This window comes from Pomacea canaliculata, linkage group LG7 (assembly GCF_003073045.1).
Source record: "Pomacea canaliculata isolate SZHN2017 linkage group LG7, ASM307304v1, whole genome shotgun sequence".
Lineage (NCBI taxonomy): Eukaryota > Metazoa > Mollusca > Gastropoda > Architaenioglossa > Ampullariidae > Pomacea > Pomacea canaliculata.
The window spans coordinates 22,754,165-22,819,303 of NC_037596.1; the positions used below are offsets into that span (position 1 = coordinate 22,754,165).

General features: G+C 42.3%; 3 protein-coding genes and 1 non-coding gene across 7 annotated transcripts; 3 read left to right on the forward strand and 1 right to left on the reverse strand.

Moving 5' to 3' along the window:
* Positions 1-4,304: 4,304 nt before the first annotated feature.
* On the forward strand, positions 4,305-11,182 carry LOC112568183. Of its 3 annotated transcripts, none has more exons than XM_025245345.1 (11): positions 4,305-4,440; positions 4,927-5,017; positions 5,792-6,124; positions 6,349-6,488; positions 6,696-6,888; positions 7,379-7,684; positions 8,271-8,543; positions 9,571-9,900; positions 10,008-10,172; positions 10,486-10,596; positions 10,739-11,182. In XM_025245345.1, the coding sequence occupies exons 2-11, from the start codon at positions 4,966-4,968 to the stop codon at positions 10,867-10,869; spliced, it is 2,034 nt and encodes a 677-aa protein (XP_025101130.1). In that variant the 5' UTR covers positions 4,305-4,440; positions 4,927-4,965; the 3' UTR covers positions 10,870-11,182. The 3 variants fall into 3 exon arrangements, with proteins under 3 accessions (XP_025101130.1, XP_025101131.1, XP_025101132.1); XM_025245346.1 differs by having other exon boundaries at positions 10,017-10,172; XM_025245347.1 differs by lacking the exon at positions 8,271-8,543.
* A 2,422-nt stretch (positions 11,183-13,604) lies between these two features.
* Positions 13,605-20,176, forward strand: LOC112568186. Of its 2 annotated transcripts, none has more exons than XM_025245351.1 (4): positions 13,605-13,813; positions 16,888-16,987; positions 17,481-17,591; positions 18,327-20,176. In XM_025245351.1, the coding sequence occupies exons 2-4, from the start codon at positions 16,915-16,917 to the stop codon at positions 18,962-18,964; spliced, it is 822 nt and encodes a 273-aa protein (XP_025101136.1). In that variant the 5' UTR covers positions 13,605-13,813; positions 16,888-16,914; the 3' UTR covers positions 18,965-20,176. The 2 variants fall into 2 exon arrangements, with proteins under 2 accessions (XP_025101136.1, XP_025101135.1); XM_025245350.1 differs by having other exon boundaries at positions 13,606-13,813; positions 16,746-16,987.
* A 227-nt stretch (positions 20,177-20,403) lies between these two features.
* Positions 20,404-20,522, reverse strand: LOC112569719. The gene has a single exon (XR_003100526.1). It is a non-coding gene; the product is annotated as a 5S ribosomal RNA (ribosomal RNA).
* A 13,003-nt stretch (positions 20,523-33,525) lies between these two features.
* LOC112568185 lies at positions 33,526-38,458 on the forward strand. Its single transcript, XM_025245349.1, has 3 exons — positions 33,526-33,736; positions 36,373-36,731; positions 36,927-38,458. The coding sequence occupies exons 1-3, from the start codon at positions 33,552-33,554 to the stop codon at positions 37,361-37,363; spliced, it is 981 nt and encodes a 326-aa protein (XP_025101134.1). The 5' UTR covers positions 33,526-33,551; the 3' UTR covers positions 37,364-38,458.
* Positions 38,459-65,139: the final 26,681 nt, after the last annotated feature.

Genomic DNA, 65,139 nt, shown 5'->3' on the forward strand with positions numbered 1-65,139 from the left:
CTGCTTCCTTCATCCATTTATTTTCTGCCTGCTTCAATCTTTCATTCTTACAATGCTTGAAATTTATGGCGAGGCGAAAACAACCAAAGCCATTTTTCGAAGTGTTGCTTCAAGTTTTTCGGAAATCTGATCATTTGACAGCCGAATCGAAAACGCGGATGGAATAACAATTTCACCAAATTGCAGTTCCGTGCACTGATGCCACTTTTTTGATTAATTTCACAAATGTCACCAAGGCCTAAATCATAAAAGTCCAGCTTTTTTTCGAGAGAATTTCTCCCACTTATCCCACAACTTCTGCAGACGATAATGACAGCGTTTTAAATGTCTATCTAGATACGTGTCTGGATAGGTGGCTCCCTCTTCCTTAAGACTAATAACTTACAGCGGTTTTAGGGTGTAACCCAAGCGCAAGATTATTTTCCAATGAGTGGACTGAGTTCAGTATGGAATACTAATTCTCCAACTTTAACCAACATTCTACATTCCGTTCTCAAAACATATGACAGTAAACAGAGTTATTTTCACTGGGATCTGGAAAAGAGTTTCGACCAACTTACTGCAAAGTTATAACAGTAGCAATGATTGGAAGACGTCTCCTAAGCAAATGCTTCGAGCTCTCCCACTGGCTGCGGTCTTCAGTGACGTCAGTACTTAGAATTGAGGTCAAGCCATGAGTAAACATCTAAGAAAAACGAATTAAAGTTCACAGCGAATTTTCATAACAATCCAAGAATATCGATAAATTCTTTTATGCTTCCCAGGAATATGAGCTTAATTTCATGTTTGATTCTGCTCCTGCTTGAAGTTTTTAAGGTCTTGCACTCGTTTAATACCTTTTGGCCCCGAGATCTTTCACAGGAAATTACTAGAACATGTATAGTAGTCAGGAAATACAGTACTTTTGGTGTTCTTTTGCTTCATTTTCCAGGGCGAAGTAGGCCAGTCTCATTATCAGGTTATATGTAATAAGGCCCCAATGATGAAAATTAGCGATCGCTTAATGTTCAAGGACTGAGAAAGTTTCTAATGTCACTTAAAGAAACATAGAGAAAATGAGGGGGTGAAGTGAATTGATTCTCCACCCCTTACTCCCATTTGCCAAAAAGAAAAAAAAAAACAAAAGCAAAATTGTAAACTAGACAAGAGCTGGGATATGTTCAGATTTCTATAAATGAACGAGAAACAAGAAACATATTGTTCTTTGTGCTTTGTTTATGTTTCTCACGTACAGAAAACCCAACAAAATGTTGGTTTGTCCTCTGCACACCAGCGTGGGAGGAAGCTGAGTTGTTTATGTAACTAATTTGCCTCCTACATGAACCTTGAACATCTCAGCAACGCTTAGGTCTTGCAGTTTTTTCAAGCCAAACCCAATTTGGGGGCTGGGGGAGTGGTGTTTGGTTTTGAGCTTCAACTTGAAGTTTCTTTAAGACTAGTTAAGGCTGTAGACCCAATCATCTGGAGAGTGCCAAGTTTCCGTTTTATACTCCTTGTGAAGATGGAAGGTTAAGGGGAGTGGTTGCTAGCTCTTTGCAAATTCTATGTCTTAGGATCATGACCTAATTCTGCAGGGTCATGCTAGGGTCTTAAATACCTCAGTCAATTGCATAAGTTACAAAAGCACCATAAACTAGTTCGATTCTTAATTACCTACTACATCGGTCTGTGATAAATAAAGTACAAGTTTTGTCATTATCGTCCCCATCTGCTACTGACTGTCCGCTTAGTCATCAATAAATCAGTCATCAGTCATCAGTTCCTCGGCCATGATTAGCCACAGGAGGACCTGACGATTTGACAACCAACTGTCGCCATCTTTCCCACTTTCTTGACCTCACGAGTGCGTCGAGAGTCAGACTAGTCCAGCCATTGAAGCTATCTCCTATTTCTTCTTCTGTCTTCTCTTCTTCAGCTTCCTGATACTGTACTTTTCTCTGAAGGACCGTCTTTACAATTTACATCCAGCACACCACTCTAAGAAGGAAGGGACACTGATGGGATTTGTTTCTAAAAAAAAAGAAAATAATTTCTGAATCTTAATGAAGTCTCTTCTACTTTTCAACTTCTCTGTTTCAGCTGTCGACCTCTCCGCTTATCAATCCAGTATGCCCCACGGTACAGGTGGGACATTGTGGGACAATGGAGGTCAGATGGCGAGGATTTGAGGGGACAGCAGCTGAGGAGGGCCATACACTCTGGTACAGGGAAGTATACCAGACACAAGCATGGCTTCCTCATACACAGGGAAGTGGTCAGAGCCATCACACCTGCACATCCACATCCAGTAGGACTCAATGCCACCATTATCCAAGTATATGCTCCGACTGTATCACGAACATTCTAGATGTCTGTGACTAAAGAAGGACCAGCATTGACCAGTGTAAAATCATGGTCATTGGCAACGGAAAGGCAGAATGTTACAGTGTGTTATTAACATTGACAAAAATAAATGTTAAAGTGTCTTTCATCTCTCACACTAACATTCGAAAGCACAATGTTTATTCTCTGCTTGCACAAAACACACAAACTGAAATGAAAACAAAAATATAAGAGCCATACATTACACCATAATTTCTTGCTTGCTATTAGACCATGACTTCTTATATGTACATACGTTTCATTAAATACATATGCTTTGTAATTATTAGCAAAGCATGGAAATTAGTCGGTCTGGTGTAAGGCCTCAAATGGACAATATAAACAACCGAGCTGAGGTCAGCAGGCAGGAATTTTGAATTCATCTCGTTCTTTGCTGAGATCAAAGCAAACATCTAAGGTTTCTTTTCCTCACGAGATTGGCTACACGTAAGATGAAATGGATTTAGGATTTATCCTAAAAGAATTGTTTCCTAAGGATGTTTCTCTGAAGTACACCTTCTCCTTTTTTGAAAGAAGTCGCAGACTTGCAAACACAAATGCACACATGCGCGCACAAACACTCACACATACGCGCGCGCACGCACAGACATAACGAGAAAGAGAAGGAAGGAAGAGAGAGTGAAAGTCTGAGAATAAAAATCTTTTAAAGATTTCCTGTTGACGAAAGTTGATCGCACTAAACAATGGCTAGAAATACTGACTTGGACGGAGAAAGAATGGAGAATGAATGCTTATCGTCTGGAATATTTCCTGGTGTTGAAGGACGCATGAACATTTAAAGGTTCAGTGGGGGAAATGTTTTCTTTTCTTATGATTGGGTAAAGCTTATAGTGCAAAATACTACTTAAATCACATTTATCATATGTACCTTCTTCCGCTCTCGAAATCCACGCTTAAAAAATTATCATGGAGAGAAAGAAGTCAACAACACAGATGTCCTGATTGTAGCTCGGAATACAAGTCATCCATCCTTGAGGATCTGAGAGCATATGCCAACTATTTGTGTATTAACATTATGTCACATGTTTATGTATTGTATTGATTGTGAGCGTGTACCTCGAGAGCTGACAGGGTAATATTCACCCAGGTTTGAGATAATGGGATCTTACACTGAACTTAACAATAATAAATATTTGCACCTCATTAGACATTCAAGGCTGAGAACCATTTCACAATATGTGGTCTTGAGTTGTACAGACACAATTACTCCAATTAGTTTCAGACAAAGGACTACTTGTTAAAGCTTGTTGATTTGAAGGTCAGGTAACTAGTGGTAAGGGAGGGTAATTGGTAGATATAAAAACAGGAATTGGTCTTGATGTACATCAGCTTGTACAGACACAATTACTCCAATTAGTTTCAGACAAGACTTCCTTGTTAAAGCTTGTTAATGTGAAGGTCAGGTAACTAGTGGCAAGGGAGGGTCATGAGTAGATATAAGAACAGGAATTCAGAGATGGTAAATTTTTATATAGTTTGTTACACTTGGTAAAATAGCTCCTTATATATTTCATACAATTTGAGCGATAAAATTTTGTTTGAATGCGTTTTTTGTAGTTCATCACACACATTTACTTGATTCTGTAGTAGTTAGCAGATGTATAAAATAAATAATTAAATAAATTAAAGTAAGCAGATGCATGAAATAAATAAACATGGTAATGGATAAGTGTTTAGTTATTTTCAAAACTCTCAATGAGATAATTCTTTTTGAGGATGATTGTGGTGTCTAGAGTATTGCCCCATCAGAAGCCTTAAAGCTTGGTGTCAAGTAAACTCCTTAAAACAAATTCATACAGGATTTGATGGTAAAATAAAAAGGAATAATAATTATGACATACGAGGCGAGGCCCTGTTCGCCGGAAACTGAAAGTACTTTGAACTTTGACCCTCACTTGCTGCAGCTGCAGCCCATACTTCACTGAGCATCCGTCACGATGTGCAGTTAAAACTTTCTTTCATTTCCTTATCGCATCACATTTCGATTCAACGTCTGTTTCGTCGTCTGTTTTATAATTAGTTTGTATTAATTTCATCGACTGAAGATATTTCAGTGAGGTAAGTTCATCCTTGTTGTTCATACTTGTTGTTGAAATGTGATAATTAATTTCTTGCGATCATTGCTTTTAACACCGATTGTTAAAACTTAGCAATGTTAAAATAATGTTATGCAACATGTGCATTGTATATGAGCATATATTTGAGAAAGGACAACAACAGGTCTACAGAAAAATGTATCTGCTCTTGTGTAGTTTGAATGGCTTGTGCTAAGCTGAGCTTTATTTCTATTTAACTCCACTCCTTTGCAAACTAAAAGAAATGGATTTAGAAGTTAGAAATATAAAAAAAGAAAGAAACACAAACAAAAATAACAAAAGGAGAGAAAGCGAGGATGGGAGTGAGAGCCGCAATTATTGGCGCTGAGAGAGAGAGAAACCGAAAATAGAAAGAAAGGTTTTAAATAAGAAGGAAAACAAAGTATGTTTTATTTGCACTAGCAAACCACAGTTACTAGTGTCGGTAAACAAAATATTCCCTCTGTAGTAACACACTTTGGAGGAGAGAGGGAGAGAGCTGCTTGTGATGGACTGCAGGATATGTTTTGTCCTGTCTGCATTCTGGATGCTGACACACGGTAAGTAAGACAATTTTTCAGAACTCAAGGAACGGAATATGAAACAGATACTCTCAGTAGTTTTATAATTTTTTTCTTCTTGATTTTTATCCATTTTTTTTTTTTGTTTCCTGTTCTCCTCATTTAGCCTTCTTTCCGTCTTCCATTTTGTCTGATTCCTTTCTTGCTTCATTCGAACTCTTAAAGTTAATAACAAAAATCAAGACAGACAAGGACCTGTTAAATTAATTCTTCTGCTGTCTTTGGAAAACTGAGGATTTGACAGCTGGAAAACGCTGGTAGAATGAAGATTGAACTAATGACACATTTTATGTCAAGTGCCTATGATAAATCTAACAAGTATTACCAGAATATTAAAGCAGCGGGCAAGCATAACATTCCGGTTAGAAAAGTTTGACACTAATATATCCTATAGTACACATAGACAATAGATAAAGTGCTAAAATGTTTATTTTGATATGGCTGAATCAACGAATAACATTTCTCCTACTTAAAGGCTTACCCCAGTGCAAAATCTTTCACCTTCGATTTGGGAGAAGTTAAAAACATCATTTATCACGAAAGTAGGTTTGCAGGAACATTTTAAAATCGTTAAATTCATTAAAATGATTAATGTTCGTATGAACATTCTAGAATTTTGAAATTTACTGTCATAATTAATTAGCAAAAAAAAAAAAACCACTCCCCTAAAGTTTAAAACCTGAAATTCAATGACCTCTCAAATGAAGAAAGACAGACATCAAGCCACTTTGTAAGTTTCATTTTTTTTCCCAGGTTTGACTTTACAGCCGTGCCACAACGGTTTTGATCTGACCCTCGGGAGTGTGAACACCATCACGTGTTCGGAGGTTAAGGACAATGCTGTCGTCACTTGGAGATACAGCATGGGTAAAGACACCACTGGACATTTGGCTGGCGAGTGCCGAGGGTTTTCATCGTCGGGAGACAATTCTTGCGGGTCGGCACTGTTAAAGCCACAGATCGTTCCCCACAGGGTGTCTCAAGCCAGCAGCACTTTGAAGATCAACGCCACTGGAAGCTTGGAGCCTGGCTTTGTTTCCTGCGCAACGCCTGGAGAACTGGTCAAGTGTGACTTCGATGTTGTTTGTGAGTGGTCTATGTTACACTGCTCCTAAATTCTAAAATGCCTTTTGCTCTGTAGTACACCTTTAATTGATTGACTACTGCCTTTAGTAAGGTTGGTGATGTTATTTGTTGCTGTATGGTACTCGTTCACAAAGTTCCATCAACCGCTGAGTCTAAGTTATAAGTGTTCCACTCTGTTCCACGATTGGCTGGTTACTGAGCACTGCTCCTGATTGTCTGTTGAGACCCTGCCGAGGGCGTGAGCTGTGAAGCGCAGTTCGTGGTCGACGTCACAAACTTGTTCCTGAGGGGAGCGTGTAACGTCACGATGATGATGTCTTCAAGACACAAGTATGACTGCCAGTGGTACAGCCTGAATAAAGAGGTATGAGCAGCAGGCTGACTACTTCGGATCTTTGATTAATTTACAATCTTTGGCTTTATGGGATGAAAGAATCCATTACATACTCTAAGAAAAGGAAAATAAAAGTCGGCGCTGACTAGGGGAACAGCGACGACGACGACGACGACGATGATGATGATGATGATGATGATGATGATGATGATGATGATGATGATGACTTTTTTCCAGTCCTCTTTGAGAAAGCAGTTGATAAACGTTTCCATGGTGACGAAGCCACTGGCTGACGGTAGCCGCAAGGTGTCTGGGTCCTGTGCCGTATCCATGGCATTTCCAGCGGAGGCTGGCGTGTACACGTTTGGCGTCGTCATCACGCCAGGACAAGTCGACACACAGGCTGTCTTCAGGGGCTCGCCCATAGTTCGTAAGTCAGGTTGTTGTCGACTTGTTCATAACTAAAGCTGCAGTGCTTCTACCTCTCTTCGTGGTTTGCTGTCCATTGGGTTACCAGAGTTGGTAAGCTGCTGTCGTCTGGTCCGCCACAGTTTGTTTTATAGGTTGAGTGTTTTGTTGTTTGCTTTCCTCATTTGTTCACGGAACCCATTTTTCTGTGCGTTTATTAAAAGATGTTGATCACTTCAGTCGGTCTGTAAAAGACATTATTGCCTGATTGGCAGGCAGAACAGATCAGTAAGTGTGCGTAGACACACACAGAGGACATGCGTACTGGATACAGAACAGGCTGATATAAAAGAATATAAATGTAAAACCTAAGACAAAGATCTACAAAGAAACCCTCCCTGTAGCAAGCTTTTGACCGATGCAAGAATCACACAGACAGGGAAACTATCAAAATGATCATCATCAACAATAAGAAAAAAATTATTAGAAAATCAGTTTTACTTCACTTACAGAGCCCCCCGCCGCACCTCGCATCACCTGTTCTCCAAAGGGTTACCTGCGGGAGGGACAACCTCTGACCTGCTCCTGTTCCTCGACCTCCCTCGGTCTTCCCAGAGGCGTTTTGAAACTATCCAAAGTCAGCGGTAACCATGAAGGTTCGAAGTCTGATGTTCTTCACACAAGTCGAGATGATGGGGCTACTCTGCTGATGGCGCCTTACAACGTCACCAGCGAGGACCACATGTTAACCTCCTTCCACTGTGACGTCATGTGGGCGAACGTCGTACCAGGCGACACCTACACGGTGCAAGTGGGATGTAAGGGGTGCAATATGTTTCTGTACTCTGTACTCTAGTCATTTCTAAAAGAATAACAGGAAACATTGTTTCCAACCGAATAATTTCATATTGTGAAATATTAATTTATACTAAATATTGCTAATTTGTGCCGAATAATTTAATATGATGATGATTTGTTCCCAAATAAATTAATATGATAATTTGTGCTGAATAATCTAATATTATAAAATTTTATTTGTGATAAATAATATAATATTATAAAACTTTGATAATTGGTGCTGCGCGTGATGTGTGATAGCACAGAAAACAGTAATCTGGGACGGAGGCTCAGAGAGGGGGAGATCATAATGATTGAATACTTTTCCTAGAAACAATCTTTTTCCTGGTCATGTTAACGAAAAATTATCAGATGGGGCTTATGAAAATATTTTTTATTGCATTTATCGTTCATTCATTTTTTTCATGTTTTAGCATAACTAAATTTCAATAATTATAGTGGCGAAAACCTTTTGTTGATAAAATAAGGAGTATTACACTTTCATTTGCACGCATTTCTACCATCAACTAATGAAATACAACCTGATGCAATGTGATTTCGTTTCAGTTCCTCCGTCTAAACCGACTTTTAATGTACAAAGTTCTGGAACATACTCGGTTAAAGAGTTTGATACCCTGACTATCCGTTGCGAGTCTGAGGGCAGACCTTTACCTCAAGTACGTCTGAGAAACGACACAACGGTTCTGACAAACGGCTCACGGTCGGCAGTCCTGACTATCCCTAGAGTGTCTTGCCAAGACACCGGAACATATTACTGCGCAGCTGCAAATGAAGTGGAGGCTGGTTCCGTCACCTCTGAAGCCTTCTTAGGGGTTTACTGTGAGTCTGTCACATGGTCATATCACCAACTTATATTAGTGGACTGCCGGCAGACGATTTTTTCCAGTTAACTACTAAAACGAGGCATGCTACTACAAAGCTTTCGGTCTAGTCACATTCTTTGTTTAGGCTCGCCGAGACTAACAGCGGAGAACTTCGCATGAGTTGATCTTGGCAGACAGACAGCAGTCCATCTATACACGTCCGTTGTCATATAGACAAGCTAGCCGGAGGGACTGTCACCTCACGGTCAAGCAGGTCAGAGAAGGGAGCAGTCCGAGAGAGGCCGCTGACTATTAGAAGAAAAGGAGGGCCGGTGGTTTCAATTGTTACAAAGATCTCCCACTATCTCTTTCTCCCATCCCTAATTTAGTCAGTTTTTATTTTGTTTCTCTTTATTGGATGCCCTCGCAAACTATCACATTTTCAAAATTTTCTGAGGTGCAGTATTTTTTTATTTTAAGCCTCCTCTACATCTTAAAATAGACAGAATAAACATGAAAAATGAAAAATAAAAACAACAAACACAATAAAGCCTGCGATGATTCTGTAGTCGAAAAGAATATCTATACCTAATTGGGGAGGATCGGACAAAAGATTGGATTTTCAAAGGCTTCCCAAAAAGACCCACAAAAACCTATTGGGACAATCTTCTTTTATTTTTTAAATCCGTCATCCTGGATTTTCTGGAGTGAATGTTTTTCTCCTGTATTCTATAAAATAGCTTCGGTGCGCACTATAAATAGAAGTTTCTGATATATGATTTTCTTTATCTGATTCAAACTTTTCTTTTTTGTTTATGGGTAAATTTTATCATTACAAAATAAATGTGTTCGCGAAAAGAAAACCTTAATCTCTCCATTTTTTGTGTGTGACATGCAGCTTGAAGAGCTAAGCTTTCATCTTTGGCTGTGTATCGTGCCTTCAAAGAATGGAATAAGGACGCTACAAGCTTGTGAAAAGCAGTCGGAGCGACTGAAGACGTGAATTTATTTGATGATCTGATGTTCTGTCTGTCTTTCAACAGGTGCTCCTCGGCTACCTGGCAACACCGACCATCCCTCTTTAATCAAGTTTTCAGGGCAGAGGGTGCAGCACACATTTGACGTCATCGCTTACCCTCCACCACGCCTCCATGATATAACCGTTCTTGACCTCAAAACCGTGAGGTTCATCGCAGACAAGACTGGATCAGACCTGAACGTCACCTGCAGTCATACGAACATTCGCCCATATCTGTCCTCCTGCACGATGGACATCAGCAACATCAGTCTCCCGCTGAAGGCCTCAGCTATCTACAAGGTTACCCTAGTGAATGAGCTTGGCCATGTCGAGCATTCAGTGAATATTGTAAACGGTGAGTTTTTACCCGAGTTAGATGATCTAACAGTTTGGTTGTTGATGTTTGACAAAGATGTTTCAATGTCTTAGTTGACATTTTGCATCCCACTAGTCCTTTAACAGTCATTGCAGACGATGAAAGCAGAGACACAACAGAACATTATTTGAAAGGACTGGGCGTCGGCATCGGTGTTACCATCGCCGTGTGTTTAGCTGTCGTTGCCATGGTAGCAGCGGTACTCGTCGTCCGTCGTGTGCTGGACCCCTTTACTCAATGCTGCAGGATACGTAAGTCTTGTACATCTGACCCCACTTCCGGTCGTTGAGTAAGCCTTATTCAGTCCAAGAAGATTTTTTTATTGTATCAATGGAACCTCTCTGCTACCTTCATTGACATCGACTTCAAGCACGTTATGCTAGGTATGGGCCATACTTACAGTTTGTGTAGTTAGTACAAACCTTGTCCAATTTTTTTTGGCATATCACATGTTTACAGTTTTAGTCTATCAATGTCAGCAAGCTTTTAGCAAATATTTAGCTTCGTCTAGTCTCGTTTTTTATAATCTTGGCATTATACTCACACTATTTACCTCCTTAACAGAGAGAGACAGGGACATCTTCAGCGGTCCTCGTAGAAACAGAAACACGAGAGCTGAGGCTGACGAGGGTTTCGTCACAAATTTGAGATCAAACACTCAGTGTGCAAAGCAAGGTGAGAAATAGAAAAAAGTAAGTTCTGTTTCTCTCCTAGAACTTATCTCAGTTGAAGATAATATAGAAAACAGAAAAACAAAACGAGTAGCAGAGTGAAGAAACAAGCAATCTTTTACTTTGACGATCTTTTACTTTTGCAGGGTCTTGCAGTGTGGAGGATGTGTATGAAGTGACTGATGGCTACAACAACTACACCAATAACTCACTAAACGGTAGGCCGGCCAGGCGAGTTCTGGATGATGATGACGGAGAGTACATTTCATGTGCTTAGAACCCAGACTGAGGCTGCCATCGTTTGTAATGGGGACATAGTCGAGGTCATGAATCACAAAAATTCCTGACCTGTTAAAGTATCAACAAGCAGCTGGCTAGAGACACATCAACACACTGAAAAATCTACTCATGTAGCATTCCAGGGGTTCGGCATAAGAAAGAAATAACGAGATAACGAGAGGATAACGAGAATGATAAATAGTTTGTCTCTAGCGGTTATATATAACAGTGTATATACATATATAGTGTGTGTGATATAAATGTTCATAAAGAAGCAAAATATAATGTAAAAAAATAAAATGTGATTGGTTTACAGTCTTTTTGGTATCTGTTGCTGAGGGAGGCTGAAACAAAAGGCGCTACTGCCAGCAAACTGAACTATTTTATTCTACATTTCTCTGTTTGTGAAAAAAAGGAAGGAAGGAAGGTAGGAAGGAAGGAAGGAAGGAGGGAAGTGCTGAAAGGCATGAGTATGTGCAAAGAACAAGGGTTCCCAACTCTATCACCTATTTTGTAAACAAATTTTCAAGTGTAAGGAGTTGAGAACAGGATAAAAATAGAAAACTTGTTCACGTGACGTGAGTAGCAGCTCTCATTACGACTTCAGTACTGCTTTAAGCACTGAGACTGATTGATCAATTGATTAATTGAATGACTTTAGAATTGGAGAAGATGGAGGAAAGGAGTTGTTGGGGTAGATGAGAGATTAAAGAAGGAAGGCTGGAAGCAGGAGATGCAGACGAAGGAGAAAAGAGAAGGGAGATAATAATCTGAGCAGGCTGGAGAAGAAGGGGAAGTAATTTTAAAGTATGCATGTGAGTGTATGTGGTGAGTGATTACAGCTTGATGAGACAAACTTGACAACGAATATAATAAGTAACAACTAGAGTCACACCTATGCATATGTATACACGTGTACAAACAGCGGTATGCGTCAGACCGTTAGTTTACCTACGATCGTGTCCTCAACATTGTCACGCGCGCCCATACAGTATATATAATAGAGTCACACATCTGAACAAAAGACAGACCTACCAATTATCTTTTCATTTCTTTCATACAAAACCCAGCGTTTAGTTGCTTTATTATCTTTCTTTTCTTTTCTTTCACATCGATAAGTAATTCAGCAGATGTTTAACAACAGTCACAATGGTGATACAAAGACTCTTTTGAAAAAACAATTGCTGTCGTTATTAAATTAAAATTTAGCTTAATTTGACCCACTTCGTAAACATAAAATATTTATTCCGAACAGTGGAATAGTAGGTGTTAGTACTAAGCCATTAGTTACCTTCATTCCTCTCGCAGGTGATATTCGAACCCCCACCCCACTGGTCAGATAAATGCTCCCTGTCCCTTTGAGAATAAATGTAGGTCTATATTTAGCTCTTATCCAGAATAAGTCGACACAAACAGTGAAGTTGGTAACAGCGAAAAGAAGCCATACGAAGAACACGAAAAAGGAGGAAACAAGGGGGAAAAAGAAACAGGGGAGGGACTGAAAAAGGGAGGTAATACTGAATCTCCCAGTCACTGGAAAAGGGAGATAATGCTGAATTTTCCCAGTCACTGGGAATACCAAATCTCCCAGTAACCGGAACAGGGACGTAAACTAAATCCTGAAGGTTTCCCACTGATGCAGAGAGCTGTACTGCCACGAGGCCACAGAATTTCATGCGGTGATTAAAACCTGACTAAACTATATCCCTATCCCTCGGTTCATCAAAGGCAGATCACTAACGGCACATAACTCCACACCGCCCTCTAACGTAAACCGATGCAAAACATAAACAAATATAAATCATTATCACCCAGTTCATTAATGCTACACTCGTCCCACACCATAATCCCCTGTGAACAATGGATCGCACCCGAGCCTCGATCCCCTCTGGTCAGTAGGATCGACCAATCTGTTAAGTACTTCCGTTACTTAGCAAGAAAGTTCTGCCTTTCGTCTAGCTTTCTTCATGCTTGAGTTCTTGCCCCACCTTGATTCCAAAACTGAAGAGGTCGGTGCCAATATGTCCGTATTCTGACTTATGTGATGCCGAAAACTCAAGGTTTATGGGTCTAAGATATAATTCTTTTAATCAAGGGGTCTAGCCTTGAGAATTGCGCGGAAGGAGAACCAAGAAGAAGGGCTAGAGAGGCAGAGGGTAAATTTTGTGGGTAAAACGGATGGAGATCAGGAAGATAAAGGAACGGAAAGGGGAATCATAAAAGGAAATATGTTTTCCTTCTTGTTTCATGCTAGGGAACAACACTTACACCATCATCGAGAGACCAGTAATTAGGGTATTAATTAGCACACCCAATGAGAATCCAGGAAACCGTTTGTCACATCCACAGACGTAGGTGCGCACTCAAGTGTGTATGAGGAAACCTTCAAACCTGTCACCACACTACAGGTGAACTAGTCACCAGACCCTCATTTCCATCCTTACATAGGTACCATCGGTTGTCTGTCTCTGTCTTCTTTTGTCTTTTTATATATGTCTTTCTTTTTTGTCTGACTTTCTTGATGAGTGCAACGAACAAATAAATGGATGGATATACGCAACTGTTTGTCTGCATGTGTGTGTGTGTTGTCCTCTGTTCCTGTGGTAAATACAGCACAATGCTGTGAAAACCATCTCTCTTCCTCATGAAACACGCGTTATTATTATTAACCATGTGCTCAGTATGTCATTGTTTTTAAGGACCAGGAAGAAACAATTTTTCTTGCCGTTTGTTAACTCTTTGGCGTGTCCACTCTTTAAGAATAATCAAAATTGTATTGAACGAGGATGCTTATTGGAGTGCAAGCGACATGTTCAACACACACAGCACGATGCACTTCTGGTGGGCTTCACAGGCTCACCGCCATGCAAAGCTTCTTGCGATGGACAGCGATGGTCAAGTAGTCCGAATGACGAAGGAAGTTTGAATGGACTTAAGAAAAGGTTTGAAATCTTTTTTTTTTCTTTTAAAAAAAATCTACATTACATTCAAAATAAATTTGCATGAGTGATTCGTTGTAGCATCTCATGAGGAAGGATAAAAGAATGATGGCTGTGGCATGAAGACTGTACGACGGCAGTGACATGAAGACAGTGACATGAAGACAGTTTTATGGCAGTGACATGAAGACAGTTTTATGGCAGTGACATGAAGACAGTTTTATGGCAGTGACATGAAGACAGTGACATGAAGACAGTTTTATGGCAGTGACTTGAATGACTGTGTAGAATCCTTTCTTGAAATCCTATTATTTTTCTCTAATCGTGTTTCATCGGATCACAGGACTGTCCTTTAGTCACCGACTCGATGTCAAATACAATTTTCTTTCCATGTGTAGTCTTCTTGATTCGTTTCCTTTAGTCATCAATATTTTACTTCTTCCCCCTCCTATCTCTCTTTCCCTCTTTGTCGACTTTCACAACTAGTACCTTATCACTCTTCACCAGTCTGCTTTTTCTTCCTTTTTTGCATGTCCTTTTGTCTTGTAGCTTATTTTTTTATTTTTATTTTGGCTGGAAACTTTGCATCTTGCTTTGGCTTATATTTTTCGATCTCCCTCGGTTTTTTTTTTTGTTTTTTTTTTTTGAGACACTCGCTAATCTATGTAGCACTCACGAGTGTAAGTGTCGAGTGGTTTCAGTTTTATAAAAGTGTTGATATCATCATGCGCCATCTTGGCAGTCTGACTAGAAGTATTCTGCTCGAGCTAGTTAGCAGTTGTTTTGCTCAAGTGTGTGAAATTCATGTTATTTAAAGTCATTTTCCATGAGAAAAGCATTATGATTTTATTATTGAATACTAACACGGCATCAGCTACAACATGCCACTTCCTGCTGTCTCAACCTATACTATACCCCATAGTCTAGGTAGTCAAGCACACGTACTAACTGAAACCCAACAACACATTTATACTAGCACTGCTGTCTGAAGGTGGACAATGGCCAAAGTCCGACAGCTGCTCACCAATTAAAGTCTAGTTTATATATCATAGTCAGATATATAAGCAGAGAAAAAAAAAGCAGACGATAAATTATTGTACGTAAAATAAATAGACGAATTTCACGATGAGGCAACAACTTGACCAGAAAGTATGCGGAAGAATATTTACAAGAAGAGAGTGAAAATAGCGATGTAACCTGTGTTGATAAAGAGTCATTACGATGATACGATGAGGCATAAAATAGCAGCAGAAACAGACGAAATTTAGAGAATTGTAAGAAGATTAATTTTTTTTAGCCTGGGCAACAGTGCTGTTGAAAACTAGCTTGACAGGAAAGCCTGGGCGTACGTGAAATGTAAAAATACTGCGATATAGACCCAGCCTGATATGTTAGCCTGGTTGTACCGGAAATAGATGGCGCTAGTCTGTTGTCTGACTTCCTGCTTCCTCCTGTTAGACAGACACAAATGAAAGTGTATGAACTCTAAAAAGTGCAGCAACATAATATAACAAAGGTTACATTGCACTGTCATACGGAATCATTACCTACTGCTCCTTGTATCTTGTCTCTTGTCTCCGTGTAGGAAAAACCCACTATGGAAATCTATTATTATTATTATTATTATTATTATTATTATTATTATTATTATTATTATTATTATTATTATTATTATTATTATTGCTGATAAGTAGTTTATTTGTTAAGTGAATCCATCAATGTATATGTTTATTCATTAAATTCATCCGGTCGTTCGCTTGCTCATTCAGAGCGGAGAGGGTGTTAAAAGAGAGAGAGAGATGAAGAAGAAATAAGGAAGGCGGAAGTTCATGCTTTTAAGAAAGTTTCTATAACTGTGAACATGCCATTCAAGGAACAGATGCTTGTGTTGCTTGTAAGCATTCTTTTCAAGGAAGCAGCACAAGTGTATGTGAAACGGTTTCACACGTTTGACCGTGTTGTACACATCACTGAGAGAGAGAGAGAGAGAAAGAGAGAAAGAGAGAGAGAGAGAGAAACAACAGGCGTGTAGATGAAACAAAGATGGCTCACATTATTATCCCGTCAATGTAAATGCTTAAAAGGAAGCCTGAATGTGCACAGAATTTAAATCTGTTGGATTACAGACCTGCTTATTCCAGTTTATGTCTATACGAGGAAATATTAATCAAATTCTATGTTTTCACTTGATAATAGGTCTTTTTTTATCGCAAGAGGGCGAACAATACAACTGTTTTGAATGCTGAACCTTGACCCTCTTGCTAGCACACATTCTTTCCAGGTTTTATGACACAATGCGTCTTCCATACATCGATGCTGTAGGTGACCACAACGGCACCTTACATTCAACATCAATATTTCTGTCTACATTGCTTTCATTTTCAAAATAAATAAAAATATTTCCTCCTTGTGTGCTGTCAAGCATGTTACATTCATTTGAGTAGATTTTCCCCCCCTACGTTTAAGTGGAGAGACAGAATGAATGAACAGAAGAAAGAAAGCAACAGAAAAAAAGGGGGCAGAAACAAGAAAGTCAGACAGAAAGAAAGACAAACACCCGGTTAAATATTGTTTACACTAGAAACGATATAAGAGACTGTACTAGCAGCTTTGTTGTTGCATCAGCATCATCGCTCGAAATCGACTCTTCTTTGGAATTGTTTGAAAATTTGTTTTATCAAAATTGGAAGCAGGGAAAGATAATAAATGTATGAGTGATGATGACATCATTTATAGAGTCGCTGACTAGTATTCAGATTATTTTGATAACTTGGATGATACAAGTTTGCCAAAAATCAAAAGACTGAGTGACAAATGCTTTTGGAAAATCTCTTCTTCATCTATGATCCATGTTTAATAAATTAACAAATTTTATGATGGGGTAAAAACTGCCGCCAGGATTTGGATTCATTGAAAGCAAGACACTGATTTTCAGGACTGTTGGTGAGGAATGGTTTGATGATTGACAGCCAGTGCTGAGGCTCTCCATGTCCTCCTTCCAGATGTTTGAGAACCCAAGTGAAGTGAGAATATTTCTGGCGTGCCTGAGTCTGATCTTGAACTTTCTATGAACACAGAGCCTGTTGGAAGCAAACAGCACCAACATGAACATGAACAGTGAGCCCGTGTATGCGTCGTCTGACATCCCTGTGACCACACCACGTGTCAAAACGACTGGTGAGTAGTTTGAGCCATCAGTGGTTCTTAAACCCTCAAATAAGCAGTATATACACATCATTACATTTTCTTTCTTTGTGTTGTAAACATGTCGGGAGAAATATTATAAAAGTGTGTTTTTATATTCACACTTTAATTTCCTAGTTGACTGACAGATGTTAAATATCAGATTCAACGAAAGTCTTACTAAAGCGAATTAAATATGAGTTTTCTGGTTAAAATTATTCTATTGGCAGTGTCCATGCTTGTCCGTACGAGAGCGTGTTTATATGAGTACATACACAAATATCTGGTTAACTTTTTCCTGTATGTCTCTATTTTTTTTGAGTTTTTTTTCTGTGTTATGGTTCTTCTTTGTTTTGTTTGCATTTTTGCATGTCTGCCTGATTATTTGGGTGGCTAGATGTGCGTTGGTTGTTCAATCTGTCCATCCACGTTTCTGTCTGTTTGTGTGTCTATTTGTTTATTAATATTTATTTTGTGGACTCTACAGCCTCAGTGCCCAGTTTCTGGACTTTTTGGAATATAGCGACAATCGCTGGCGGTGTAGCTGCTCTCGTCTTTGTCACATCTATCATCATTATCATCGTCGTGCTGTGTAAACGTACGTATGTGTGTTATATATATATATATCTGCGCGCGTTTGTGGATGTGAGTATTCGTGAATCTTTGCACGTGCGAGTGCTTGTATACATGTTTATGTGGGCCTTTGTGAGTGGGTCATTGTATTAATGTGCCGAAGTATGTCTAGTACGTGTCTATGTTATGTTCACGTTCGTGGGTGAGCGCGTGTCTGTGTATGAGAGAGAGAGAGAGGGGGGGTTATACGAATACGAATAGTATATTTTGTTACGATTTTGGTATTACAGGAAAAGTGTGTGTAAGAGAGGGAGAGAGGGAGCGAATGAGACAGAACGAACGACGGAGAGAAAGAGTCTGTGTGTTTAGCTTGCGTGCATTCATCCTTTAGTTCGTTTGTTTGTCCATCCGTTGAATCTTTACGAGCTGTTGCGTTTGTTTGTTTGTTTGTTTGTTTGTTTGTTTGTTTGTTTGTTTTCACCTTCATTTGTTACATAAGTTTATTTTGACCATGCTAGTTTCGGCCAAGTGGTCAGTTTTGAACCAGTCTACAATTTTAACGAGCATTAAATTAGTGAAAAGACAGACTGACTGTCAGATTTACTTGAGTATTTTTAAATACATTTTCTGTGTAGTTTTGTTAGTAAAACAAATCGCATGATGTAAAGTACAATGATCATCAGACGTACGTTAAGAAACAACCACTTATTAACATAAATATTAATGTTTACTATTTTAAAATATTTTGAAACTATTTCAGGACGACGCGAATCAGTCCATGAGGTTAGTGTAGTGGAGTACCCGGACCTTTGCACAGCCTCGTCAACATTTTTCCTGTCGGTGGAGGACACCGACAACGATATATTGGCCGTCAACGACAGCAACGCCGACAACGACAACAGACGCAGCCGAAACCCAGGTCGTCATGTCAACAAGGCACCCACATCCGTCGCCTTGGCGCCCACTGCAGACAACATTTCCCAGAGACCGAGCGAATGTCTGCAGCCTGCAGAGGATGAAGTGGAAAGTCCCGTGGTGCCTCGCAAAAAACATGGCGGCGGTGGCGCTTTTGGTAGACAACTCTCGGAACAAACTGTAGACAGACATGGCGCTGGGAGCGCTTTTAATAGACAGGTTTCAGAACAAACTGTAGACAGACATGGGAGCACAGTGGACAAGCGCCAGTCTGAAAGCGAGGCTATCTATGATGTTCCGAAAATCGCCTTCAAGAGGATTGCATATGGCAACACGTTAGTGTGGACCAGGGACAAGGGGGCGGGCAGGAAGTCCAGCACACCCTCCGATGATCAAAGGAAGAGTTCCAGGTCAGGGGTTGTGTACGACATCCCCAGAAACTTGAGTGTCAAGAGATCTCGAATAGCGAAAAGTTCACAATGAGTTTTCAAGAAGTTTGTGGCAGTTCGATTCCGTTCGGGGAACCTTTTTGTGAAAAGGATGTGTGAAATGACTGTGAACATCTTTCTTCAAGCTGTTGCAAAGTTAACGGTGAAAAATGTTTATATGCATTCTAACAATCAAACGACACTTTTTTCAAAATATAAAACATAATTAAAATGGTGAGGAACATTGTTTCCAAGAGTATCCGTGTTTTGACTGTGTGCTACAGTCAATGTTAGAGTGTTGTTAACATATAAGGTTAAAAATATCAAACCTGTATGACTTCTCTCCAATTATCTTTAAAACATATCACACTTTGGATTTAGAATTTAAAGGACAAGAAGTTTCCAAGTTTTACCTCGGGTGAATGAGAGGAAGCCATCATCTACTTAAGTTCATATACTAGTCTATACATTACCAGCTTTTCTTTCTACATTTTGCTGACTCCTTTTACCTTCAAAGAAACATTTTGTGGATTTTTCTCCGTTTTCGTGATTTAAATGACCTTTTAATTATTGAAATAATCTAATGTGGATGACCTTTGTGACTTGTATTGTATTATATTGTTGTAAGATGATCCGTTTGTCTGAAAATTTGTTTAGGAAAAATGCTAATGGAATCATTAAAGTACATGATAATTTCCCGCCACTTCTCTCACTGTTTTCTCTTTTCGTCGGTGAAACAATTCCTTTTCTATTCTACTGCGATTGCTTTCATGTCCTGTATACTTAAAGACCAGTCTGGACTGTGAGCGTTTTTATCAGATATCAGTAGACATAGGTGATAAAAAACTAACCTGTAAATGTCAGCCTCCAATCCCCAATCAGTGAATTAATTATCCGCTACGATTCGCACTTGCGATTAACGAGCGCCGCTAACTGTACTACGTCACGTTGGTGCACCATTCACAACATTACCTGCAGTCAACACCAATCAGAGAAAGAGAATGAGAGAGAGAATGAGAGAGAGAGAATGAGAGAGAGAGAATGAGAGAGCGCCTCCTGTTCCTGATGTTTGCGAAGTATTAAAGACTCAGGGGCAACTACTCTTACGTACTGTACTGTGCCGGGGTGTGCGCTGATGTTTAACTTCTCTTTGATCTTTTCTTTGTGTGAGGTAGTCCCCGTTTCTTTTGCGTGTACTCGTTTAGGTGTATTCTCGTTTTGTTTTGTTTGTTTTTACTTTTGGATTAAACTTCTTATTTGTATCGTTCTTTTCGTCTTTGTTGTGGTCTTCGTTTTCTAAGGTTGGACAGGTAAGTCCAGGCTGAGCGACTGGGTGCGTGTTCGTGCCGGCTGTGCGAGTGGTCGCGAGCGTGCTTCTGGTGACGCTGGGGGTGATGCGCGACAACGCAGCAGCAGAACAACGGATTTTTTTTAAGAAAGAAGAAAATCAGCCCAAAAATAAAAGAGAAAAAATATGAAATAAATAAAAATATTTGCCTACAGCACCCGGTGTTCCCAGGCGGTCACCCATCCAAGTACTCACCGGGCCCGACGTTGCTTAACTTCGGTGATCGGACGAGAACCGGTGTGTTCAACGTGGTATGGCCGTAGGCGAGAGCTGAATGATTAGAAAACTATAAAACAATTTGTAGACTACCTTGTCCTTGCATAGAGACAACGTGGTATGGCCGTAGGCGAGGGCTGTTTGTTTAGTAAACTATAAAACAAATTGTAGACTACCTTGTCCTTGCATAGAGACAACGTGGGCCTACATAATTTCACGAGCATAAACTGCACGAGACAGCCTTTAGAGCCAGCAAGGTGAGCCAGTACGACCAACACCAGACACCTGCTCCACCCCTGCAACACCAGTCCGCTAAATGGAGACAGCATCCCGGGTACCTAGGAACCGCCGACGCAACTCCCATCAAGTCCCACGCCAACGACAACCACCTTAGCACAGCTCTGGCCTATGGATGCTCCCCACAAGCAGACAGGAAACATGTGATCACTAAGGTAGATACACCGAGGTCATGTTGTCCGAAGACGATGTGTCATGGCAAGAAGACTGTGTGAAGTTTGTGTCACAAGTTGTTTGTGCCACGAGACTAGCCCTACAACTACAGGTTTTTATTTTGAGCAAAATGAGTGAGTAAACAAAGCGTTTTCTAAACTTGAAACAGTGCTCGGCTATTTGAGTAACAACAGTTCGCACCCAGCACAACATTCTTGATACTTTTATACATTCATCACCTTAGACATGTCAAGTCAGCTTAGGGTCTTTAATCAAGTTACACAAATTTTACATACTTCACCATCTCACAAAAGGTCAGCATCCTTGGCCATGCTGTAGAAAATACTCTTTTTGTTCGCAAGAAGCACGTGGGGCGAGTCTCACTCACTCACTCACTCACTCATCAAACCACAGATGTCCATCTACGAAGGGGAGGTCGTGTGTGTGTGTGTGTATATTGTATCTGTGTGTGTGTGTGCACAGATTAGTCACGTGCTGTAGACAAGTGTGGCCCTAGTGTTGTCTGTAAGACAATAACAAGACAAAAGCACACAAACCTCGACTTGCCCAACATGCACCACGTGACCCCGCCCCTCACACAAGCTGTGACCGTTGCTAGGAAATGAGTTTCGCCAGCTGACACTCAGAAAAGTATTCTTCGGAAGGAAGGAGGGAGGAAAAAACAAGGCAATAATGCTTCCTGGGCAATAGGAAGGTAGCCCTGCACTAATATATTGTAACTGCGTGCAAACAGTTTTGTCACATAATTTGTAAAGTCTCCTTTATTGTTCCATAAATATATATATAATATTTTTTTTACCAAATATTGTGTGTAACTTGCTACAACAGGTCACTGGTTCTATCTGTATACACGTGTGAAAACAAATTTTTGTAATTCCACATTTATCTATTGTTTGTAATGTAAAGCATTCAAGTACATTATAAATATTAACCTGTTTTTACTATTGTTACTATTGCTGCGTTATTCGTTGCTGGCACGAATTTCTTCTTCATCTGAATCTGATGAAGACCACATCTGAAATTGAACAAAAACCATCGGTGGTTTCTTATCTGTTATGATAAACTATACAAGAAAATACATTCCATAAGAAAATATTTTTTATTCATTTCGTGTCATTCTTCTTGTTCCTAATTGCCCGAGTGAAGCGTAGGGCCTCAATTTTTCTTTCATAGTGATAATATATACACAGCTTTGTGTGTTCAGAGATAACTGAGTGTGTTTGTTTACAGGTGACAGCTTAGAGTATCACAACAACCAGAGTTTTACAACGTATGACAGAGACAATGACAAGAACTCTGCCAACTGTGCCTCTGTGTATCACGGCGCCTGGTGGTACAACAAATGTGGCTACTCTAACCTCAACGGCCGATACAAGGCTGACGGGGCCTCGGGTGCTGACGGCCTCAACTGGTATCACACCCACAATGACTGGAGGAGCTTCACCTTCAGCGAGATGAAAGTACAACCAGTGTAACATCGCCTTGTCTCCTGTACTCTCACTGCTTACACCCTCAGTCTACTGTACACCACACGTGACACTCGTGACGTCACCTCAGTGCAGATGACTGGTCTCGCAAGTTTATGATGTTGCTAAGTTTATTTCACATCTTATTTTGCATGGATATATCAAGACGATTTATAAGTAAACAAGTGTTAATTTTAAATCATGAAATTAACATATTGATTGTACCTAAAGATAACCGATAGTTTCCTCTAAATTACACAAAAGCACAGAGACTGATTGTATCAAATACTGTTGTTTATTTTTTTAACTGATGACAACAACACAAGTCTTTAATTGCATTATAGAAAATTTTGATACACGTCTTCTGGGTCAAAGTTTTCCTTGTATTTAACTGAAAGTTTACACTTAGCTAGATCTTTAAGATAAGCAGACTTTTAACATAAAAAATATAATTATTGCCAAGAGTAAATTGATATTGCTATAAATGGAATTAAAATTGCCAGCAATATTGTTGGTATTTATTTACTCTTTTTACTACAGGACACAACTTGACGACGAACTCACTGTTACTCCCTTTTAAAAAAATTATATAAATTATCACACCTGTAGTTAACATATCACATGCATCATCAATTTTAGGGAATTAACAAAAAAACTTTGTTTTTATATTTTGTCTACACTCAAAAGTTGAAAAAGCCTACGCGCTAGCAAAAGGAACATAGACACCTTACAATACCTGTATTCTCTCTCTCTCTCTCTGTCTCTCTGATTTCACCCGCTCTCTTTCCCATTTTTCTCTTCCCATCTTTTGTTAAGTCGTCATACACTCTTCAGACATATTTATGGTACTTATTTACTCATTTTACTAAAGGACATAACTACAAGACGACTCACTGTTACTTCCCCCCCCCCCAAAAAAAAAATTAATTATCACACCTGTAGTAAAGATATCACATGCATAATTAAATTTTATGGAATTTACAAAAAAAACTTGTTTCTATATTTTGTGTACACTTAAATGTTGAAAAAGCCTGCGCCAGCAAAAGAAACATACACACCTGACAATACCTGTGTATTCTCTCTCTCTCTGTGATATCCCTCGCTTTCTTTCCCGTTTTCTCTTCTTATCTTTCCTGAACTCGTCACAAACTCTTCACACTTTACATAGAGTTTTCAAAAAAAAAAAAAAATTTCTACAACCTGTACAATAAGACACCTGATGACTGATGTGTGACAAGGTGTGCATTCGTTGTATTGGTCACATGGTCATCATTCCTTCTCATTGTAACAGCCTACATCTTCCTCTACAAACATGTGACGCTGATGGGTACACAGCCAGAATGATTCAAAGAGGTATAAAAAGACAGACAAGCAGTCACACAGAAAGTCACACAAACAAACACACAAGTTAAATGAAGCATCCATACAGAGCTGCACACGTGTTATAATTAAGGTTTCTCAGTACAACGATTGACACAAACATCTGAGAACATTATGGGTGAGTCTCATTACGACAGAAACATTTTAAAGTTGATGTTGTGTAACAAAACTGCCTTATTCTGGCTGTCAGATGGCAGGCCGATGTCTGACATGACACGAAGCTGGACAAAACAGTAGAAACAGCAGATATTTACAGGCTAGTTTTATATCGCCTGTATGTACTGATATCTGCAAACAACGCAAACCGTTCAGGTTGGTCTTTAACATCAAGTTACGAAAGACAACTCTAACCGATGAGTTTCTTCTTCGGTCGCTAGTGCATCTTCTCATTATCTATCGTCAGATAGCTCTTGTACAATCACATGTATGGAATATCGTGGAGGAGTCTGTTTTATATGTGTGACTTTCCTTCATTTGTTGACCACTAGATGGCGTTTCTGTAGACGGCTGCTGCGACGCTGAGCTACTGAGATGTATCATACCTACATAATAAACACACGGACTGGTGACTAAATTTTTCAGAATATTCTAGAACAGTTTGGTCGCTGACAGTAACAACATCAAGGTGGTCGTATTATGGTGCCTCACAGTAACAAACAATAACTCTGGACACTGGGAAAGAGAGAAAGAGGAGTAAAAAGTAAGAGAAAGATAGAAAAAAAAAGTAGAAAGATGAAATATTGTGACAGACAGAAAGCGAGAAGGATCGAATTACAATGATGGATGAACATACACACGTGGCAAAATAAAAAGACAGAAGTGAGGAGAATAATCAAAGAAGAGAGAAAAGCCAGAGGTGGAGTTACAAGGAGACATGAAACGTGACCCACTTCTCTGAATAACAGATTACAGTGGACATCACATGTACACGTACACAAGTCTTTGACACACACCTGATAACAGTGTGTTCTGTTTGTGGTAAGTCTGAACAAGTTAGTCTTCTGTGTGCACACGTGTACATTTTAACAGTGTCTTACGGTAACCGTGTAATAATTATATATGTGTAATGTGCACATTATAATGACATTACATTACATGATAAAGTCTACATAACCCTGTGCTCTGTTGTGTTTACCAGTTACATTGCAACAGTAAACACAGCTATCTCAGTAATAATGTGCATTGTAACAACCCCTTGTAATACAAACCCACAAGTATGTGATATTATGATCTGTGATTCACAGGCTGGAACCACGTGATCGACCTTTGACGTGGACTATAGAAGAATGAAACAGTAACACTGACATGATCGTCCTTTGTTTTTTTTATCCCACATCTACTCATCTACACTCTCTAACGATGGTCAACACACACACAAACACTCAGAGAGGCAGAGAGAGACACAGTCATACATCCACATTTGCAATTATCTTTCCCACAAAAAGTGTTTTACACATGAACCTCATTTACAAGATCTTTCACGTGACTCTATCTCTCACGTGATCTTGTATCTCTCAGGGCAGCGGCTTCTATTCCACTTTGAACTGAGCGATGTGTCATTGTCAGAGAGTGTAGAGCAGGTAAGGTATGATTTCACTTTCTTGGATCTTCTGCCCTAGTGCTTCTTCTTTACCAAAGCCACTCCCGGCAATGACAATACCTATCAAAGTAAATTCCATGTAATGAGATGTTGGACTGATGAAGATAAGCTCTAGTGAGTAGCCTGTCTCACCAGGGCCGCCGAGAGCCACCCGGGCCCCGGGACAGACCTCTCCGGGCCCCTTGTACTTGTAATCGTAAATTATTTTCCCAGTATATAATGTATATTTACAATTCGAATCTCAATATCTACACTCAAACTCAACTTCTGCATGTGTAATGCTTGGGTGTTCTGTCCTTAGACCTTTCTTTAAAAGAAAAAGAAAAGGAGAAGAAGAAAAAAAAATCCACTGACCAAGGCCGGGCCCCCTTGACAGCCGCGGGCCCGGGTACACAACCCCCCTGTCCCCCCCTCTCGTCAGGCCTGTGTCTCACATTACGGAAGCGATGTTTCTAAGGCACAGAGGTCACTTAAATTAAAACTCGTTCCTAATTTCAAGGCTTGCTCCACCTCCATGTCTCATTTGACAAATCTGATTTGAAGTTTCCATACCTCGCTATAAGACAAGTCAGCTATGTTCTGGAGAAAATTGTTTACACTTACAGAGTAATCGTGATGATCTTGACTTCCTACAACTTCCATTTTAGCCAGTGAGCGGTATTCTTCATGAAGAACTGTTCCTTGTTATACGAGAGAACAGGATGCGAACCTGACAGTGTGTGGGTGACAATCCTTTGTCAGTCGTGTCTGGTCAATCACTCTCTTCACTACAGGTCATCACTGATGACAGGCATCATTCTGACATCACAGATGTTCGTGTAGTGGCGTCCAGAGCTGGGCGGAGATCGGTGTCCTACCTCCGACAGACTTGGTCCTGTACAGGGGAAACCACTGTCAACAATGTCTGGTCATCTGCCGGTTCCTCCACATCAGGTGAGACAAAGAGAAGTGTGATGAACATCACCACGGCCGCGGGTAGAACATTTCTTGTAGAGTAGAACCTCCGTTAGTAAGAACACAGTGACACAGAACATTATGTCCAGAATTTAGGGCAACAAACATTTATCATCATCATCGTCGTCGTCATCGTCATCGTCATCGTCATCGGTCATCATCTAGCTTTAAGCGAAGTGTCTATTCTGCTGGTTTAGATGATGTTTGCGAACATATTTAATGAACCGTCCTGTTCATTATCATGTGAAGTACATACGTAGCGTTCATCAGCATGATGTTCTCTTCTAACTGTAATTATTACAGGGACATCGCCCTACAGGAGGAGGTGGACGACAAAGTTGTAGTGGTGGCCTACTTGAAGTTTACCTACACGCCGTTACTGATAAACAGGCTGAATTGCTTGCCGATACAGGTGAGTATAATTGTTAAAGACTCAATACTATCAGTCTATGTGATGGATGAAAGTGGTGGGACAGTCGAGCTGTCATTGTTAAGAGACTTTGTGCCCTCATTTCACACTCATCTAGAGTTTTCTTTACCTCTTGACTAGAAATGAAAGCCGGTGCCCGTACTGTGTATAACTATTGTCTGAAATGCAAATGTTATCAAAAACTGAGCTTTCCTTACAATTATTAAATATAGCACTTTTGACAAAAAAAGGAAACGTTTATTTAAAGAAAAAACATGACTTTTGCATTTTGGGGGCAGAGAAAGGAAGATGTTCTGCTCATTGAAGATTTCTTTGCTTTACATGTTTGAACCCCACATGTGCCTGTTGATCCGTTACACTTCATTAGATGAAGCTACACCCTATTGTACAGCCTATCATATATAAGCTGATAGTTCTGTCATAAATGATCTTGTTTGTAATCTTTATTAAAGCTGCTTATTCGTGCCCTAAACTGTCGTGGATGAAGTCTTTACATCGAGCAGACGATAACCTAAAACAAGGCGATGACTGAGTGAATAAACATGATGATCACGAGTACATGTTGGTGATTGCGCCATCAGCTAATACAGTTCGTGGTCAGGATAAAAGACAAACATTATGAAACTGTGTTATGATTTAACATAAATTTATATACATTTTGAAAATAACTAATACTTTTTTTTAAGCGAGCACAAGTTCACTTGACGAAATAAAAAAGAAGACGGGGGCTGTCATAGAGTTTGACTCCAATACCTCACCTGTACCAGGTATAAAGCTTCTCAACATCAGCGGGGTTGATTCTCAGATCCAGGCGGCAGTCAGACTCATCAATCAGGAGACTGGTTCAAAGGTCTGTATAAAAATATGAAATGCAGAAAAAATATAATGCCTTACTGGATGACATAATTTTACAATGACCATCTCCAGTACATTACAGCGGTAGCTAAGACAAGTAGTGTATGAACAACAAATAATACAAAATAAACCAAGTCCTTTAGAAATTAGAGGTGTTATAAAATATATTTTGATTTATTAAAACGGTTTTGACACAGGAAACATTACCAGACCAGGCCCAGACATTCTGGCTCCAGTGGGTGGAGGCCGCGTTCCCTGATCTCGACTCTCGCGCCTACTTCCTGCCTCCTGTCTACGGCAACCGCGTGCCCATGACTAGACAGGCAGCTGCTGGTCAGGAGGTTCTCGTCCTTGAACAAGCACCTGGACAGGCTGGTCAGTCTAACCAAGTGCCGACGAGTTCATCTTCTGTTGCTCATCTGTCCAGTCCTCAGCCTCCTCGCCTTCAGGACAGTGATGTCAGAGACGATGCTGCCATGCAGCGGATGTTTGTCTGTCTTGAAAAACTGTTTGAAGAAAACAGAGATGTGATGGTTGGACTGACTCAGCTTCAGTTCGGACAGTACCTGGGTGAACCTTCCTACGCTGCCGCCGCTACCCACCTACCCCGACCCTCCAACCTGCCTCCTTCTCTACCACAGAAGTTGAAACAAGGAGACTTTGATGTGCTTCTGATTCACAGACAGTACGGACTGGTAGTCTGTGAGGTGAAGGCATTTGGTGACAATGTGAAGACTCTAAACATGTCACAGCAGGATGTAGACAACAATATTAAGAAGAAAGTCAAGAACGCCGTGTCACAGCTGGACAAGGCGGAGGCCATGTTGTCTCACCTGGTGTCCGACATCGCTCCCGGTCTGCGCATCACTAAGGTCATCGCTTTCCCCAACCTCACCTCTTGTCAGCTTCAACAAGCCATATCCGGCGACAACCACCTCATTCAGGTTTTTAGCTTCCCTGTGTTACTCTCTACCTACTTTGCACGTTATGTTACAAAGTATCTCTTCAAACTGGCATATTTAACTTTTTTTTTTTAAAGTTACAACCGAAATACATTAACTTCAAATGACAATAACTTTATATTTCTTTGTAAACCGACTAAATAAGTGTGCGATTGTGAGATTAACTAAATTTCACTGGGTTAAAATTTGGTGAGTGTAAAAAAATATTAAGCATAAAACAGTTGTAAGAATGTAAAAGAAAGATAGTAGCAAAATGAAGTCGCGTTGTTGTCCCTGACCTCTTCTGCACTGTGTTCTATGCATGTGTGAAACCTCTTCCAGCTTACGATAGAAGAGAGAAATGTGAGGTGGCATGTGGTCCCACGCACCACAGAAATTCTCACGACCATTCCTTCCTCATCCACCACCGCCCCTCCCCACCCCTCTACCGTCCCACCTCCACCCTACCGCACTCCCCACCCTTCCCTTTCCGGGTGGTTAGCTGGTGACTTCAAGTACGCCCTCGGAAGAAAGGATTTTCTGTAATACATGTACCAAAAAACTCGCGTGGTGATCATCCTAAAACCAGATAAAAGGTGTCCTACAAATGCAGGGATGGGGAGTAGCTGTAGCTAGGCTACAGCTACTGTAGCCGGCTACAAATTTTGTAGCTTGTAGCTTAGCCGGCTACAAATTTTAAAAAAGTAGCTTGTAGCCGTAGCTACATTTTAGAAAGTAGCTGTAGCTTGGCTACATGTTGGCTACTTTCACGACCATTCGTCGACAGTGTGTCAGCAAGACGACGACAGCCACTGCTCTCACTGCTCGGTTGACAGCCAGACACCACGTTTCTCGAATGCTCAGTAACCGGAAGTACTGTGTCGTCCATGTGGCGGGAGCGGTATTTTGTTTCATTTGAAAAACGAAGATGGACGTACCCATCAATTTCCAGCCTTATTTGAATTTTTTTACATTTTGCGAAGCCACAAAATGTGGGTATAGTTTCAAATGCAAGAATTGTTGAGAGATTGTTCAGTCTGGCAGGACTTATCATGACAAAAGCTGCGCACTAGGGTGACAGACAGCAACTTCGAGGCCAAAGTTCTGGTCAAATTCAATTCCATGAAGGACTGAAAGCATGTAGATTTGTTTTAAGGTTACCGGTACACTCCAAAAATTAAAATCCATATTTTAAATATCTTTAAGGGTTTTTAAATATAGAGTAACAAAATAACATAAATATAGCACTTTAAAACTGTTTTTGAGTACCTAAAGTGAAAATTGTGACTTTAATCAACGATTTTGTTTCAAAACGTACAAGCATTTAAAAAACAAATTTACACAATACCATAAGTCATATACCAAAGGTTTTGGGTTTTTTGTAAACTAGAGGCACTGATAAGAAAACTGATGCATAAGGCGTTTTGATATCTCAAGATTTCTAGGAAATATAAAAAATCAGATATGGTACCCCCCCCCCCCGACTCAGTGTGAATGTGGCAATTAAATATTTAGAAAAATATTAATTTTATCAAAAGTAATGTTTATATCATATTCTCAAATGCATCACTTTGTAGCTTATGCATTTCTAAACAAAATTGCAAAATTTTACTGCTGTAGCACAAGCCAATCTTGAGAAATATGTTTTTATAGTTTATGACTGGATGTCAAAAACGACAAACAGAGAAATTCAAGCTTAAAGATTTAAAATAAATATATCTTGTATCAGATCATTTTTGAAAAATATATTTCAGTGTTTATATGCTACATTTGACATCCTACTATATAATTAAAGTCTATTCTAGTATGCCAGGACTATACTTTTCACCCTATCAGCTTTTGGAAACAATTAGTTTGTGTTCCTTTCTTTGTTTTCAGTGTCAGTGTAAGAAAAAAAATGCCTTATGATCTGCTTGCCTAAATTAGATTAAGCTGTGTTTTACTTATATTCCATGCAAACTCATTTATTTCAATGGTCTGTTGTTCATTGTCACAGTATTGATAAGAGGTTGACATTTTTCATCACCACATAACCTAACTTATTGAAAATTCCACCAGGTACCTGATACTTAAGCATCTGTTTAGTTTTCATTTCTAAGTAATAGGGAACAAATAGTTATAGAAAACAAATGTTTATCGGAAAACTTATATAATTTCTTTTGTCACTAAAACAGGATGAGGAAAAAGATCCAGAAATGTTTAATATAATCGTAAAATACGTGTACTTATTGTGTGAAAAAGGCCGGGGGAGGAAGGGGCAAGGAATGAATGAAAGCATTTATGGATTCACTAAATAAAATTGTCAGTATATCGCAGTTCTCCGTTTCATTATTATATAAAAACTTTGTAAAGCAAGTAATAGTGTTTTGTGTGTATGTTTGATGTTTGTGTATGTTGCTACAGCCAGCTGGCTACAACTAACTTGTTATAACATCACGTTTTTAAAAGTAGCCAAAAGAAGCTGGCTACATTTTAAAAGTAGCCCAAAGTAGCTGGCTACTTTTTGGAAAATTGTAGCTGTAGTGTAGCCGGCTACATTTTGAAAAAAAGTAGCTGTAGCCTAGCCGGCTACAAATTAAAAGTAGCTTGCCCATCCCTGTACAAATGTCATTCTAGGAAAACGATATTCTTCCCTAACATTGTCACTTACAAAAGAAAACAAAGCACAACAACAGGTCATTTTTTTTACCCACCCCGCCCGTGACTGCGCCGTAGGCGACTGAGTATTTTGTCTAATGGTGGAAGCGGCCCTGGGTGTGATTCCTTTACAGGACCTGTGTCGGTGTCTGGGAACAAGAGACCCCGCCGACATCGCTGGTCTGTGTCTGTGCTGTGATCAGTTGTCTGACCCCAAGACCCCGTGTGACGTCAGTAGTCACGTGCTGAGGGAACTCGGACACTGGTGGCAGCGACGTGTGGCTGGAGCTGGACCTGACCCTCACATGACACCTGAGTTGTACAAGACACTGGTAGCCAGGTAAATATTGACATAATATTTATTCATAACCTGTTAAAGGTGAACGCCTGTCTTGTAGTAACACTGTTTACTGGTGACAAACGAGTCTTTCCAATAGGCTAGTAGTCTGCTCCCGTTCACCCCCGGGTGCCTCTCATCTGCCTCTCTGATATTTTACATGAGAGTCTTACTCTTGAACTATACTTACCTGACGATATCACTAACGAGAACCTTAAACTATGCATCATCAATCAAGAAGCAAATCCGAGTAAAAGTGTGATTAGCAGAAGTGTTGTGTGTCTAATTCAAATTCTTTAAATATGTAGAAAATCAGCCTTGAAACTGATTTCTGTTTTAATCTTGCACATCAAGTGGTCTTGTGGATAGTGGTTATTTTGACTTGCAGATAGCAGATATAGTTTATGTCCATGATATCTACAGGCCTGTTATCACCACTGTTGTTTATCATGTACACAGTCAGAGGCCACGCAGTGTCTCTCCACACACCATTCATCAAGCAAGCTATATTGTCATTGTCTCTCCATCCCTCTAAATATAGCCAGTGGTTAGTAACCTCTCTTTATCTTCAGTCAACATTTTAACAATAACAACAACAACAACAACAACAACAACAACAACAACAACAACAACAACAACAACAACAACAATAATAATAATAATAATAATAATAATAATAATAATAATAATAATAACAATAACAACCAACTTTTTAGTCGTAATGGGCAATTTAAATTGGAGATGTGCTCTGTTTCCAATATATATTTAACAAAAAGATCATTCCCTTGCACACCTACCCATCACACACACACACACCGCTGATAGTTCATCTGTCATTGAGTAGTTGGACTGCGGATGGCACAAAAGATTTCAGATGCCTATTGCTTTTGCATACTGGCATGACACAACGCTTACCTGAACTTAATAAAACAAATTCTCCCGCTAGCACATGTTCAGGTATGGACAGAATGCGGGAAGCTTTCCTAACTAATTGTTGGTCACAGAGGGAGGTCAGGTCACTCTGTTTAATACCAATTATCTTGGAACAGATGTGGACAATGTTATTCAAACTGTTCCTATTATGGGCAGATAGTATAAAGTCTGTTAAGGCATTACCATGATCTTTCTTGATGGGACTTTTAAGGCAAACATTTCAAGTATGAAAAGTAAGACTGTAAAATGTTGTCTGTACTTCTCCTGTCTCACATCGCTCAATGAACATCATGACATCATAGACGAGGTCAGTGTTCGTGTCTCTGAACTGTCGTCTACATCATTTCATGGCAGAACATAAGAAAATGTCAACCGACAGTGAAATCAGCTTTACAAGGCTTAGCTTTCATTTTGATGCACATCACATTTTCTTATCTCTTAGCTCACTCACTGCATGCTATAAACATGTTGAATTATAAACATATTTTTCCTTTAAATTGTTTATTGTTTTGCATTGGGCTAGAGTATTTAAGCTTTCAGTGTTGAGATGGTGATTGTGTCTGAAATTAGCTATTGAAATTTTTTCCAGTTAGCATAAATAAAGTGGCAAGGCAACTATTTTTTCTGAAGTTTTAACATAGACGATATTTGTGTTTGATAAAATGAGAAATTTTGATGTGATACAGTAAGAAATTAAATTACAGTGTACTCTCTGTTGTACTTCTTATTAATTGTGTAAAAAGCATCTCAATTGAATATTATTATTGATGTGACTGTACTAGATTCTGTGGTCCGGCGACAACAGTGAGTGTGCCATGTACAAGTCCTCCACGTGTGAGTGTCAAGACCCTGGGTCAGGCCGTGTGGTGGACAGGAGAGTGCTATACTGCTGTCATCACACTCTTCCCGGAGCAAGTTCACCTGCTACACACGGCGCCTCCCACACTCTTTGTCACCGGACCGCCCGGTACAGGTAAAACTGTGGTGCTGCTGCTGATGGCCATACAGTGGCTGCGGTGTGGTCACCACGTCTACGTTGTCAGTACTTGTGATGATAGTCGTGCAGCGTGCATCATGTTGTATCACCTGTTGCTGCAGACAGTAAACACACAGTCAGCAGGTGTGTCACGTGGTCATCCTCACCTGCTGCAGTATCATCTTGATTATCATGAGTACTATAAAGAGGTGCAAGAGGCTGTCAAGGATTTGTCACAGGCGGCAAGTGAAGGGTCGTTGTACGTCATCGCTGATGAAGTGTGGTGAGTAGTACAACATGTGATGCTAGACAGAGGTAGATGGCGCTCACTTTGATCTCATAATCACACAGCAGCTAAAATTCCTGCACTTGAAGTCATTCTTGACTTGGAGGCGAATGCCCGCGAAATGAATTTCGACCCGTTGTTTTGAAATTTAAAAGATATGTATACATATCAACCTACAATACAGACAACTGTCTGTGGAAAGCCGTCTTAAAGTGAATTTCGAAACCATGTACGTGGTATAAAGAGGTTCTGCTTTCTTGTAGTAAAATCAAATGAAAGATTATAACTGTATGGGACAGAGAATTCACAAACCAGGAAGTAGGTCAAAAGTTAGTAACAATTTTTTTTGCACAATATAAACAAATAGTAAAGTGTCAAACAAACAAATGTTTATTAGAACATACATTAAAATTGAAATATTACTGACTGTCTTCCTCTCATTTTTGTTTGAGTCCAAATCCAAGTTGAATTGAGTAACCGGCAACCGACATCGACATGTCAGTTGATGAACTGAACCTTTTGCTTACTTTCGAACATAACGAAATACCTGATTGGTTGACTTTTTTAATCTTTAAAAGGGAAGTAATCCATTGTGGAACAATCCTGAAGGTTCCAGCAATTGCCTCCCTTCTGTATTTCATTTATGCGAAGAGCAATGTGTGTTATGATGCTACCTCTACTTGTAAGAGCATAGTAACGCCGGTTACTAACAAGCCTGCAAGAACTCATGCGGGTAGATAGAAGGGCCCCTTGTGGGAAACGGGTTCGGGAAACAGGCGAGTTTTGGGACAGGGGCCATTTAGGGACCCAGCTGGGAATTCCCGTACGTAACCCTCGTTTCCGGCGAAAGATCCACAAACAACGCGCCAAGCGTCCCGTGTGGAACCGTCGTTTCCCGAGAAAAGATCGTAGCAAACTCTTACTTGCTTCATCCCTCAGCCAATCTCACACTTTTACCACCCCTAGTACACAGGCTGGAACACCATGAAGAAAACATTCAACAGCTTTTCAAAATATTTGAGTGGTGCTAAACCTGTTAAAAAAATCTGTAGCTGTTTCAAAATTGTAAGAAAACTACAATTCAAATGCAAAATAAATTAATTCACTGGATTGGGTATGTTTAAGACATAACACTGAACCCTACTCCACTAAAAAATCATCAAAGGTTGCATAATGAATATAGCTAGAAACCACACCCAGTCTCTTAAATAAATCCTTGGGGACTTCTTGGAAAATAATAACATTAAGAAACCTGATAAACAAATTAATTAAGAGTCTAATCAAAGCTGTTCTTTATGAAAGTAGAACAATTTTAATAGTTATAGTTAATAGACACACAGACTGCTCATTTTGACAGTATGAATAGCAAGTGACAGAATTATTTTATAAATAAATTCTAGACATATTCCCAATAAAATACTGAATTATTTTGTACTTCATAAAATGTGTATTATTTGTTAATATTACACCAACCACAGATCCTTTTCAGGACAGTTAATCTGTGAGATGGTGCTACATCCTCTCTGTTTGTTAAATGGTTTGCCAAACTGTAAAGCATAACATATATTAACTGATATATGAGTTAAAGCTTATATTTATAAGCACATTATATTTAAATGATATACCATTTTGTTCTAAATCCCTTCTCCATCAGCTCCTCTTTCCCCCGGAGAAGCAGGGTGACCTGATTCAGTTTGTGAACCACATTCTGTAGTGCTTCACTCTGCTCATTAGTTTTGCTGAGAACTCTGTTCAATAATGTATCTGAAATCAATTTTTTTTTAGTCCTTAAAGTAATGACAAAACTAAACTATGGAGGTAAGTCTATTAACAATTTTTTAATTAATGAACAATGTTTAAATGGATATAATCATGGTGTGAATGTAGACCACTAAAAACACAGAACCTGTGATTGTATAGTGATCATCATGAAATCATAGAGGGAGACAGAAAATAAACTTATTGATAAAATTAACTGAGCCAGACCTAAAGTCAGTGTGATCTGCAATTAATGATTGTTATAATTAGTTCTTTCTGTAAATCCTCTGAAATCAAATACAAAATGGCATGCAGCCTTTTATTAGAATAGAACATGTGATTTAATTGCTCGGAAAGCAATGTAATTGTTGTTTTTACCAGATTGTACCAAGATGTACACAAACGTTTTGTAATTGCCGCACCACTGTCACTGAGAAAGCAGACGACAATCATTTTAGCATATTGCTCAATAAGTTAATTTCATAGATTTGAACTTCGAAATTAACTATCAATAATATAGAAATGTGTGTGAGTGTGTGTGTGTGTGTGTGAGAGAGAGAGAGAGAGAGAGCGCTTTGTCCTTAAGTTTTAAACTTCTTGACTATTTAATTTGAACCCATCAAGCACTTGGTTGTCGTGTTGCTTCCGCCAATCGTATTCGTGATCTTAACATTTGATTTCTGAAAATACGTACAATTAGTAGGCAAGAGATACCATTAAACAACTTGATTATTTACAACAAGGAGGATATGGTTAAACCATTTAAATTATCTACATCAGACAACACGTGTCATTATTTTCATGTCGCTTACGTAGCGTGTATGAGGAGGTCAATGGTAACACGTGTATCTCTGTAGCACTTGTGTCTGAGGCAGGTATCCAACGTTCGAGACTTTGTGTGATAAGCTGCTGACACAAGTCCCTCGTCTCCATATTTGGGCGGCGAGTTGTTACCATGGACACGCACCCGCCGGGTGGCCAGTGGAATATTTAACCAGACCCCTCCGCTCTCCGCCGGCCGTCGTCAGAGAAGTCGCGCAGGATGGGGACATCGCTTACAGCGGACTTATCCAGGGGTACAGTGAGCGAGGTGTACCCGACCACACAGACGGCCCGCCAGTCAGACGAGTGTATCACGGAGGTCAGGGTCACTCATTTCGAGGGCCATTTGACTGTGTGACGTGCGGTCGTGAGGTAGCCAGCTTCCTACTCAGTCTCCGTGTTGGTGTTACAGGTAGGTGTGGGTGTTGTGTGGTGTAATGTCTGTCGACAGGTGAACAGTTAAAGATGTGATACATAGCAGGCAGGTGAGAAACTTGTGAAGAGAGAGTGCTAGTAACGTGTGCCTGGCATGTTATGTCACCATGTTATTGTGTGTATCCATGTTTCTGTATCTTACACAAGAAACTCACCTTTAACATGTTAACAGAGAATGTCACGTCAGCTGTCACGAGCGTCACCTCTACCTGTGGCGGCACAACACCACCCTGCTTGCAGTGGAGAGACGTGCTGGTGTTATTCTCCTCGGGTTACGCTAGTAGCACATGGGGTATGATGATGGCGCTTGAAGAAGCGGGTATCCCAGTTCGGAAGATGAAGGATAGTGACATTTACGACGTGGCCACGGCCCGCAGTGACGTGGTGTGGTTTGGTAATGGATGTCTAGTTCGTGGTCTCGAGAGAAAAGTCGTCGTCTGTCTGGATGTTGGTGATGCCCGACTTCAGCTCTTGTCCCGGTGTACGTCACAACTTGTGATTTTCGACTGTCATCTGACCTCATTACCTGATGACTTCATTAACATGACGAAAAAAATTCTCCTCACAAAAATGAGGGGCAGTCCGTGTCTCTTTTTACACAAGAACTAGTGTCAACATCAACATCATACACACTGGGTCTTGTTTACTCATCCTCAGGTACAGGGTTAGAGGCTGGAGTTAATGACATCACACTGCATAACGGTCTGAAATAAAATGTCTTCGTGAGTCTAGTCTAGTCGCAGCCATTTTGACAAACAAGCTGGCAAGGAGAGTGTTTATGTAAGAGAGAGAGAGAGTTTGTGTCTGCATATGTTGTTTGCAGATATTAATCAGTGAGTGTATGAACATATGCATTCGTTCCTGAGTACGTGTATGTATGTGTGTTTTTATTGTAACTTTGGTCAACACGTCAAGTGGAGACTGATATTCCATGTTGTCAATACAGTTGTCAATACAGGTGTCAATAAAAATAGACTTGACCCAGTGAGTAACGCGAGTATAATACAGAACGAATTTCACCCGTGCGTTAACACCTGTCGTCACCTGTTATCACTATTTTGCGATTGCTTCAGTCCTCGTTCGTCCGTTTTTAACGAAGTTAATGCCGATTGTTTGTGTGTTGTTTCAGAGATTACAATAGTCAGTCTCTTATTAAAAAAAAAAACAAACAACTTTTGATATTTTATTTGCTTTTCAAGTTAAGTAGTGTAGTGTTTGTTTGTTTTATTTTTCTTTCAGTTTGTCTTTCTAACGCTATCGTTGATCCCTAATAAGCACGAAACTCGCTCAGTTTAAAACAAACTCACAAAAGACAACGCGAGTATCAAAATAAAAATAAAAAGCGTGGTTGCACATCGAGACTGTCATGTGATAACTAGTATAGGACTACAGTGTTGGTGTCTCACTTCTGTTCCCCCCCCCCCACGAGACAGGCGGACGCGCTGGTAAACAGATTGTAGAAGGATCGGGTATCCGTGTAATGGGGTAGCGGTGAAGTCTACGTCGTGTCGGACATAGATCAAGTCAGGTTGGGATGAGGGATGGCAGTTGTCCCCACAGGTGATCTCCCAGGGAAGGGGAGAATATCGGTCACCCTACACCCGTTAATGATAGAAGTCCGCGTTGGTACACGGACGTTTCGCCGCCGGACGTTTCGGAGTCGGACGTTTTGCCGACCGGACGTTTCGCCGCCGGACGTTTCGGCGCGGGGCACTTCATTTCGGTATTTCACGCGAGACCTTTAGCCGAAGTCAAGTGTGTGACGCCCCTTAGCTCACACATTTCTCTCGCCATTGTATCAATGTATCAGTGAACTCTCTCTCACTATCCCTCCTCATGTGAACCGTTAGCTCACACATTTCTCTCGCCATTGTATCAATGTTTATTCTCAAAGCTGTTGTGCATAATCTGTGACAATCAAAGTGAACTGTCTGTGAAGTCTGTGTGTAAAATTTGTCTGAAATAAAAATTATTGTGTAATCTAGTAGTTACTTTCATTCTTTGAGAAGTAAGCTCTCTCTCTCTCTCTGACATAATGCGGCGAAACGTCCGTCGGCAAAACGTCCGACTACGAAACGTCCGACTCCGAGACGTCTGGTCGGCAAAACGTCCGCACACGGTCCGTGTTACACCTGGAACAGGATGGCGCCGTAGTCGCAGATCGCATTACTAGTGGGTGGGGGTAAGGAGGGGTGTAGTTTAGGCTGGGATAAGCCACAGTGATCACCTGTCTATCATGCGTTAGCTACGGAGTGATTGGTTGTTGGCAGAGGCGTAGAAAGATGTTCGGCGTTGGGGGACTCACTCACTCACTCACTCACTCACTCACTCACTCACTCACTCACTCACACACTCACTCACTCACTCACTCACTCACACTACACACTCACTCACTCACTCACACACTCACTCACTCACTCACTCACTCACTCCACTCACTCACTCACTCACTCACTCACTCACTCACTCACTCACTCACACTCACTCACTCACTCACACTCACTCACACTCACTCACTCACTCACTCACTCACACACTCACTCACTCTCACACTCACTCACTCACTCACTCACAGTCACTCACTCACTCACTCACTCACTCACTCACTCACTCACTCACTCACTCCTCACTCACTCACTCACTCACTCACTCACTCACTCACTCACTCACTCACTCACTCACTCACTCACTCACTCACTCACTCACTCACTCACTCACTCACTCACTCACTCACTCACTGCACTCACTCAACACTCACTCACTCACTCACTCACTCACTCACTCACTCACTCACTCACTCACTCACTCACTCACTCACTCACTCACTCACTCACTCACTCACTCACTCACTCACCCACTCACTCACTCACTCACTCACTCACTCACTCACTCACTCACTCACACACTCACTCACTTCTTCACTCACTCACTCACTCACTCACTCACTCACTCACTCACTCACTCACTCACTCACTCACTCACTCACTCACTCACCACTCACTCACTCACTCACACACTCACTCACTCACACACTCACTCACTCACACTCACTCACTCACTCACTCACTCACTGCACTCACTCACTCACTCACTCACTCACTCACTCACTCACTCACTCACCACTCACTCACTCACTCACTCACTCACTCACTCACTCACTCACTCACTCACTCACTCACTCACTCACTCACTCACTCACTCACTCACTCACTCACTCACTCACTCACTCACTCACTCACTCACTCACTCACTCACTCACTCACTCACTCATCACTCACTCACTCACTCACTCACTCACTCACTCACTCACTCACTCACTCACTCACTCACTCACTCACTCACTCACTCACTCACTCACTCACTCACTCACTCACTCACTCACTCACTCACTCACTCACTCACTCACTCACTCACTCACTCACTCACTCACTCACTCACTCACTCACTCACTCACTCACTCACTCACTCACTCACTCACTCACTCACTCACTCACACACTCACTCATCACTCACTCACTCACTCACTCACTCACTCACTCACTCACTCACTCACTCACTCACTCACTCACTCACTCACTCACTCACTCACTCACACTCACTCACTCACTCACTCACTCACTCACTCACTCACTCACTCACTCACTCACTCACTCACTCACTCACTCACTCACTCACTCACTCACTCACTCACTCACTCACTCACTCACTCACTCACTCACTCACTCACTCACTCACTCACTCACTCACTCACTCACTCACTCACTCACTCACTCACTCACTCACTCACTCACTCACTCACTCACTCATCACTCACTCACTCACTCACTCACTCACTCACTCACTCACTCACTCACTCACTCACTCACTCACTCACTCATCACTCACTCACTCACTCACTCACTCACTCACTCACTCACTCACTCACTCACTCACTCACTCACTCATCACACTCCTCACTCACTCACTCACTCACTCACTCACTCACTCACTCACTCACACTCACTCACTCACTCACTCACTCACTCACTACTCACTCATCACTCACTCACTCACTCACTCACTCACTCACTCACTCACTCACTCACTCACTCACTCACTCACATCACTCACTCACTCACTCACTCACTCACTCACTCACTCACTCACTCACTCACTCACTCACTCACTCACTCATCACTCACTCACCACTCACTCACTCACTCACATCACTCACTCACTCATCACTCACTCACTCACTCACTCACTCACTCACTCACTCACTCACTCACTCACTCACTCACTCACTCACTCACTCACTCATCACTCACTCACTCACTCACTCACTCACTCACTCACTCACTCACTCACTCACTCACTCACTCACTCACTCACTCACTCACTCATCACTCACTCACTCACTCACTCACTCACTCACTCACTCACTCACTCACTCACTCACTCACTCACTCACTCACTCACTCACTCACTCACTCACTCACTCACTCACTCACTCACTCACTCACTCACTCACTCACTCACTCACTCACTCACTCATCACTCACTCACTCACTCACTCAGCTCCACTCACTCACTCACTCACTCAACTCAGTCACTCCTCACTCACTCACTCACCACCTCCACATCACTCACTCACTCACTCAACTCACTCACTCACGTCACTCATCACTCAGCTCACTCACTATCACTCATAAACTCACTCACTCACTCACTTCACTCACTCACACTCACTCACTCATCACTCACTCACTCACTCACTCACTCACTCACTCACTCACTCACTCACTCACTCACTCACTTCACGCATCACTCCTCACTCACTCACTCACTCACTCACTCACTCACCTCACTCACTCACCACGCACTCACTCACTCACTCACTCACTCACTCACTGCAGTCACTCACTCACACTCACTCACTCACTCAGCACCATCATAACTCACTCCTTCACTCATCTCACTCACTCACTCACTCACTTCCTCATCACTCACTCACTCACTCACTCACTCACTCATCTCACTCACTTCACTCACTCACTCACTCACCTCACTCACTCACTCACTCACTCACTCACTCATCACTCACTCACTCACTCACTCACTCACTCACTCACTCACTCATCACTCACTCACTCACTCACTCACTCACTCACTCACTCACTCACTCACTCACTCATCACTCAACTCACTCACTCACACTCACTCAACCACTCACAGCTCACTCACGAGTCACTCACTCACTCACTCACTCACTCACTCACTCACTACATCACTCACTCACTCACTCACTCACTCCTCCTCACACCGTCACTCACTCACTCACCTCCTCACCACTCACTCACTCACTCACTCACTCACTCACTCACTCACATAACTCACTCACTCACTCACTCATCCATCAGCCAACTCTCACTCACTCACTCACTCACTCACTCACTCACCTCACCACGTCACTCGACTCACTCACTCACTCACTCATCTCACTCATCCTCACTCACCACCACTCACTCTCACTCACTCACTTCACTCACTCACACTCACTCACTCACTCACTCACTCACTCACGTCACTCAACTCACTACTCACTTTCACTCACCACTCATCACTCATCTCACCACTCACTTTCAACATCACAATCACTCAACTTCATCACACACTCAACTACTCGCATCCCACACTCACTCAACTCACTCACTCACTCACTCACGCACTCACTCACTCAACTCACTCACTCCTCACGGTCACTCACTCACTCACTCAACTCACACTCACTCACTCACTACCACTCACTCACTCCACCCGCACTCACTCACTCACTCACTCACTCACTCACTCACGTCACTCACTCACTCACTCACTCACTCACTCACTCCACTCACCACGCACTCACTCACTCACTCAACTCACTCACCACCACTCACTCACTTCACTCAATCACTCACTCACTCACTCACTCACTCACACCACTACTCATCACTCACTCACTCACCACTCACTACTCACTCACTCACTCACTCACCACTCACTCACTCACTCAAACTCACTCACTCACTCACCCACCTCACTCACCACACTCACTCACTCACTCACTCACTCACTCACTCACTCACTCACTCACTCACCCCTCACCACGTCACTCACTCACTCACACCACCACACTCACACTCACTCACTCACTCAGCCACTCACTCACTCACTCACTCACTCACGCATCACTCCTCCACTCACTCACTCACTCCCACACTCACTCATTCACTCACACGTCACTCACTAACTCACCCTCTCACTCACCATCACCACTCACTCACTCACCCACTCAACTTCACTCACTCACTCACTCTCACTCAACCACCACTCACTCACCACTCACTCACTCACTCACTCACTCATCACTCACTCACTCACTCACTCACTCACTCACTCACTCACTCACTCACTCACTCACTCATCACTCACTCACTCACTCACTCACTCATCACTCACTCACTCACTTCACTCACTCACTCACTCACTCACTCACTCAACTCATCATTCACTCACTTCCACTCACTCACTCACTCACTCACTCACTCACTCCTCACTTCACTCACTCCTCACTCCTCACTCACTCACTCTACTCACTCACTCACTCACTCCTACTCACTCACTCACTCACTCAACTCACCACTCAACTCACTCACTCACTCACTCACCCTCTCATCACTCACTCATTCACCTTCACTCACTCACTCCACTCACTCACTCATCACTCATCACCACTCACTCACTCAACTCACTCACTCACTCACTCATCACTTCACTCACTCATCTCACTCACTCCTCAACTCACCACACTCACTCACTCACTCACTCACTCACTCGACTCACTACTCCTTCACTCACTAAACTCACTCACTCACTCACTCACTCACTCACTCACTCACTCACTCACGTCACTCACTTCACTCACTCACCACTCATCATCCTCACTCACTCACTCACTCACTCACTCACTCACTCACTCACTCACACTCACTCACTCACTCACTCCACTCACTCACTCACTCACTCCTCACTCACTGCACTCACTCCCTCACTCACTCACTCACTCACTCACTCACTCACTCACTCAACTCACTCACTCACTCCCCACTCACTCCTCACTCACTCACTCACTCCTCACTCACTCACTTCACTCACTCATCACTCACTTCACTCACTCACTCACTCTCACTCACTCACTCACTCACTCACTCATCACTCACTCACTCACTCACTCACTCACGTCACTCACTCTCCTCCTCACTCACTCCTCATCACTCACTCACTGCACTCACTCATCACTCACTCACTCCCACTCACTCACTCCAACTCCTTCACTCACTCACTCATCTCCTCACTCACTCACCTCACTCACTCACTCACTCATCACTCACTACTACTCACTCACTCACTCCTCACTCACTCCTCACTCACTCACTCACTCATACTCACTCATCACTCTCTCATCACTCACTCACTCACTCAACTACTCCACTCACTCACTCACTCACTCACTCACTCACTCACTCACTCACTCACTCACTCACTACTCAGCTCACTCACTCACGCACTTCACTCACTCACTCACTCACTCACTCACTCACTCACTCACTCACTCACTCACCACTCACTCACTCACTCACTCACTCACTCACCATCACTCACTCACTCACTCACTCACTCACTCACTCACTCACTCAACTCACGTCACTCACTCACTCACTCCTCACTCACTTCACTCACTCACTTCACTCACTCACCACTCACTCACTCACTTCACTCACTCACTCACTCACTCATCACTCACTCACTACTCACTCACTCACTCACCGCATCACTCACTCCTCACTCACTCACTCACTCACTCACTCACTCACTCACTCACTCACTCACTCACTCACTCACTCACTCACTCACTCACTCACTCACTCACACTCACTCACTCACTCACTCACTCACTCACTCACTCTCACTCACTCACTCACTCACTCACTCACTCACTCACTCACTCACTCACTCACTCACTCACTCACTCACTCACTCACTCACTCTCACTCACTCACTCACTCACTCACTCACTCACTCATCACTCACTCACTCACTCACTCACTCACTCACTCACTCACTCACTCACTCACTCACTCACTCACTCACTCACTCACTCACTCACTCACTCACTCACTCTCACTCACTCACACTCACTCACTCACTCACACTCACTCACTCACTCACTCACTCACTCACTCACTCACTCACTCACTCACTCACTCACTCACTCACTCACTCACTCACTCATCACTCACTCACTCACTATCACTCACTCACTCACTCACTCACTCACTCACTCACTCACTCACTCACTCACTCACTCACTCACTCACTCACTCACTCACTCACTCACTCACTCACCACTCACTCACTCACTCACTCACTCACTCACTCACTCACTCACTCACTCACTCTCACTCACTCACTCACCACTCACTCACTCACTCACTCACTCACTCACTCACTCACTCACTCACTCACTCAACTCACTCAACTCACTCACTCTCACTCACTCACTCACTCACTCACTCACTCACTCCTCACTCCTCACTCACTCACTCACTCACTCACTCACTCACTCACTCACTCACTCACTCACTCACTCACTCACTCATCTCACTCACTCTCACTCACTCACTCACTCACTCACTCACTCACTCATCACTCACTCACTCACTCACTCAACTCACTCACTCTCACTCACTCACTCACTCACTCACTCACTCACTCACTCACTCTTTTTTTTATTTGTCACTGCGATTTGAACACACCACCTTCAGTCTTCAGACCTCGTCTCTAGCCCCAGGCTATTCAGCCCGTTACCAACTAACGTGTCTAAAGTTCGTGAAGAAGTCAATTCGCCGTTTTACAACAATGAACATATCCGCTGAACCGAGACGCACACGCCCCAGAACCGGTGACGTCATCGACAACGAGGCTGCTGTTAACGAAGATGACTAGTGCACGACGGACCACAAACACCTGCTACTGTCCCCCTAGGTCCTCCAACTGCCAAGAAACACACGTCATACTCAATGGAGTGAACAAGATCGGAGTGACAGACGCACAACCTACTCCCGATCTCTCCCCTCCAGACATATTGTACGCGTGTCAGAGTTGCCTGCCCATTCAATGGAGGACATGGAAAATGGACAACGTACCTACAAGAACACCAACAAGACAAAAGTGACAAGATGGCGGTCCTCCACAGTTCATGACACTATCCATAATGTCGAGGACTTTGTGTGGACGGCAAGACACAAGCAAGACAAGGGAGAGATAAGTTCCACTGACCCAGTGACTACGCGACACGAGGTGTCCGTGCTAACGGTCACCAGGACACAGCACGGGACTCACCGTGAAAATATTTCACATCTTCAACTCGCTGCATCGACGGTTTGCTCGTGAAAACACACTATCCTGGCTTTGTACAAAAGCATTACATGTTTGTTATTGTTCTCACAGACATTGCTTGACGTCAGCAGTACACTGCAATGTTTCTCTGACTTCCAACGATACTTTCAGTCCTCTTCTACACTTACATCGCAGGAAGAGCTGCCGGCCGATATCTTGGTTTTAGTAAAAAATGTATTTAATAAGTTTTTGCATAGACTGCAGTGTACGGTTGACAATTTGATTTTATTGCAATTTGACACCGAGTTTAACCAGACAAGTTCTGACTTAAACCCACAGATGAAACACAGGGTTCGGAGACAGACCAGGAGGAGATCGACCCTCGGCCCAGAACCGGATCCGCTGGGTGGTATGGTTGCGGCAAATAGGAGACAAAGAAGACTAAAAAGATAAGTGGGTTGTGTGTGGTGCTGGTGTGCTGCTTCCACCATTTTGTAAGTCTATGATCAGTTGAAAGCACAGTTACATCTGGACTTACAGGCCTACCACAGAGACGTTAATATTCGAATACCACTTCTACCTACCGCAGCGTTCTCATGGCAACCTACTATTTCTACCCTACGTCATCTGGTTTTTGTAACATCCATTTCTCATCTCCATCTCTTCCCAGAAGCACATCTTTCCCGAGTTCCTCGACCATCTCACCGGAACATGGAGATGAAGCTGAGTTTGTAAGGTGGCCAGTGGACAAATCACTGTTCATGTGACCCCAGCTTTCATGCTCGTTGACCAACGGTGACCTCGCCACCAGTTCTGTCCATTTTTCACGGTTCTCAAAGCCCATGGGGAGTTAATCACACCAGCGCTGTCCACACTTTCCATGTATCCTCCTCCTGTATCTTTCCTCTTCTTCTGTCTTCTCTTCTCACTTTCCTTATTGTTTGGGCATCGTGGGTGTTGATTCCCTCTCCGATTTTAAAACAAATGATATCACAGATGGTTGGCCCTCTTCGAAAGTGAGACGTTTGCGATTTCTTTGTGGCTGTCGAACCTTTGCAGTCAGATGTTCCGAAATGTTTGTAAAGGAGACATGCAGGACATATAAGTCACAGCAGAGACATTCATTTCAGTTCGAAAAGAATTACCTGCAGCTGATATAAATTGCATCAAGCCTTATGAAACTGATATAAATCCTTGTGCTTACTATTCATAGCAGCTCTCACTTCCACGTTCGCTTGGCCCAGTGACAGAAAAAGCTCTCTAGGAGCCTAGAGCCAGTAAACCACTCACAGTTAGCCCACTCAATGTATCATCTCGTTACTTCCTAAGATAGCAGTTTCATAATCCACTTACCAGAAATTGGTCATGAAGCCTTGAAGCGAGACATTCGATGAGATAAAATTTGAGAGGAAGGGGAACTGCCAGGGTCAAGACTGGAACTGTTTTCCCGTCAGACAATGTTTCAAAGTACAGCACCCTTTCCTTTCTTTAGCAACCAGTAGGTGAGAGAAACAACAAATGTTTAGCTTAGTTCTCGGGATTCTTTCTAAACCAAGTACCTCTTTGACAGCGCCATCGTTAGCGGACAACAAGGAAAGGACTTCTTTGAAGTTATAAGTTGTCGGTAGCCGTGAGATCAAGATCGCGCTCCCAACACACTTTTTTTTTTCTTTTTTTTTATTACCTTCTTTTCCGTACTCCCACCCGGCTAGCCTACTGGCCGAAGTGGCTCATCATGTCTAGAGTACGTCCCGTGGAAAGCGGAATCAAAAGCTTTCCTCCCACATTTACATCTGTAAGCTTTAAATAGCTCCTTATAAAGCAGGTAGCCACTTTTATTTTTACTGAAAGAATGAGCAGGATGGAGAGTGGGGGTGGGGTGGAAGCAGAATCCTGATCCACAGGCCACAAACCAGTGACCATATGCAGTAACTTCCAGAACACGAAGGTCTACCCATTATTCTAAGGGGTGACTAATACTTTACTTTCTGCATTATCCTACATAAAAAATTCCATTTTAAAATGAAAGAAAACTGGATAAAAAATAAAATACGTTAATGAACAATGTCAGTGACACTAACTCAGATGACAGTGATGATCAGACATTTTAGAGTTGGCTTAATATCGATGCAGTCTTGGCTTGCATCACATTAGAATGCTAAATTTTGATTGCCGAGGTAGTCACGTGACCGTGGTGACGGCCTGGCGACCTACCCGGTCGTAAAATATGCGGCGTTCAATCGGAGCGCCAGTTGAGAAGGGTGAAGAAATGGGTGATTACCAGTCGAACACACCACGTGACCTATCAGACGCGCGCGCGCAATCAGCGGAAGGGGGTAGGGTTCGGTTACCAATTAGGTGTGGGGAGTGCGGCGATTAGCTGCCGAAGCCTTGCACCTTGGCCAGTGGGCCGCGGCGGACCGCAAGTCAAACAAGTGTGGCCGCGCGAGGACCGCGCCAGTGCACGTGCGACGCGCGGCGACACGGTGCGCCTAATGAGGCGGTCGAGCCTTCGTGCTGCGCGAGGGGGGCGCCCGTGCACCAGACCTGACGTCGGGCTGTTGTGCGGCGTCGAAAGTTGCAGCAGCTCGTCGAACGCCGCCGACCTCGGGTCCGAGTCCCCCGATTGTACCACTCCCGTGACACCCACCCAGCCTCAAACATCCTCAATAGCCTCCCTGGCAAAAGAGAAAGTGGTGCGCGGAAATGACACGCCGGAAGTGGCATGAAAGTGATGGCGCCTTCACACACCAGTTGGCAATCATTGACTAGGTTACCGCCAGCTTATTTCTTCCATTGTCGGAGGAACCAGCGAGCAGTTTGCCCTCGCCCCCGCTTCTGTCAGACTGTAGAGCGGACCCACATCTGTGTGCGCGTGCGAGAGAGAAGAGAAAAAGAAAAGGATAATCTTTAGATGTGAATAAAACTTACATTGAGAAACACCTCAAAAGACAAAAACGTATAGTTCGAATAACGCAAAAATAAAAGCTGGTGCTACGTTATCTTGAGAGAATGTCGATTTGCCAGATATCAGATATCAGATAAATTATAGGCCAAATTGTATTGAAACAGATTTTTCAATGGTGTGAAGAGACACGCTGGTCATTAGTGTCAAACTGCGTCACATGATACAGTAAATTATTTAACAACCTACATTACAGCAAGTACACGACAGTAAACCCAACATTATTGTGACTGTATGTGGTAAAAGTTTGTTTTTTAAATATACATTATTTTTTCATTAAATAAGTAAACTATAAGCTAAACTACATGTCCTCGTCATATTGTCATTTTTAATTGGACTGACATGTAGATGTTAAATTGTTACTATTTTTAAATGTTGATTTTGTCAGAGCTTTCTGCATCAATGCTGTTATCTGTATAGTTACAATAGATAAAGTTGAATGTGTTTGGCAAATATATGTCGGACTTCTCTTCTCTATTTTTTTATGTGAGATATGTTTGCCACATTCCACGCTGGTCCATGCACAAAAAAACAAATTCCAATTCCGATCCACAGTCCGAACACTTCCACTGTGTCAACAACACATCTTATTTCCTTCCGACCATTCATTGCCCCCCTTTCCCCCGAAAAAAAAAATCTCACAGTTGAAAATGAAATACACCAAGTCTCCACTTGAATATAACACAAGTTTCCACTTTAGTATACGAAATATGTCTATCTTGAAGTAACACAAAGTGTCACTACACGTATGCTCTTCCTGAAGTTATTTCCTATATTCAGTCTCGGTTGTGAGCCCGAGGCTGACGGATACGATGAATTAAGCGAAGGCAAAATCAAACAACAAGTGAGTAAAAAAACCCCCAGCAAAACCTTGGAGAAAAAGTCTTTAGCTAAATGCAAGTTCACCCCTAAACTTAACTAACTCTTCTTCAAACATTAAACACACGCTCACCGAACAATCAACAAAGATACACACTCACGCTCAACAGATACAAATCTGGTCAGGATGTGCCCAGTCTAACTTCCTAATTCTGTTTCAGGACTGTTACATAACACAAATCTGTGAGGATGTGCACAGTCCGGTCAGGACTACAACACCAAGTCGGTCAAGACTTGTTAAATAACATCAAATCTGTCAGGATTGCACAGCTCCCCGTCAGGACTACAAGTCGGTTCAAGACTTGTTGCAAACAAAACGTCCGGACACCACTGCTTGACACCGAGAGACTGGTTACTTCTCCCCGCCCCCGTCAAGGAAAAACTCACACAACAACATCCCAAACACTCAAACTCTTTCCTTTGTTCTTCGAGACAAAACAACCTATCAACACCAGTTGATTAAAAAAAAAAAAAAAAAAAAAAAAAACAACAACAAAAAACAAGCCGGGCCGCGACATCCCTGTGTGGCGCGCACTCACGACAGTAATTGCTGTCTTTCAACCTCCCCCTTCCAATTCTTTTTCCCTGTCTCCTTCCTAGCTCAAAAAAAAAAAAAAAAAAAAAAATATAGAGGCGCAGCAGGTTTGTGACATACCTCATCTCAGTTATTATTACTTCTTTGTTTAAACGTCTGGTCAAACAGATTCTCAAATCATGAAGTGGATCATATCTTGGCGTCCTGTCGGTAGAGGTTGTTGCTACTAATCCACTGAAAGACTTTGCAACTTACATATCTTGTGTTAATTTTAATTTAACATAATGTTATTTAAATTGAACTTTTGTAGTTAAAAATAATTTTTGTGCATCAAACTCTTGGGCCAAACAGACAACAACAAAAAAAAAAAAGGAAAAAAGAAAAAGCAATGTCTAAACTTTTGACATAAAGGCGAGAGTGAGTAGTGTTCACGATGTGGTGAAATACTAAATTAAGGATGAATGAAACGGTCAGCTGATATTCGGTCTGCATCAAACCTTTAAATGGATGTCATCATCTTGTGTGATTGTCTGTGGACTGCCACTTGCTTTGCAGTAACAAGTTGGTTATTTAACTAGAAAAGCTTTGTCCGTCAATGGAGAAGCAGCCAGAGACATTGGTGTGGAAGGAATGTCCATGTCGCATTATATGTAAAAAATACTGTCATGTTTGAAATGAGGTGTAATGCGAAGCCTGCAAGGAAAAAATAACTTTGGCTACACAGGAATGTCAAAAGCAGCTTGCCTGTACGATCATCGAAACACAATCATTTCCGGTGCAGAGGTCGCGCACGATTGTCTCGATTGGGGTATGGGAGTCCCTCACAGGTGGGTGCAAACCGAGTCCACTCTTGTGTTGAGATCATAAAGCATTCCCTCTGTAGTGACGATCATATAATAAATCGTGCTCGAAAGCAAGTTAATGATGAGTTTCTCATGACAATGGCAAACATGCAAAATTCTCTATTAGGATCGTTAATTATACTCTTCAGAGGTTTTCTCTCAGTGATTCTTTATATGTTGTGGAGACACGACCACTCTACACACGCTTAGTGGTGTTCAGTCAGTCTACATTTAACTGACTGATGACATTTAGTCACACAAGAATGACTCAAAAAGTAAGGCAAGAAGACCAACGTTCGTCTTAACCGCCAGGCTGCGCTTTCTTGTCCTCGGCGATCAATATTCCCAAACGGTTGTTGCTCGGCAAGAAGAACACATTTTTCACTCTTACTAGAACAGCGCCTCACCGTCCACAGCGGTGAAGTGGAAACATAACAAGAGATACTAGTAAGCGTGGTAAATTTATTGCTTCGTCGTGCGAGATTTTTTGAGCTTAATCGTTTGGAACAAACTGATTACATTCCGGGCTGCGATTCGTCGTCCACTCCGTCTGCCTGAGGAGCCATGTTGTGCTGCTGAGTAATGTCCAGGATGCAGGTACAAGACTTTGCCTCCTACGTTTTTGTTGGACAGTTTAGACAGTCAGACAAGGAGGTTTCCATCTTGTCACAGACTCCAGCCAGCATCCTGCTTCCACCCTGGGTACAGTATAGTCGGCGCATCTCTCTCACTGCTATCACAATGTCCTGAACTTCAAGACGTCCCACGTTGACATGAACGAATCCGCGTAAGCAACAAATTTCATAAACTTAGAGCAGACGATTAATTCAAACAATGAAGTGAGATCATTGAAGAGCACATCAGCTTTGCTGTGTTCCTTAGCGACGTAGTAGTAGTAGTTGTTGTTGTTGTTGTTGTTGTTGTTGTTGTTGCATGTGACAAGACAGCGCGCGCTGAGCTCTTTTCAAGAAACATTTCAATGTAGAACCTCTTGATTTGCTCAGGCTCTGTCGACGTCACGGATTATATCTGTTAGCTGTGAATATTCAAGCAAAAATTAGTGGGTGAGCACAAATATGAGAATTTATAGGAACAGATCGCATTTTAACTACTTAAAAAAATATTTTCGAGGCAGTTGTAAAGCATGAAAAAGATATGAAAGAAGTATTCAACTGCTGTGTCCCTCAGTGTCATACCATGCCTGTTAAGCAGTATCAGTGGTCACTAGGCAGACTCCATCTATTTCATTGCGAGACGACGGCCCTGTAGCAACCTGCTCAATCAGGATCAGATAGGGTTCCTGTATCTTTTTCTTTGGGCAAAAGGAACAATCGCAGACAGGTGCAATGTGTCCAGCTAATCGCAAACTAGTCATCTAGAATACTTAAAATGTCAGCGTTAAAATGGTTGCTAGGGGCGTTGGTTGTAAGCGGGTGTACCTCTCAAGGTATACGACAACATCTGATCCATTCATGGTTTTCAAGATTTGCACGTGATGGCAGCTGCCAGTCCAGCGGTAAGTACTGAAGATTTTTGTTCTCGTGACAATACTTCCGGATAAGAACACTCCTCCCGCAGTTTTTGTTCAAGAACACCTCACTCGTGTTGTCAGGTGCCAGAGCAAGGTGGATAGACAGCCAGACAGTCAGACGGAAGACCACGATAAGATCGCGACAATGCGCATCCGATGTTGGTCGCCCAGACGACAAAACGCACTTGATCAACGCTTGAAAAACATTTTCAGCAAATTAACTGGAGGGCAAGGCTAAACTAGCTCCGAATGAAGACGAAACAGGAGACTGCGATGCTGCTCGTAATTGTCTCCCTTGTTTTAGGATTTCGTCCCCTGGCTCTTGGATCTGTCCTACCCATAAATCAGAGGAGAAGTATATGGCCGCCCGTCGCTGACGCGTGAAACAAACCCAACCGTGTCCCAAGAGAATGCAACAATGAGACGCAAACTTGAAGCCTAACATTACCTAATACTCCACGGCAACCCCTTCCTCCAACAGGGATCTCTATACGACTGTTGCGAGGCAGCGGCAAGATTACCAACAGACCTGCTTTGGCTTTCATTGCACTTGGAATTTTGAGCTCAGAGTTGTAACTTGTGTCAGAAGTTGTTGCTTCTCTCCTTGACTGTCACAGGACTGCGAGTGCTTGAACTTCGTGCTGTCCACGAGTCGTCAGGACACATTTTTGTCTCCTTCTAGCAGTCGTTGTTGCCCAGTACAAGTTTCATGTTGTAGCAAAGCTGCGTTTGGAGTGCCGACGAAGATCGGAGCTTCTTAGTTTTTCTACTAAGTTTTTAAGTTAAAAAAATCTGCCAAGTTTAACGACTGACTTTCGTAACAATGAATACAACATACCTTCTCTCACATGTTCCCCAACTTCTAACTTCACGCTAATACTATTCCATTCACAAGAAAATAACGAAAAAGATTGTAATTATACAATTCCATAGCATGTAATAGTAGTAAAGATGTCATACTTCGATCTAGATATCAAGATTGATGTTAATCAACAACGGCGTGAGTACCGCACCGCGTTCCAGTCGATGGCCACTGCCCTGCTATAAACACCAATCTCAACTCGCGAGACAAACAACTTCACAGCTTGTCTTCTTCTCTCGGTGTCCCGGGCCTGACTAAATTTCTTTAAACCTACCTACTTGCATCCTCAGTATCTTTTGTGAGTGGGCGGCTTACCGCCTAGTTCCTATACGTTCCTAGTCCCTATGTACGCCATACATTAAAAGTAAAACACTCGTTTCAGGGGAGACAACATGACGCAGCAATGGATTGAGTTTCATCGCGGTTAAGCCCCTTGTGTTGTATGCAATGTTTATGCTGAAACCTATTTACTGCCGCTGTTTAGAGACACACCCACCCAGATTGTAGGAAAGTGTTTCCGCTCTAAACTACCAGCTCCGGTGACTTCCACAACCATGCAGCTCTAATGTTTGTATTCGTCGATCACAGGCTGAAAATTGTAGTGTCGGTCAAGTTCAGTTATCATCGAAACGCACGCCGACGCACACACACGTTAAAAACGAGAAGAGAGAGAGTAAGACTAAGTTCTGACTACTCAGAGACAAGCAGACAGACTGCACACAGAACAAATGGCAAACTTTCACACACGAGATGTGACACATGCACAGTACTGACGACGTTTCACATACAACTGGTGCGCAGTTTTAAGTCTATATGAAAGATTTCAAACTAGGAAGTATTATTGTCAAACTTCCTGCTAATCAAACGAGCTTTCTAAGCTCCTTGAACTGATGCAATGAGGTGCAGCTCCGTCAAGACAGTCATTTTTCAAAAGTTCTCGGTGTTGACCTCTTCGGCATGACCTCCACTCCTTCCGCCCGTGTTGTTCAAGCATAGGACGAGCTAATAGCGGGACACTAGACTACGAGCACTCAGTCTGTCGTTAAATATCGTCACACTTTGAGCAGAAGTAAGAAAACACATTCGCTTGATGTTTATTCCTAACCTCAGAGCTTGTCCGTGTGTGTTGGTAGTAACGTACGCATAGACAACCTCAGATAAGAGCTCGAAAGATACATTGTTTTTCCAGTCATTTGCTATATACTAACCAAGACGCCATTTTCATGTCCTTAAGGTGTGATATGCCTGTAGGTATCCTAGCATGATATGTTCCATTGGTGAGAACAAGACAGCAAATAATTACTGAACCGAGCGTGCAGCTGAAGAGCACCCGTGCACCATTGTATTGGTGATATCATTATGAAAGGCAGTGCGAGATGGCAGGCAAGGGACCCGACACACAACATCAGGGTCAAACCATCTCTCACCTGTTTCTTAAACAGGAGTCTCACGCCCGCTTACACAACAATATACTGAAGCTATGAGAGTGTCTCCTGAAAACCAGAGTGAGGACATCACATATACACATTTAAAAAATACATTAAAACAGGATAAAAAACATTAACCGATACTGCATTTTGAAATCGTTTATCAAATCTATTTTCTGTATATTTCTTGATCTGCAGGCTGAAGTAGTTCACGCCAGAAAGGTAATTGGCACGGCAAATGAGTCGAAGCGAGGCCCTTCCCTGGAGCGTTAACTCTCGTTGTACTTCCTGCCGGTGTACGTCAAACGCGTGCGCGATGACTAGACAGTTGCTTTCTGGTCATTCACGTGACAAGTTCTTCAAAACCACTTGAGGACCCTAGTCCACCTCACCGGTAAATATATAGATCACTGGTAACAGTCGTCCTCTGAGACATTTACAGCAGAAACGATGTGCCAGAGTGATGCTGCACTCAGCGGGTGTCACTATGTGTTGAAAGGAATGTTAGACAAACAGAAGAAGTGGGTTGGACTGAGCCGAGTTCGTTCGACCCAGTACCTGGCCCACTCTGATAACTACTCCGTGCCAGGTACCCGCCAGCCTGCCTCTCTCCTACCCGAGATGGTGGAGAAGGGAAGACTTTGAGTGCTTCTCATTTCCGACACTACGGATTTTTGCGTGTTGAAGTCAAGGCCGTTGGGCAATGCTAGCAAGAGTTAAATGTCGACGCATGTAATAAACCGAAAGAATAATTCGCAAGAAGCTAAATACAGGCCGGATTGAGCAAGCTCGACAAAGCGGAAGCCATGTTGTTTCACACTTGGTGTCTACATTCACTTCCGGCGTTTTGGTCAGTAGCGATTCTTTGCACACGTCACTGCCTTCGGCTACAGCAAGCTAGTAGATTGGGATCTGGCAATCTACAGAGGTAAAGAAACAATTTTATAGAAGACAAAGACAGAGAGAGAGAAAGACAGAGATTCAACCATAAAACCAGGAAAACGATTTTTTTAAAAATCTCCCGGTTTCTGAGCTACGTCGGTGCCTTGTTGCCAAGGATTTAGGCCGAAATCTCGGGTCGGTGTGATCTCATGCTGCTGCCCATTTGCCAGACCCCAGAGCCTCCTCAAGATGCCAGTGACCTCATCACTCGCGAGTTGGTGGCAGCGCGTGTGGAGACTTGGGCTTGCGCCCTCATGACCCTGACCTTTAAAGGATTTTGATGCACCGGAATTCAATCCTATATGTATCACATTTGTCTCTTATTAGGTTTTAGCGATTGGTGAAGTGTTTTTCTGATGATTATTAATTTTAGTTGTTATTATTGTTATTCTATTTGTTCTAGATACCATCTAAGACAGCCTTCATCTTAAATCTGCTTAATTAATTAGAGGACTGAAGGAGAATTTAGTTTTAAATAATTTTTAATAAGTTTTGCTGAGGTGTATACTTCAATTGGTGTTTATGAAAAAGAAATGCCACCGACGACCGTAAAAAATAGACTTGGTAGTTTTGTGTTATCAGCAGTTTGAAATTCTGGAATCTGTATCATGCCGACAGGATGAAATCTGCTTGTACAATTCTCCAGGCTTCAGACCTCGGTATTCTGTTAAAGACCAGTAGGTAAAAAAAAAAAAAAGGAAAAGCTCGTCTGAGCCACTGTTGGCGTATGGGTTAGTGATAATGAGTTAACAATACGCTTTTTTTATGAGAAATTTATGATGTAACACTGTGTAGTTGAAGGATATATTATGACTTGAGCAGGTTTTCTGTTGGCCGGCGGACAACATGACAGTACCATGTACATAGCGCGCGGTGTGTGTCAAGCTCTGGTTTGCAGGCCGTGTACGGCGACTAGGGTTGTGTTATTGCTCAAGATCGCTCTTTCCCCGGCAGATGCTCTATAAACAAAGCCCTCCCTAGGTCTTCTGGTGGTCCACCACGTGCACAGTAAAGTTGTGGTGTGACTCTTGATGGAAGACAGAGTGGCTGCTACGGGCAGTGCGTCCTACGATCCTCAGACGTACATCGGAAGTCGTGCAGCATGTGCTTGTCTCCATCATTTGCTGCAGCAGAACTAGAAAGCACACCTGGATGCTCCAGGGACAGTCCCGGCCAGGGCATCATCCTGGCCCCGTATGCGGAGGAGCACCGATGGCGCGCTATGGTACGATATCCCTTTCGTCACGGATAGCGCGGGAAATTCCCATGCAGGACGCGAATAGCCGGCTATGTGCCTCTACGATAAGGCAGCCTCAGCTCCTCCTCCGTTAGCCAGAATAATTGCGTACGAAGCACAGATGGCGGAGCCTGGATGTTCGCGGGGACCGTATTTCGCTAGATATTGCGCGCAAAACGTGTGTTTCGGGACGGGAATCTCCCTTGACTTGGTACAATAACGACCAAGAACCTTACAAAAATATAAATTAGAAGACACGTATTGTTTTAGAACTGAACAATGACTTGCGCAGCAATCGAATAGTTCGAATCGACGTGAGGTGGCTTTCTGCAGTGTTACGGTACGAATAAATAGAGTTATGACATCTGCCTGATCAAAAACTTGTTCAGCTTGTTGTATATTTGATTTTACCCTCCGATCTGATTAGTTGCTTTTTAAATGCTATTTTAAATTTTGAAAAGGCAAATTTTGTAGACTCCTAGCTAGACGTATCCTCTGGCGCACTAACATGAACTGATAAAGTGACAGTCAACCTCTAGTTCTTGACATTAGATTGCATTGTGTGAGAGAGTTGTGCTGTGTTGAGGCTGTTGCTACTGTAACCGATAATTTTTAGCTTGCATTGCATACTCACTTATGAATACTGGTTGCAGGGTGTGTGGGTGGTTGTGAATGATTTGTAATGTAACCCACATTTTTTTGGGCATGCATCTCCTTCTAGAATACTGTTGCAGGGTGTGTGATGGTTGGACTGTATGTGACTTGGTTTTTCACCCAATGTTTTCATTTTGCTTTGATTCACTTCAGAAATATCTGTATGCCAGTTGTGTGTGAGTTTGTGTTGTTAAGGTTTATACTGGTAATCAAATTGTTATATTATTGCATTGTCAATCTCACTGACTAATATCCTCTTGTGTAGAGATGTGCTGTTGTTTGAGCTTTGTAATTGTACCACCTCCTTTTTTTTTTTGCATTGCATTCTCACTTCTGAATACCTGGTTGACAGGTGAGTGTGGTGTTTCGAGACTATGTACTGGTTAACCCACGATTTTTGCTTATTTCGACATCATCTCACTTCAGTATGTGTTGCGGTTAGTTGTGTGTGTGTTGAGGCTTTGTTAACTGTTCCCACTTTCTTCTTAGTTTGACACTCTGCATCTCACTTTGACATAGCTGTTCGCAGGCGAAACCTGTGTGTGGTGACTTTGTCTGTCACCCACATTTTTTCATTTGCATTGTATCTCATTCAAATATGTGTTGCACGGTGTGTGAGTGTGTGTGTGGTTGAGGTTCTGTCTGGAACCCACACTTTTTAATGTTATTAAGCACACTCATAATATACAAAAATGCATTGTAACCTGGCAGTACTGCCGTAGTTAAATTATCATTTATCTTCTTTGATCTAGCTTCTGCTTATTTTAGATTTTAGCAGCCGAACTTCTAGTTGAGATTTTAAATCTAGTTCATTTGACTTATTATAGACTGTTTTTGGTCTTGAAATGCTTAGATAAATGAGCTGTTGCTACTGTATCTACCTTTGCTGGCTTTTTATTCTGTTTTTCATTCTAAAGGTTTCTAAAGGGTGGTGTGTGAGCATGTAAGTTTGCAGCTTTTAAGGGACTGAATATTTCTGTGCGAGCAAGAAAAAGTATGTGTAAATGCATGGGTTGCAAGAGTTGACGGTTAGATATTTGCAATTACACGGTCAATAGCATCAAAGAAAAGTGATGATTATCCACAACACTGATTTAGTGTTAAAGTGCTGAATATCAATCTGCACAAAACATTACTGAAATATATCTTTAAATACTATGATATATATTAGTGGGTGGTATGCAGAATAATTCATTTTCATTTTGCTTTTTGTGTTTAAAATGTGTGATTGTGACTGTTTTTAGAGTATATAAATTTCTCTATGTAGAATTTTAAGATATTGTGTTGTTTGCAAACATAATCATCAATTTCTATGATATAATATTATAATTTCAGTACGAAAATTAAATAGAAATAATATAATGTATTCTGTATTTACTGTTTAATCTTTTCTAGCAGCTTAATGTGTCACTTTACTCCAAATACCCAATGTTCAGAGGTTGGCGTCCTCGCATATCCAATCTAACAAAATCTTTAATTTCACCTCTCATGAAATTGGCTTTTCACATACGTTTTCGTTTATCAGAATTTTTCCTGCAAATCAGGGCTCGTCAGAGAGACGAGAAACAAAAAAACGACTTTTGAACACATAATTGCGCAGTGCGCATAGAATCGGGTCTACCGGAAGCTATTTAGATATGCCCTTTCCCTCGCCGACGACTATTTGCGAGCTTTCGGACGCTCCCTGAACTCACCAGTTTAAGGGGAGCTATCGCTGCGATGAGCTTCTCGACTCGAAAGGCTCTATCTCGCGCGGTGTCGCATGGCTAACAGGGTGTTTCTTTCATACGGCGGGCCTGAGTATATTCCTGCAAAAGTCGGAGGAACGACCGACAAAGCGTGGTGAGGACTTGTCGCGGCGGGCCGCGCGAGATGGGAACGTTTGCGTCATCGCCGAGAAGCAAGTGAACCTGACAGTTAAGTGTGACCTGTATAGCGGCATTGTGATAATCAGACTTTATTTAAGGTTTTATATTTGATGCACAAAATAGGATAGTCTCATTGTTATTAATATGATTATATTACTCTTTTAAGATTGGTAGTTGCGACACAAGGGAGACGGTCATGCATAACAACTTATTCCAGATTGTTAATTTAAGAGTTATCTCCCTTAGACATTCACTAAATGGACTTCTTCCTCCAACTTGATTCATCAGATAGTTATAAGTGAATACCAATGTACAACCCCGTACATACTGTACTTACATCGACAGGTTTAACTTTCACACAAATAGAGTCAGTGATAAAGTAGACACATAAGTATGTTCAAGTGCACACAGCCCAACGCATATGTGCGCGATATCATACTCTGTATTTTACCAACAACACTGACATCTTTCTTTTAATCATGTGACCAGCACCCCCGCAACTATCAAACGACCTTTGCGACCAACCTTCCTGACCACGATTCGGGGTGCTCTCACCTTGTGGGCCAAGCGAATACTAGTTACGAGAACGCAAACGTGTCTGAAAGCTACTGGAGCTCGGAAGTTGCTCACCAGACTCCTGCACGCTGCCCGCCCATCTGTAGCGGAAGCAGGTGGCAGGAGGGTCTGACGCGCGACTCACGTCACCGTGTGCGGGGTTACAGTCAGCAAGGCTATCGTCGAGTTATACCACTGCGAGGCCCACCGGTATCTTCCTGCTCACACTCGAGTCCAAGGGCGCACTTCAGAGTGAAGAAGAGACGAGCGCTGATTTTCGTTGGACTCTTGTAGCGACCTCCCCCCACGCGGTCCCGCAGCGGTTTGCCGCTGTCATCGGCCCGAGTCTTCGTGTTGTTGGTGAGTAGTCGGATGACTTCGTGCCGAGGATAGTTGTCTGTACCGCAGTCCAGAACAATGTCGATAATTCCGTCCATTTTGACATCTCATTTTTTCAAGCGAGTTTTGTTGTATAACACCAAGAAATACACGAACCCCCGAAAAACAAAAATACTTCAACACACAGGTCAAGAGGTGCAAGGATCTACTGACCTCAATATGGTTAAGATTTTGACTCGTGAAGGCTGTAATTTTAAGTTAGTTGTTGTCTAACTTAGGAGTTCATTAAGACCTCTTGTCGCAGTCGGATTAAAACAACAATCATATCATGTATGTTATTTGAATTAGTGCATATATATTGCAGGGCACTAAAGAAGATATAGTCAGCTAGGGAATTTGTCAGGTGCGACAGCTGTCGACAGTGTTGCTAGTGCGGAAAGCGGTCACCACCGGCCCTGACTAGGACTGTGACGTGGTGGTGCGGCCTGGGGGACACGTGAGCGGACTCAGCAGTCCGGATGACACCATTGAGGGCGCAGATGGGCGAGAGGCCCCCACACTTTGCACGTGCATGCTGTCATACAAAGCTTACTCGGATCTCAATGACGTGAGCCACGCCGACTGGACGTGGTGTGGGTGGGAAACGCACCTGCCCCACACCACCCCACTCAACATATACATCGACACAACACCTCAGCTCACAATAGACCACACACCACACCACCTGAACGGCCTTACGCCCTACTAGTATACGTGCGAGGTCTGAGAGAAGATCTAGTGTGCTGGGCAAACCCCACCGCATAACCGCTCGTCTTCACATCATTGCGCAGGTGCCCACGTCAACGCTGGGTCAGTCGGCTGTTCCCGCGTGTTAGTCTTTACACGCAGCTACACCTGTTAGCGACACCTACGTGGTCAATCTTCGCCCTTTATTACTGTCGTCATATTGAGTGAACCGGCGTTAGTTAATGCGAATAATAACTCAGATGCTAGTGTGTTACCGTTACAACGTAAACGTAAAGGCCAGCTCCTGGACGAAGAACGACGGATCCATTGTCATCTCCGCTCTTGTTCGCTGAGACTATGAAATTTTGTTCCTGAAGTTCAAAGGACCGGACACTATGATTATCGTGTTCATTCATTTTCACTAGACGCATCGGTTGACAGTTTACGAGCAACATGGGCTGCCTCACCGGTTATCAAACTCATTTGCAAGTTTTATGCAGTCCATGCTCCTGGTCTTGTTAGAGTCACTCCGAAAGTATTTATTAGAACTAATAACTATGCAAATATCTTAAATCTAATCGAGCGTTTATTTAATGGCTGCCTATGAGCGACTGACAGATATTGTTTTGCCTAAGTATTCCTCAATCTCATATTGTTATATGACACTCATCAATATCTCTTACATATTTGTTGGCATCTTCTTGTGTGCTGTGCACGGAATGTGTTGCCCGACCACGCTGTCAGTCCAGACGCTGACTTCACATCCGTCGACCTATGTAGGTGACAGCACAGCGAAAAAACACTTACCAACAGTCCAGCTTATGGCACGGCAGGCACGGTCCAATTTTAGTGCTGAATTCTTTTTCGGTGAGACTCTTATTTTATTCTGCCCCAACACACACACACCACACCACAATACACAACACACCACACAACACACACACAACACACACACACACACACACACCAACACACAACAGACACACACACACACACACACACACACACACACACCACAACAACACACACGACACACAACACACACACTCGCACACAGCACCCCTCGGAGTGAAGCCCACCAGCCCCTCCCATGCCTATTACCCACCCACACCTTAATATACTTTCGACATTAATTTCCCGCTCGCACAGTCCATAGCAATCGCGCTGGTGGACACACTCTACACATGCAAAAAACGGTATCTAGCGCTACAATGCCAAGTTAGGCGTATTCACAATCAGAAGACTGCGGTGTAGAGGAATGTTATCAACCCAAAAGCATTTGCTCTATATTTCCGAATCTACTTCCGTGTGATCCTGTATAGCATTTTTAACAGAAGCAAAGAATATATAGACTTAATATTATACATAAACATGCCATGCACAATTTATTTTCCCATGATGCAGCGTCATATATTTGTACACAGCAGCGGCAATCCAGTCCAGCGCACTTTCAATCTTGCCAGCCACCTTCCAGTTTTTATGATCCCCAACGGCACGGAGGCTTCCACGTCCCGAGTCCGACTGCTTTCCTCAACCCGGTGTGGCTGTGGACCGGCTGCCATCGCTGCCACTCTGCTCCTCTGTGGTGCCCTCTGCCCGTCTTACCCCCTGGTGCGTGCTCGCAGAAAGGGAAGTCACTCCCTTCTGTCAACCTGCGCCTTAGAATTGCCTCCGGCCAAGACGGTAAGTTATTCTGTTGTGTTTGTGTTGCATTAGCGGTGACGAGCTTGTGTTCCACGTGAATTTATCAATCGCACGACACAATAGTGGTTTCTGGCCAGAATGGCCATCAAGCTTTCACAGGTGACAGCGGCAGAATTAATAGACTTAGTAGTTTGGCAGCAACCTCGATAAATGAATAAGCCGTGGGATGCTGAGAAACTCAATTGCTGCTGACATATTGCAGATCATGGCAACGGGCAAAGGACCTTCCTGTCAACCCACAGTACGAGATTAGTGTCTCGTGCAGGACAGGCCAAGGTGTGGCGTTTGCTCCTATGAAGGAGTTGCGAGAGAAACGTCGACAAGAGGAGAGCAGCGAGACACCAATGACGATGGCGGCTAGAATACTCTCTCCTCGTCACTACTTAAATTTCAATTTATTTATACAAATGTGATGTAAAAAACTATCCAACTATGACCTGACATTCAGGATAAACAGACATACCAAAAAAGAGCGATACATGACGCGAGGAAGAGGATCTTTGCTCCCCAGCCCATGATTACTGTTGTTTCCCATGACGACACATTTTCAGGAGTGATGCTGCGCGTCACCCCCCAGAGGTCGCACATCCCCCCCCGGTTGTCGTTTCGCTTGTTACAAAGCTGTCGTCTGCTGCCGACAGAACTAGGCCCAGTACGTTCACTTCCAGGTGCGCCATTAACTGGCAGGCCCTCAGGCTGGTACGTATGTGAGTCGCTGTTGCTGACGCGCAAATAACTAATCTCGGATGAGTCACACCACATGCCACTCATGATGATACGCCACCTGCCACACGCACTTCCTTACACTTTTACTTTTTTGCTGTACGTTTGTATTTAGTATGTGTAACCGTTTTTTATCGCGTTCAAACAGGTTTTGTTGACCTTGTCTTAGTTGTGGATAACTTCGCCTCGCCCTTGATCCATACCGACCGTGCGCAGAAAAACATACCCGTCCTTTTATTTCATGTTGTCCAGATATCCCTTGTGTACGACCCTTCTCCATTATATTCTTACCTTAAGCATCACTTTCTTTCTCAGCTGCCAGCCCATCCAATACGCGCGACTTTATCTGTAATAAGATTTTCTGTTTATAGGTTATCGAGCTCATCACGCTAACCAATCTCTTCCCGCGTCATTGTCTCTACAGCCTCACCATTAACAGCACCAAGAGCGTCGACGTCAGGGCTATCAATCTTCCCCCGTCGTTATTTGCACGTCATCTTCTGACGCTTATTGACCATGGTCGAGACAGCCGTCCCACTCTCACTTATCCCACACCGGCTATCTATGCAGAATCCACACGGATTCTTCTTACAAAAAAATCAATGATACATCACATGTTGACAACCGACCTTGAGGACGGCGTACTCGTCATGACGAAGCAATCTCTCAGCATTAACCACAACTGCCCATAACCACAGAGTCTGAATTCTCCCGGTCGAACCCTTACCCCATAATAAATACGTTTCATGTCTGAGACTGTTATCAACATTCAGAAATGACAACGTGATAAAAATACTTTGTTTAACAATAAAAACATTCGTAATAAATTCCCCCTACACCAAGGGTTGAGCCGGCATTTTTACAGCAGGTTTGCCAGTTTTTCTTGAAAATGTCCCAACATCCCTAATTCCACACTGTTTGGGTAGACAAGTGTGGAAAAACAGCTGTTGGTTGAACCTGACTGTCTGGTGCCGTAACCGACATTGTAAGTATCGGAGGTACCACACACGTATATTCAATGAAAATTAGTGTATTTTACTGCTCAGATTCGGGATAACTTAAGCTATTTAGATCTAACAAGCAGACGGTTTTACGTTCTCTTAAAAAAGTCCTCCGTTAATTTTCAACTAAAGAGATTGAGCCCATAGCACACCAGAACTCATTTCAGCACAACTC

Coding starts and splice junctions, on each gene's coding strand:
- LOC112568183 (XM_025245345.1), top strand. CDS start 4,966: ATGGACTGCAGGATATGTTTTGTCCTGTCTGCATTCTGGATGCTGACA. Junction 6,125..6,348: donor GTGTGACTTCGATGTTGTTT/GTGAGTGGTCTA, acceptor TTGTCTGTTGAG/ACCCTGCCGAGGGCGTGAGC. Junction 10,173..10,485: donor TACTCAATGCTGCAGGATAC/GTAAGTCTTGTA, acceptor CCTCCTTAACAG/AGAGAGACAGGGACATCTTC.
- LOC112568186 (XM_025245351.1), top strand. CDS start 16,915: ATGAACATGAACAGTGAGCCCGTGTATGCGTCGTCTGACATCCCTGTG. Junction 16,988..17,480: donor ACCACGTGTCAAAACGACTG/GTGAGTAGTTTG, acceptor TGGACTCTACAG/CCTCAGTGCCCAGTTTCTGG. Junction 17,592..18,326: donor CATCGTCGTGCTGTGTAAAC/GTACGTATGTGT, acceptor AAACTATTTCAG/GACGACGCGAATCAGTCCAT.
- LOC112568185 (XM_025245349.1), top strand. CDS start 33,552: ATGTTGTATCACCTGTTGCTGCAGACAGTAAACACACAGTCAGCAGGT. Junction 33,737..36,372: donor GTCATCGCTGATGAAGTGTG/GTGAGTAGTACA, acceptor TGTCTGAGGCAG/GTATCCAACGTTCGAGACTT. Junction 36,732..36,926: donor TCTCCGTGTTGGTGTTACAG/GTAGGTGTGGGT, acceptor ACATGTTAACAG/AGAATGTCACGTCAGCTGTC.